Source organism: Balearica regulorum, chromosome 9 (genome assembly GCF_011004875.1).
Source record: "Balearica regulorum gibbericeps isolate bBalReg1 chromosome 9, bBalReg1.pri, whole genome shotgun sequence".
Taxonomy (NCBI): Eukaryota; Metazoa; Chordata; class Aves; order Gruiformes; family Gruidae; genus Balearica; species Balearica regulorum.
Window position 1 is genome coordinate 11,250,562 of NC_046192.1, and position 57,629 is coordinate 11,308,190.

Here is a 57,629-nt window from a genome sequence, read left to right on the forward strand (position 1 = left end):
AAAAATAACCTCTGACTTCGGAGAGCCCATGTGAAACACATCACCTTCACTTCTGCAGGGTAAAATCCTAACCTTTAGCCAACCTCTAATACAGTTTTGCACCTGAAGCCACAAGCAATGTGGGTCTCAAAAATTTAATATATTGACCTGAACCACTAAGTTAATTGTTAACTGTGTATTAACTGGAACCTGGAAAGCTGTGTTCAGGAAATGAGGTTTGTATTGAATAAAATGGCTGACAGGGAAGGAGCATGAATTTCTTAGTGAGTTGACTTTAAATGTGCCTTAGGAGATCAGTAACAAAAATCACAGTACGTCCATTATTTAAGTTTTAATCTCAGCTCTTAATAGCCTCATAATTCACTCTTGCTTTTAATTACCATTCATATCTCCAAAAACAAAATATAAGCTCAAAGAAAAAAAAAAATTGAGCAGCAGAACCTGGTTTTGATTTAGAGACATTCATAGTATTAAAATAGAAATGTTTCTCCTAGCTATACTGTTTGAATTATGCATTAACTGATTTCATCTTGTTTCCGTGGTGCTATTTTGGATTATTTTTTCAACCATTGATTTACATTTCTTGTGCAAGCTGGAATTCCACTTTTAATATTCAAAGATATTAGGTCAGCTGGATAATTCATTAATTCCTCAAAGTAAACACCATATTCTACCAAACGCGTCTCGCGTTGTAATGGCTGCTCGCTGACTAGCAAGTGCCACAGGGACGGAGAATCAGAATGTTTCCGAGGGGGTTGCAGAAACCTAAGATTCAGAACAGAAAATGTAAACCCTAGTGCACTGCGGGCGACAGTCAGGCAGAAGGCGCGTCAAAGTCCACATGGCATCCTGAGGCAAGTGTGCATGCTGTTAACTATGCCACTTCCGTTTATACGAAGAAGTAAACTCATAATAATAATAATAATGCTCTGTCAGTCATTTGTGTTTCCTAACGTAAACTGCAGTCAATATATCTTGCATTGCTATAGAATCTGGAATGCGTTGGAAAAACTCCTGATCCATGTCAGTGTGAGTACAGCCAAGACAAACTGCTCACTGCAGAGAAACAACTTGATTTAAACTTTCTGTGAGTCTGGTAGTGATACACCTGCTTTTAGTTTGCCCTTTTATATTTTACGGGTAGCAAGAGGCGAGGAGGAGCCTCCTTTTAATTTGTTGTCACAACTAGATTTCCCTTCAGCCTGGAGCTGGCTAGAAACCAGGAGGGAGAACGGCGAGGGAAGGCGGGCCACCCCATGCACCCACGGGAGTCCCCGCCGCAAAAACGCCCCAGCGCCATCTCCACCCGGTCCAAATCAGTCCTCCCTTGCAACACTGTCTGCACTTGTCTTGGGATCGGACGCTCAGCAGAGACTCTTTCAGTGGCAGGAGTTAATCGTGATGGATTAATTAATTACAAATTGAACTGCTGTCCTCGCCCTTCTTTCCTTCCCATCAGGACATCTTCTTTATTCATTTGCAAAAGAGTTCTGCCACAGCAGAGCAGAGCAGAATGCAGACATGTAGCTTGACTACAGTGAGAAGTAGATGTGGGTATCTATGTATATACACAGAGACATATGTTTTTAAATATATGTATATACATAGATATATATACACTGAATAGTTGTCACTATAAGTAAATACTGTAAGGAAATGCAATGTTTGCATATAAATTTTAAATCATATAAGGTCTTGCTGTCCAGAAACTAAAACAACAGCTTTTCTGTCAAATTCAGAGGAAAAAAATATAGAAAAATACAGATTTATCGCCATCTGGAGGGTAAGTGTGTTCTTTACCTGCTCCTTGTAGTCATTCTGGGCTCCACGGTACAGGATGTGTGCTGTGGAGAGAGGTTTAATCAGAAGCATGAAGTTTCTGGCACTGGGGTTATCATTAGGGGTAATTTGAACCAGCTAATTGTGCAGTTATGCTTTTTATCAGTCTTTGGACCAGAATAAACAACTCCAAAGCCTGGATGCTTATTTTTTTAATACAGATGACATATCTGTGCCTTCAGAAGAAACTCCTGTAAGTCTTCTCTTGCTTAAGGGAGGAGGCAGGAGGGATGATGTTGGTAGTGGAAGGGGTCAGAACTCAACGCTTCTTTTCAGCTTTTTTCCGTTAAATTTAGCTTGCAGTTTTAGTACTCTTCTAGGGCTTAGAGTTAGGGAGATGGGAAGGAAGCTCAATTTCAAAACCAAAAATGAATTCTGAAACTGGACCTGTTTCACTCACCATGAGGAGATATGAAAACCTGAAATAAATTCAGCCGACGCCATTAAGTATCCTCACTCACGCTGACAGCTCTTCCCCCTTCTCCCTGCTGCCAGGCAATGCCTGAGGGAGGAAATGGTTCCTGCAGTAGAAATGATCCAAGTATGAGGTGTAATATTCCTTGGAGAACAGCAAGCATGATCATCCCAGCATGGGCTGCGCATGATGGACTCATCTTCCAATTATATATTTACAGGAACCTCAGCAGGCCTGCCCTGCGAGCGCACCAGGATGCTGCAGCCATAGCATTACTGCGTCTCCAGGATGTCTGTAAGGGACACAGCCCTTGTCGCACTGCCCTCCCCACCTGGTTTTTCCATTCCTCTGACACCCAGTGAAGATCTGCGCCGAGGATGGTTTCACTGAGCACCGAGGACCACTCGTGAGGATCTGCAGACATCCTCTCCTTACCAGGTCTGAACTGGAGTCCAGGAGCCTGGTTAATAGAGGCAATACCAGAAAAGCTTCTAAATGCACCGCACGATGCACTCTGAGCCTTTCCCAGTCAAGGAAAGAAATTACTGCCATTTCCCAGAGCAGGCGTTAGGCTTTGTAGGCCTGCCAAAACTGTCGCAGTGTACCACTAACCCAGCAGGCCGTTAGGAGAAGCACTCAGTCGTGCAAGTCAGACAGGTATGCCTGCATGAGCACTCGCTGTCTTGCCAGCGACTCAAAGTAAATACCAGCAGCTGGGAACAGATAGTTCATATAGGAGCCATAGAGAAGCATACCATAAATAATGCTGCCTATCAGCTATGCGTAGAGGAAGAGAAAGCGAGAGAGAGCTGAAAGGCAGCGGCTTTGACAGCAGCGTACCCCTCTGCCTCTCGCTCCAGTGAGGACGGCACACCCAGCCAGCGGTCTGCTGGAAATGGGCTGCTGTGGTGGCTCAGGACCCTTGGGCCCAGAAGACCAGGGTGATCAGGAGGTATCACGGGGTGTTGTGGTAATATGTGTCAGTCCAAGCATTAATGTACACAATCATTCATTTGCCAGGCTCATAACCCCTGCACCTGAGCAAAGTCCTGCCTCAAAATCACTAAATGCATAGTGCAATTTTACAGTGATTTCTGGTCTCCTGTGCCACTGCATGGCCACATGAAGAAATGCAGGTCTGAGGAGTGTCTTTTGTGCTCTTTCCCTGTGATAATCACCAGGAAAAATAAATAAAATGAAGCAGGCTGTAACAGTGACAGCAAAATGATATGTAGGCACAACTTAAAATGAATTGTAACAGTTTCTAAACATGCATATGTGCTCAAGTATATGTGCAAGTCCTTCCATTATAATGTTTTTGTACTATGATATGCTCTTCCTTAAGGAAGTTAGACTTTTCATAACCTAAATCTCTTTCTTAAGGAGTAGTAACTTTTGTTCCTGATCATTAGTGAAACTTTTGTTTTATTTATTGTTATGTCTGGACAGATGGCAACCATTCCTAAATATGTCTTTACAGTACTAAATACAGTATTTTAAAAATAACATTAGCTGAAGATAATGCTAGGTAAAGCAATATTACATATTCTTGCATTTCAGTTCCCAGAAAAGAGATGCCAACAGCTGCAGTACAGTAGCTGAAGCATAACATTTCTCCTTGTTTTAACCTACATGTTGCAAGAGGGCAGTCAGCCATAAAAGATGTTTCCCTGCAATTATTGTACTTATCTAGGAAATAATCTGAAAAGAGCCATCTGACAGGCAGGATGTCATCTTTCTATTCCTAAGCAAGCCCTGATACCTCTTTTCTGGAGGGCTGATCAGCTTCCTGAAAAGCAGATAGCTGAATTTAAAGAAGCCTTTTTCTCCTTCTACATTTCTTTTCCATTCTTTTTTTTTTTTTTTTTTAACTACAGAACACAACTAATGATGGCCCTATAATGACAAAAAATTGGGACTGGGAAGAGTTTACTAGGAAAAAGACCAGCAAAAGCTGAGCTTCATGCTGCGGTCAGTAAGGCAATGTCGATAACGATGGCACAAATGACCTTCCAATGTAGCTGAAAAGGATGGCAGTGAAAATGAAATACACCTCTCTATACAGAAAATTTGGGCTGGAAAGAAGAAGCAAGAGATAAGTGGGAGGAAGACTACATCTTCTTTACATTGTGCCTTCCTGTTCCTATTCTTCCATTTGGTCTTTCTTCCAGCTCTTAATTGGCAACAATTCAACAGCATATGTGTTGTGGTTCAACATGGCAGTTATCCCACTGAATTCCAAGGGCCTCTTGTGGCACCTGCTTTAGTTGCTTGCTAAGTTAAGGCCATTAGTGCTGCCTTTTAGCTGGTTCCCTGTTTCGCTTACTCATTGTCCTTAGCATCACAGGTTTCTGCCATTGACTGCTCTTCCAACAGTGCTCACTTAACACAGCAAGGGTATTTTAAATTAACAGTATATCTATATTGGTGTCTTGAGACAATTATTTATGCAGTGGTATTCCACAGTGTGAGAAACGCACCTACTGTTGTCTGTCTCATGTTGCCTGCCCTTTGCTTTCACTAGATGCCTCCTTGAATCTTTTTGTTATGCCATGGAGAAAGCAGAGGCTTCTTGTGGGCACAGGGGTTACCTTTTTTTTTTTTTTTCTAACCAAAGAGGATCCATCAGCAGGGAAAGGGTCTCCACTCTCTTTCCCACGGATGGGCCCACACTCATGTCCTCAATTGTTGCAGATAACTAGAGACTCTATCAAAATTTTCTATGAACAGGTCCAGATCTTAGACCAAGTTCTCCTACCAGTGAATAGAGAGGATAGCACAAGATTCTCCCTTTTCCTGTTTCTCCGCTGCCTTCTCTGTCTAGATACTACTAGGTCAATAGCTAACCAAGAAGCTCAGTTTAACCTTTCAAGCTCAATGGACACTCAGAAGACATTATGCTATAAATAAGAATGTTAATTCCCACTCTCCCAGTCTGAAGCACATACTCAGGATAAAATCTAGATCAGCTATACTAGTGCGCAGTCAAATTCATTGACTGACGTTTATTAGTATCAATACAGAAATTTTCAGATATCCATATAGATGTGTAGAAACAATTTCACTGAAGAAGGCATAGCTGGAATGAAAAAGTGCCCACCCAGGATGTTTTCACAGATATCTTCCCAGTCGCAATGAGTACCTGGAGTGAGTATGGATTGAGTTTCACTGCCCGTTCTCTTTGGTGTGAATGATGGGAGCAAAAGCACTGGTCAGTATAGGGGCGAATATCAGCATTGTGGGCAAAGCGGTTGCTGAAATTATGGTCAGTTTGTGGACAGTTTGAAAGTATATAACTGAGATAAATTCATCAGGTCAATTAGGCAAAGAAATAATTAACATATCAGAGAATGGTGCAAGGGGAAATTCCTGGCAGGGAGGAGTCTGTGAGGAACCAGAGGGTTTCACCGCACAGTGTTGTCTCCTGTAGCTATTTGCCTTTGTGGAACCACAAGTTTCTCAACAAGGGTCTCCCACAGGGGAAAAAAACCCTTTCCTTTTGTAACAGACCTCAAAACAATTCAAGCTGTCTGCCAGTAATTAAATCCATTACATTAGCAACAGGTGGTGAAGCTGTAATTTTTTCACATCTGTTATCATTTTCATGAGTCAGTATGTGTTCATTGCAAGAGCTGTGTAAACCACAGAGCTGAGAGAGCTGGGTTGATGGCTGTCATCCAGACAGCCGCTGTGCTCTCTCCTGTAGTTATCTGGAGAGCAGAGCAGAGGGGATGTGAGACTATGTGGTAGGCAGGAAGGGGTTTGGGCAGGATCCCAAAGGGTAAGAGGGTGGGGATTTAAAAGAGAGTGAAGAGATTTCATAGGTTCTTAATAGACTGAGGAAGGGAACAATAAGAAAGAAAAAGGAAACTTGGGTTGTGTTCAGAGTGTTACCCTGTTATCTGTTTTCAATTCCCTGCTGCACCATAACCTTTCTATGTGGCCTGGAGCATGTTTCATGGTCACTCTGGTTTAGTAAATTTAAAAATTAAAGTCCCTGGGAAATTTCATAGTCTCCTTTGACTCAGAGGAGAAAGGTTCTGTAATTTCACAGAGCTGTCTCTTCTAAATACTGAGAATAAGTATGTATGGAGAGGTGAGAGAAGTTTGCAATCAATTTACTTCCATCAGTAGTGGCACTATGTTTCACTTAGGTTTAGGATATGCTGCCTTCACACCTCTCCTCAAAGGCTGGTTTCTTTTCCAGTAACTCCTTGCCTGGCAATATTGCATTGAGCTACTCTTCACTTAAAGAATCTTTTAAGAAAACAGTTTAGAACAAAAAGTATGTTACATTGAGTTATTTTTGGAGTAATTTCTTTAATTGTATTTTTGTTCCATGACAGTGAACAGATTATTATAATTCTTTTCAAAGAATCATAATTTACCTCCACCAAACTTTGAACTAAAAAAATTTTGCAGATTGTTTAATGTTAATGTCTGTCCTTAAGCTGAGCTTACTTGGCTGTGATCCATTGCGAGGGACAGGGTTTACCGAGCAGGTCTTGGCCTTGCTGGAAGCTCTTCCATGGGCAGAGCAGCACATCACTCAATTCCTACCTACGTCCTGATGGAGTTCTGTCACTAGAGGCTCCCGTGTGGTCAAAAGACCATCAGGGACTACATCTTTTTCTCAATGAATAGAATTAAACAGACACAGAAAATTAATAACCCTTAAACTGTCTAAACCTCAAAACAACTGTTGTGGAATTCTGTATGGAGACAGAAATGGGTCCAGACCTAGTCAGTCCAGGGATCCTTCCTGCTCTCCTCCTCCATTTCACATCCTTGATTTTGCCTGATCTCAGGGCCGGACGTGCAGGACGGTGTTATACTTGTGGAGAACTGTGGAGGCACTGTCACAGTCTCCTCTTCTGAACTCAAGAGGCCCCACTGTGCATCAAAATCCCTATATCTGCTCTCCTCCTGCCCAGCTCCTTCGGGTACAGCAACAACCCAGTCAGCCCCTGCCATCAGTGCAGGCACAACTCAGCCATTCTTGCCGAGAAGCATCCAAGATGTGTCCAAGGTCCCCGTAGACACCAGATTATCACCCCAGCTCCTGGTGTGAGTGCTGTCTCCAGCAGCAGCTCACACTAACTCATCTGCCAGGGCGGCAGGCAGCCTCCTCCTGTTATTCCAAGCAGTAAATGGACAGGAGAAAGGCTGGACTCCCTGATGCCCAGTTCCCTCTTTCCCAAAAACTGGATAACTAGCCCTTAATTTGTGGGACAGTATTTGCCCATAGGAGGCCAAAGTCATGATTCAGGTACTGTTCTTTACTGAAATCATTAACTTCAGAGTTTCATGTGATGCCATTTACTGATATAGGGAGTCTCCAGCTTTGCAAGGGAATGAACCAAAGCAGACTCAATGGTCTTTGGGGGAGGGTAATTTATTTGTGAGATTTAGCAGTGTTATTCGATTATTTGTCTTCGAGGGTCGTATGATGGAGGCAGTCTTCTTGGGAAATCATTACATGTTGCTCAGTGATTCACTGACTGCTGGCCAGAGCACTGTTTGTAACTGATTTATCTGAATCCTTTTCAAATCCTTCCCTCTATTAACATTTCAGCAGTTCCTTTCCTTTGTAAATTTGTGGTAGTTATGTGTTACTCGGGATGATTGTATGAAAATGGTTTCAAACACAATGATTACATATCGAGCAGATGAGCTGTGTCGGGTTTATGTCACAGCCCATCTGCCTGTTTTAAACAGGCTTCCTGCATCGTGCCATTTCCTCTTCATTGGGTAGGCAGTAAAAAAGACTGCTCACATGTAGCGTCTTCATTCTGTTTGACCTTTCCAGAGTGTTATTTCACATGCACACTTCAAAGTCTGTATTTCCTTCTGCAAATATAATTTGAATCTCATTCCATTTTGGCAGCAGGTGCCATTGCAACAAAAGCTGTTCCTTCTTTATCCCACTACCTTTAGTGTGGAGGCTGAAGTGCAACATGTCAGCCAGAGATGCTGCAATCTGAGGTAAGCTCAGGGCACACACTTCAAGGCTGGATCCCACAGAGATCTCAATTGTAGTGAAAGTAGGAAATCTATAGGTCTTGGCCCTATGTTCGGCACTGAAAAACATATATACTTGAATTTGGACTGGCATTGGACTAAAAGTTAAAATTGAGTTTGATCTAGACACCCTTTATCAGGCTCCCATCCACTGTGAGTAAAAATGAAAATATTTTCCCTGCAGGTTTTATATTGTGATCCCTCTTTTTTGCACTAGTCTGGATAAATGCTTTGCATTGTGATGAACCAGCCACAAGGTGTCAATATAGTGTAGCACATTCTTAGTAAGGTTTTGCTACCTCAGAATCATTTAGCTGTTATTACAATTAAAACCTGCCTTCTGGTGGTTTATTTGAATAGCTAGTTGCAAAAATTCAGGTCAGATGACATCTTTTGTACCTAATTTATTTGATCAATGAAGTCGTCTTATGGTATGATTGGAGAGGGGGGTGGTAAAATTTAGTATAAATGACTGAAGTAAAATATGTGACAAGCCACAAGCTACAGGCTACAAATACTGTAGCACTGTGTTTTAGAAGGAAAGGCTGACAAATTGAGAAGTTAAACTGGTGGGGATGAATTAATTTTTATAAAAATATGAGAAATGATTGTAAACAAGAGACAAAACGTGAATTAATTAACTCTTCACAGTAAGGAGTCAAAATATCTAGATGAACTGGTGCCTGTGTTCATTTATAAGATGCATGAGTCAAGATAAAGATGGAAAAGAAATATAAAAGAGTTCTATTTTGTCTCTTTAGACACAGATCTTTGTGTGTCATTAAATATAAAAACAAATGCCTCAAAAGAGTCAGAGCTAAAGCTGAGGTCTGAATTACAAAAGAAATGGAAGCAATTTGGTTTTGTACCCCAACAGGGGGTGAGGATCTAGGGAAGGAGGGCCTGCTGGAAATGAGAATGAAAGGCTGTTAGGAAAATGACTCCTAGAACTGTGAATATTATCTCTTTGAAGTATGCATTAATGGGTTTTGGCTAAGAATTTTCAAAGGGGTTAAGGAGTTAGCTCCCATTGAATGTCAGTGGCTTTTGGACACTTCACTGCCATAGTCTGCTTTGAAAATCCCAGCTTAGACTATTAATTTTAATGTATCTTTTCCACTGCAGTAGGAGGGAGCAGATCCATGACAGAGAGATGAACAGAGAAGCTACAAAAGAAAATAAAGTTTCATTGTATTACAGTCTTTTTTTATAAATTATTGTACTTTACCTAATCTACTCAGTCAAGTACAAAAGTACATATAATAGGTGGCTGAACAGAGGATGTTACAGTCATGACATCCTTCATTTGACTCTCCGTATTGTGCTTTGCGCAAAGTGGAGGGCACTGGTTAGCAGACAATACTGTAAAAAAAATATATCATGGGCTACATTTCTTAAAAGGACAAAGGGAAGATGGAGCTGTTTATGCAAAGAGCTGGTTTTCTCAGGTTCTAAACCAGCTGTGACACCATGCCGTCCTTTGAGAGATATTTTATTGGGCAACACATCAGTGTTGGAGGTCAAGAGAGCAACAGCAATAGATGCATCATGTTCCCTGGAGCTCCCTGGGGGCAGGTTGGGACAACAGTTAGAAAAACTGCAAAGTCTGTGGGAATAAAACTCTTGCTGTTCTTGTGCTTCTCACTTTTATGTTTCTTTTTCATATCGTATATCTTAATGAGAGGAAAGACCCATGCACGATACTGGTGTGAAGGTGAATAAAGCGCTACAGGACACACTTTAAGCTCTTCAGAAAGAAAATATGTTGAAATGGTGGGTTTGCATATCAATGGTGGCAACTAAAAGTGATGGAAAAGCCAGCAGAGAAACACTACTGCCAGTCCCATGTCAGACCTCACTTGTCAGAGACTTGGTCTTCAAGTGGAGACATGACAATATCCTTACTCCCCTTTAGGGGTCTAGTGACACTCCGGGTTTTAAATATTCTTTTTATTTTAACTCTTCTCTAAGGAAAACAAGTCTGGAATAAACTGGGCAAAAACTAAAACAATTACCAGTGATGAGGTGATGTTAAGCTTATCATACAGCATTTGGGTGTTGGGTTTTTTAATTGCTGTTATGCTGAAGACGAGGTAAATAGGTGTGCTGTTAAGAGGATTTAAGCAAAGAAGTGAGGTTGACTGGCAGCTCGTTTTAGGAACAGGAGAATGCATGTTGAAGAAAACCCTACCCGCCAGAGCTGGGATGTGAGAGAGTCCCAGTGAATACATGACTTGCAGAAAAAGTTCGTCACTTCCAGATTTTCACCATTAGTATCAGTGTAAATAGAAAAAGGGGGTTTTAAATAAAAAAAAAAATGTCAGGGCCACAATAACCCATAGTAATCAGTTACTATGACTGAAGTGCTTGTTCCTAGACAAGAGTCCAAATCGAAGGCTTAGATCTGTGTAGATCCAAAATGACTGTCTGTACAAAACCAATAAGTTCTTCTCCTGACAGATGCACAGGTTTCACTGTGTGTATCCTAGTCAACCTGTCACCAACCCCATCTGTTCTATCTGCCTCTGAAAAATGAACACTGCTTCGCAGCAGAGAAGCCACTGAGTACTTAGCACCGCTTGTTAGGGTTTCAACTAGATTTATCCAGCTTGGACTAAGGGAGTCATTTTGTGAGATGATGGGTCTGAACTTTCTTCTTTTATAGTAAGACTGTAACATGCCCAAGACACAGAAGCTGTAAGTGTTACCTGAGCATCAGTAAGGGGTTTACAACACAGCAGAAATAAATGAGAACAGTTCCTGACATAAAATCCCCTAAGAATCTAGTGGTGTATCTTAATTACCTGTTGTGTCCAACCTGGTCTGCTTCTTGCGAGCTTGAGGCATAGATAAAATTTGCTCGTGTTTGTGTACAAAACAGATTTATCCTGCAGGATGTTGATCAGTATCTTCCAGATCTTCCAGGGCTTCTCAGTATCTTCTTAAGATTACTACTTGAGCATTAGTAGTTTTAATTACTATCATGCCTGGGAGCCATTTTCTGAACAATGACTTGATTTTCTTGACTGTGAACAGAAAGTGGGAATTCCTGCCATGCTGCATTTACAGTGTCAGAGATAACACATGGGTCCATGCAGCCAGGGGATCAGAGGGAAATCGTGAGCCAATATTTGATCAGCATGGATAGCAACAGCCCTTGTGCATCGGCAGGCTTAACTGCCATCAAACCTCTGGTAGGGAAAGCAGACCTTTAGGGAAGGATCGGAAGGAAGATGTTATTATGCCTTTGTCTCTTCACTGAGCCATATGGAAACAAACCACAAGTATACTTGTGAGAAAACCTAACAGCTAAGTAATCAGAAAGCACACTGTACCAACCATGAGGTGGTTTAGTGCTTTGCTGGCTCAGGACCCAGGTCTGTCGCATCTCGAAAGAATAGACTTTCTATTGAAACAATAGATTATGAAGTGGAGAATTTCCCAACTTGTGTGTCCTCTGCTGCTACAGATACTACCTTTGTGCCCCTTAGTATTTAATAGGAGTCAGCAATGAAGACATGATTTAACATCCACCATAGGCTTTGAGTCATCCTAGGCTTCCCCTAGCTTGGAGTGTTTGTCCTAAGAACATACTCTTTCAAAGCAAGGGACCCACTTTAAATTCAGTAGGCTGCTTTCTTCACAGATTTTAATGTTTTGGCAGTTCAGCCAAACACAGATTAGATGTGGGTGGCACTATTCACTATGTGAATCATAGAAGGCGGTTTAGAAGCACATTGTCTTCTGCTTAATGATGTTACCCAAATTGTAACCTTAAGATCTCAGAGGCTTTCTTGCAGCAAAGCCATTTGTATGACTTTGTGTCTGTCAGCATCTGTAGACAAACTTCATCAGAAAGGAGCTGCTTATGATTTCTTTCTGTTCATAGTTTTTCATATTTTCTATAGTGCCTGACTTACAGCATCGTTTATAGTTTCAGTGTGGAGTAGTCCTTGGAGAGACCTGTGAAACATTCCTGTGGCTAGTGTTGTAAAGATAACTCAGTATACAACCAGAACTAGGGAATGAGTATTTGCTGTTGGTTGGATCTCAGCACAGCTTTTGCTACCGCTGGATATAGCATAATTCCTCTCAAATTGGCAAGAAGACTGTGAAGGTAACTCAAAGACTTCTTTAATTTGGCCATATTATGAATAGTTTACTTACTTTCTTCCTCCTAGCCTGAGGTTCCTCCAAGGTGCATTCTGAGTACCTACAGTTAGAACTGATTATTCCTTAATCTCCTTGCTTAAAATTGCCATTTTTTGTTTTTATTTCTTCTTCCTGTTAAAAGAGTTTTTGCTTTGAGAAGCCTGAATCCCCAGTGCCTTCCTGCTAGTGCAGTCATTGCGAGCTGTGCAGCACAGATCTGAAACGCTGCCGTTTGGCCAGTCTTGCAGTTCCAGCCAGCCACACGACATTGAAATGCGTAGGGATAGAAACCAGTCTAGCAGGGAGGGACATAGGCCAAGATGCTGCTGCAAAGGGTAGGAGATCTCTAACCGGTGCTGCCTCTCTGCCACTAAGGATGCTGAGGAGTAGAGGAGACAGAGGGATAAAAAGCATTTTTACTGTTGTCTGCAATTCTGTATATACAATATAGCATATATGCAATATTTTGAAGGTATCTCATTTTGAAATTCTTGCTACAGTTAGGAACAGCCGGTGAAAGTTAGGGAGAATAGCTCTTTGCAAGTGCTTTTGAAACACAGCACTTCCCTTGCAACACGCTGGTTGTACTGCAATAACATGGCACGGTGACCTGAGTGCATACCACCTTGACCTCATGACCGTAAGAAAAATGATCAAACATTGTTGTTCCTGAAGACATCATTCAGAACGCTGCCAGACTTGGTGTCATTGACCATGAGTCACAAATCCGATAATGCAATTTAAGATATTGAATCATATCCTCAACTTGTGATTCATTATGGGATTTAAATGCCACAAGTGGTGTCCTGGACTCTATTACAATATATATGAGTTCAGATACCCTTCCAAAATAAGCAAGTGACTAAGAGCCATAAATTCAGTTCACCTCAACCACTAAGAGTGCCCAGAAAGATTATGCTTTAGCTTTTCTGGCAAGGACACGGTAATAAACATTCCAGTACGTACTGCCCCCCATCAGATCTCCTCCCTGTTTTGCTCTGAGGATGCCAAAATGAAATTTTGAGCATCTCCAAGGGGGTTAATTTTGCCTCAGGCAAAGAGAGGTAAAGTGACCTTACAGCTTGCATTAGCAGTGTGGCAAGGCTCTGTTTCTTGAGGCACAACCTGCAGCTAATTGCGTTTGTGGCAAAGCTATTGGGAGAACGGAAGTGATCTGTTCCACATCTGCTCGGAAGGGAACATGCAGCACCTGAAGAAATGAGGACTTCTCCAGAGCAGATCTAAGAGACGGCACTGTGTATGTATATGGTCACAGTACTGCCTTCATTTCCTGGGAGTAAAATACTATTTGCTGGAAAGCAACCCTTGCCCATCAGACACAATATCTCTTTCAGAGTAATATTTCTGTTTTCTTTATTGGCGCACACCAACACACACTGTCTCCTGCCAGGAAAAGTCATTCATGGTTTGGTGTTGGTAGAACCATCATTTTGAATAGATGATCTCTTAGTGAAGTTCAACAACTTAGGGGCTTGTGTTCAACAATAGATAAACTAAAAGTCATGGCTTGTTGAGCCTGCCACTGTCTCTGAATATCATCTGCTGCATAAACTGTATTTGTAACTACTCCGTGCAGTTCCTGTGAGTTGTGTTCAGTTTATTTAAACTTGTTTATTTTCAATGGACTCTCAGAGCACTGTATGACCTCAGGACATAGGTTCCCACATTGCGGTTTCCCCTCTTTAGTAGTTCCAGTAATGACTCCCAATTACTCAACCTTGTGTAAAAATGTGGAGTACAAGCATTCTGCTAATTTGAGCAAGTCATTTTGACAGAGGACCCATTTATCAAACAGCAAACAAGCAGAAAGTCCAAATGCTAAAGGTGGACACATCAGAAATGAGGTCACCTGTACATACCAATAAGACACAAAGAACATTCATAAGGCAGGGAGAAAACATTACATGAGATCAGAAACTCACACTTCTTAGCAGTTAATACTCCAAACAGGACAGTTGCAGAGTTGTTTTAAGTAAGTGTCCTCAGCACTGTTGCATTATAACAATGCTATTTTTTTTAGATTTGGAAATTCATCTTGACCACAGTCTAATATTTACATATAAATAAAGAGATTTGTTAGAAGAAATCTGAGCAAAATCATGTGGGTGCTTGATTGTGAAATGAAGAAATACTCTTGATAAAAAAGATTCATTTTTTTATTCTATGACTACTGTTTGTAATCTGTTCTGTGCCTCTGCTTAGATCATTGTGTTTCATTAATTGGTTATTAATACCCATTAATGAGATGCAGTAATTGATATAAAGAGCCAAATTCACTGGACAGGGATGTGATAAAAGACTAAACCTCAAAGCTGCAGTTACTCCTCTTACAAATGAATCTAAGGTATAATTTCATTGGCTTTACAAGAGTTACTCTGGAGTTACACATGTGAATGTGAACGGAGAGTCAAGCACGGCAAATATTAAGCAGAACTTAAATAAAAATAAATAAACATAACAGACATCTCCAAAACACAGTTAGAAGATTAATAGGGAGAACTGTTTGAGTCAAAGAAAAATTTCATTTCGACCCAGTTGGCACTTTTCATGTTATCAAGCTACATACAACTTCTGATCATTTTAAAACAGGAAGCAAAGATACAGCAGGAGTTTGTAGTACACATTAAAAAGGAGGAAACAAATGCATAGGTGTCAGCATTAAAGCAGCTTAGAAAGAAAAACTTGAATACATCTGCTTTCGAACTACTGCGGAGGGGACGGTCTGTCAGTCCCTGACGGAAATGCCCTGGTCGCAGGGTGCATCACAGCAGGAGGTGTCGGGCTCAGCACAGATAGGATATTTTGTGGAAAACCAAAAAGATAATGGAATTGTCAGATGAGCTGTGTAACAAGAGGTTTGAGCATGAGAGGGATGACTAATCGCCAGGTCACGTGCAGGACCTAAACGGAAAGGATCGTAGTACACATAGCATCACAACCAAGAGGAATTTGGGGAATACAGAACGTATTCATAATGAGCTGACATCAGTGGAGCGTAGCTCCAGAAAGCACACCGATGTCAAGCAAAAACGTCATTCAGGGAGCGGAGTTTGACTGGGATAAAATAGGTGAGCCTGGGCGGCGTATCAAAGTTCACAGGAAAACTCCCTGAAAAGGAAGGGACGTGAAGGCATTTCTCTTTCTGACTGCTGTTCTGAGAACACAGCAGGACAGTAACATCACACCTGATTTAATGAGAGATGGAGACATGCACCAAGGGTCCTGGCAGAGCAGTCCTTCCCTGGAGCCAAGTGCAGCGCTGCCGGGTTTGGGAGCCAGGTTGGCAGTTGTCCCCATGATTCAGCACGTCCGAGAGTAGTGCATCACGGAGATTTGGTAATTAACATCATCATTTCTTCTCACGGTATGAGCAGTGACTGCGTAGGTGCCTTTCCAGCAGTGTTACCTGCAACTAGCTCACTGAAATGTTGACCTATAACTAACTGTCAGCAGGAGGTTTCTGATGAAGAGTCTCCAAGCGCTGAACAGCAGGTGAGTGGAGGCTGGTTTCGACTGTCCTTACGCAGTGCTGACAGATGACATATTGCAGAAGAAAAAAAAAAATATATTATACAGTGAAAATGGAGACTCCAAAAGGCCTGAGCTAAAGTTACACCTGTTTCTCAAGGGAGTTATACAATGTTATGCAGCGCTCAAACTACAGAGCTCCTGTTCACGACGAAGACCAGGTAAAACTAAAGGCAACGAGTGAGAGACAGAGTGAGCTGGAAGTGCCGCGTGCTGGTGGCCCATCGCCCGCTGCTTCCCCCTTTCTCCATGAAGTACACGGTCCAGGTCTAACGCAAGGCTGCTGGTCCCTTTCCATTAACTGCAGCTGGCACCCAGTAAGGTCACCCGTGTGCTGGGGTTCCTGTCCCACCTCCCCTTAAGTGATTTCCTTTTGCACCCCCGTTAATTAACATTATTCTTCCAAGAAGAGAGTCTGGAGAAAACGTCTTGTATGTGATTTGTATTGCGTATTTTCTTAAATTTCATCCAAAGTTTATATCATCGTACCAAGGGTAGTTCTTTTTCCTCGTGATTCTCATTTTCAGTGAGTGTAACAGGATTTCAGTCAGCTTGCATTTGATCTAGACATTTTTCTGTGGTTTCCCAAGAGTATTGGGAATATGGCACAAGGCCCCCAATTGCTATTTTCAAGATTTACAATGCGTTCTGGTGTAAAGTATATACGTGAAAGCCTCGGCTAAGCTTTGGTCTCTCACACATGCCCAATTTTAAACCGAGGATTAAGCTCAGGCTATCAAGCTGGAGTTCAGCAGATGCAAACTATTGGCTCGGGTGGTGCCGAGGCCCAGACCGTGCAGTGAGAGCAGACGTGCCAAAAGAAAAACGGAGCTGCAGAACTGGGTGCACAACTCTGAGCCATGCTGTTAGGGCTTTGGAAGTCAGAAGCTAGCCAGGCGGGATAGCACTTGTCTCCTGTACTGCTAAACATTTCACTCTTTGCTTACTTTTAGATTAGCTACTTCTTTTCAAAGAATACATGGATTCAATTACAAATTAGATTATTTTTTTTTTTGCACCTCTAACTTGATAGCAATTCTCAGTTTCAACATTGACAAGCTCTTCTGCCTCACAGAATAATTCACTGCAAATGATTTAATATGACCTGAGAGAACATTGTAAGACAGTAAAAATGACTTTAAAAAATACAGTGTAGCATTCTGTCTCCCAAAAGATTACAACAGGATGTGCTTGACAGCCTTGGTTTATAAAATCATTCTGGTAACAGTTGTATGTACTAGAATTGTCAAACTTAGCATTACCAGAGGTCAATTTTCACGTTCTCACTTAATACAAGTGTAAAATATAGGTGACAAATTTCATTGTAGCCTGACAGTTTTAGCTGTGCAGTAGATATAATATCAAAAGTATGTCTTGAGCTAGAAGTGGCATTTTTAACATTTCTCAGCTGAATACACATCCTTCACAATGTTTTGATCTTTTTGTAACAGGACATGAAAAATGTACACCAGAAAGCTGTCTCATGCTCTAACAAGCTATTTCCTATGAGCCAAACATTTTAAACGCTTCATTCTTTGTTATTTGAATCACTGCAGTGATAGGAACAAGACTTGAGAGAGTTCTGGCAGATTGTAGGAAAAAAAAAGTTTCAAGGAACTATCAAAGTTTATCGCTTTGTAGGTTAGTAATTCTAGTCTTTCCTAATTTTTTCCCTCTTGCATTACCTTCTATCCTGTTAAATGCTCATGTGGTTTCAATTTCTTATTCTGATCCTAGCAGTAGGCAAGGATGAGCTTAACTCTACCTCTATTCATCTTCACGATGGTGCTCTAGTTACCTAGAGAATCATGAAATCTGCTAAATTCTCAGGTAAAAGTGATCTGAATAGTTGGCCTCATGTCGTCCTTGCGTGCCATATTTCCATAAATTCCCCAAGAACTGTGAAAATACTAATGATGAGTAGATACCTTCCCTCTGAGCTTCTTTCAAGACAATGCCATTGTGTGAGGCTAAGGGACCTGCAGAGCTGGTAGCGGTGACTTACAGCCAAGATTCAGTGACTTCATCTCTGCTGTATATAAGAGGCACACAGACACACACATATATATTTTAGCGATTCCAGAATTCTTAACACAATGAATTACCTTCCTATTCTGAGTGATTAGGACTTGGACCATAATACCTTTTGTGCAGAAGTTTAATATGGGAGTGAAGAGATTATTTCTGGGAATAATTACAGAGGTTTCATATTTCAGCTCATGGCTAGATGGAAATTATGCTGCTGCCCAAATTGAAAAATCTGTTTAAAAAGTTCTAAAGGGACAAAAGTGTAAAATCAGTTCTGCAGTTGTACAGCAGCATGATACTCTGTTATATCCCATGTATTATATTATTACTAGCAAACTGTGAAGAATCTATGATTTTTCTTGTTTTGCAGTGTCTTTGCATCTATTTTCCCCCCCTATGAATAAATTCCAAAAATATGAGGGAAAGTTTTGATTCTATTAAAATAAAATTAAATACCTGAATTTGTACTGAGGGGAAATTACATCAGAAACAAATTCTTTTACTAGCCGATCAGTCAAACCTTTACAGTCCATAAGCATTTGTGATGGTGCACGGCAACCCTGAGAAAAGAGATCTTCTTGTGCCAGTGATCATTAGGGAGGATCTCAGGACACAGACTCAGCAGGCATTTTTCTTACCTGCCCTGCCTGCGTGGATAGTGCACTTGGGTCAATTAAAATTCAGTTGCTTTGGAGACAGAGAAACGGGAACGTGGTTATCCACACAGGGGGACAGAAAGGGCCGAGGAGAGACACTTCACATGCCCTGGACAGTCAGCCCCACTTTCCGTCTGCCTAATGGAAATCAGACAGGAAAGGGAAGGGGAAGGTGTTTCTGTCTTGAAAGAAAAGGTGACTACAGCGAGTACCTTCCAAAGACGTGTGTGACTCAGTGAAAGCTTCGGTCTGGCAGCGGCAAAGGATTGCTGCAGCCTCAGTGGAGCCAGTTTTATGAGGAGGTTTAGGAACAGTGTCTGACCAGCAAAGGAAGACCTGGAGGCAGGCACACCTGCAAGTGTTTGTGCTGTGAGGCACCGGTTATAAATAAAATAACTCTCTTGTCTGGATTATTGCTGGAGACCAGTAAAACATCTCCTGGAATGAATTGTGTCGGTCTAGAATCTGGGAAGGAATTTTTTTTTTAATTACTTTTTTTAAAGTGCAATCTTAAGTTGCTCATTAAAACTATCCAGCTATGCTATTAATCACAGTATGTGGCAGCAATATTTCCGCTGTGTTACATATATTTTTTCGGAGGGGAAAAGAAGCCAGATTATCCAACAGAGCAGTGCAGTCATCTCCCCAGTAAGCTGCACTGCCTCAGGATTGTCTTGACAGAATATTAGTGACCATCGTTCAAGAGTAAGGCTGTGGGTAAGCAAAACCCTTTAGTTACGAATCTTCTATGAGCAAAGCAAACTTTTCAAGCTAATATTTGCAACTATCATCTTTACAGATGAGGCAGAAGAGGCAACAGGATCATACTAGCATTTCTTCAATATGCATTTGCCAAATGAATCATTTTTCCTCAGGCTTCCTTAAAAAAGACTGTCATTACCACATCCTATTTTCACATTCAAAAAAAGTGAATCACAGAAACTTTTCCTGTGCAGCACTTAAATAGGCTATTAATACTTACAAGACTGTTTTTCTACTTTTCTGGAAAATTATATTAATTATCATTTTTTCTCAAAAGAAATTCCTTGGGCTAGTGAGAAATTATCTCACTAAGGTGCAACACCAAGAAGAGTCTTTTTGCCAGAAACCTTCTCCCACATTAGCCACTGAAGCAGCTAAAAGCTGTACTCCTCCCAGCAGCCCATCTTATTCATTACTATCAGCTCAAGTTAGCGATATGTGCACTAGACTAAAAAGTTCATTGACTTTTTCAGTGTGAGCAATTTTTTTCTGTTTCTGTGCAGATGCCAAACTGTCTGCTCTCCCGAGCATTATGGGACGCTGACAATTTCTAATGATGACCAAGTAATTCAGTACTGTCTGTGTTTATTCCTCCGGGAATACACTGCTTTAGCAGAAGCACATTTGCAATGTGCGTGACCTCTGCTCCCCTTAATAATTCTTTTTGACAAAATGAAGAGAGAGGGTAGCATTTTTAATGGGAGCTGTAGAACTGCTGCATCTTCCTGACTTAGGAACTGGTAAAAAAAATCCCGGATTTATTTAATCCAGTCTAAAATGCATTCTTTTCATAAAGTTACCAGGCAAATCATAGAAGCCCAAGAGGGCTTATTCATTCAAGAGGTGATGGCTAAAGGCAGAGCTGATTTCAGTTGGAGTTGCTCTCGAAGGCAACACAATCACTAGTACAATGCTGACACTTCCAGAAATATTGGCTCAGATCCATAGGACCACCATGCCTACACCAGGAGGGGAAGAAAAGTCTCTTTAACATTATGTTTGTCTTTCTGAACTTCTGGGGCTGAGCAGTTCATTACAGATGTAATGTAGAGTAGCCCCAGGACAGTTCTGCCTCTCTGTGGTCCCCTACAAGTTATGAGCAGCCAAGAGCAACTGAAGAACTGAGTATCGACCCACATTAACCTCACAATAAAGTCGGATGAAGATGTAGGCTAAAAAAAGAGATCTCATACTACCGAGCGGTACATGCTAGCGAACGATGACCTTTTTAATAATGGCCAACTGCCCCTTGCTAAGATACAGTCTGGTTAGATGGTTTGGGATTTTTTTACACGCCCACCTCTGCCACAGTGGGACAAGAATACGGCTGCTGCTGCAAGTGTCTAGGGCGGCTTCTCTGCTCTTCTGAGTGAACATTCAGCGCCATTCCCTGAACATTTCTGTCATCATTCTAAAAAAAAAGGTCCCTGTATATTTTTCTATTGAAAAACTGGAATGCTGGAAAAAAAATAAATATATTTTTTTCTTATTTCTGCCTTTCCAAATTCAGTGAGTGTCTCTTTCCACTGTTCCTAATGGAGCATAGGCTGAAATGCTTCTCATCTGCTTATTCATCCAAGCAGCAGCATCATTCAGTCTTTGAGCACGAATGCAGCCTCCTGCACTAAAGCAATACAATTGTTTTGCTCTGCATCACAGCAGAGATTCATCTTTATACAGATTCTTATTTATTTATTTAAATATATAAATGGCAAATGGCCAGTCGAATTAAACTGAGAGGATCAAATACAGATCTAGAGCCTGCAAAGTGCTCCTTAATCAAGAAGAGCCTCCATTTGGGTCTAAGCAATGATTTTTAAACTATGTGTTAAGGAATTGTTCTTAAACACTGCTATCGATAAAGAGATACAAACTGAAGAATTATACCTGAGCATATTTCTGCTCTTTAGGGAAGCCTTGACTGAAGACCCAAGATGTTGTAGCCTGTTTCCTTAAACCACTCTGAGAAGACTTCAGAATAAAAGCACTTTCAACATAGGGGACTTACATATTGAGCTCTGAGATGAACTTTCTTGTGTGGACTAATCACTAATTACCATCCTGGTAGTAGGTTTTGGAACAAAAGGGGGGAAAAAGTCCCTGCACAAATCCTGAAAAAGCGAACGCTTTTGTGCTCAAAAGGAACTGCAGTTTTTTAGCAACTAATGCTTCTTAAAGAAGCATGGGCTAACAGTGGAAATAATGTCTACAGTCTGGTTACACAAGCAAACTATTTTAATTATTGCTATTGGAAAGCAAGTATCAGCATACTACATCTTAAATCATCTGGAAAAATGTATTCCTTGGCTTTTTTTCCATTGAATGAAATGTTGTTTAAAACAGAGAAAATAGTTCTACTTCCTTATATGTTTTTAGTGTGTCTTCAGGGCATTGCTATTTATTTTGCAAGGTCAGAATAACTGTATGTTATTCATTTCACTGAATTTTTGAAATAAGGGCTAGCAACTATCAATTAAAGTGACTGATTGACTAAAATGCATAGTACTTTTGTCTGTCGTAGGCTACAGTCACTGATATTTCAGAACTACTTGCTTTTACATCAATTCTCTACTTGGCGATTTTGCCTAATTATAGCTTTAGAAGCAGCGGACTTTGAACAAATTCTAAAATGCAAAAAAGGGTCCAGATTAAAAAGTAACAGCTGAGTAAGAATGATTATGAAAATAAATAATGACAACAGCTAAAAGCTAAAACGACATTGTGGTTTTCTCTAATTGCCAAATAGCGCTGATGTATTTGTTCATCCAAACCTGCATCCCAATTACTGTGTTCAGGTTCACTATTTATGACTAATAGAGGACAAGGAGCCAGTCAGGAGACAGTGACTTGCTGGGGCTTTTCTGGGAAAGCAGTCTCAGCATGATTTTATAGTGCACATTTGGCAGATGTCGCCACTGCCTACGCTGCGGCAAGTTCCCCTTTCACATCGTCTGATGTGGATAGGTTGAACCATTCTTTTACGACCTATTTCCACGTCTCTTCCCCATCCCCACCGCCAACAGCCTCCTCACTCTTGTGTCTGACAAGTTCATAAAATTACATGGAGTATGTATATAGATGTATGTCTATAGGTGTATAGGGATGCATCATGGTCATGAATCAACACAGCCATGCTGTTTTGTCTGGGGTAACAGTACCCTGCCTCTGCCCTAGAGCCACCAGCAGGCGCATTGTGCTGGCTCCGGACTCCTCTGAGAGGCACAGCCTGCACTGCAGCCACCAGCCGCTGTGTTGCGGCAGATTGCTGAGCCTTAGGGGCCATACGTCCTACACACATGCCTATAAAACTGGATTATGTATGACATCCAAACTGGCTGCTTGGGTTTGCATGGCCCTGATCAACAGATGCAATAGGCCTGTTCCATAGTTACAATCTCCTTCTATACATCTGTACAGACATTACATTTTGATGCATATTCCCTGCGAATACATGACACAACAGAGGACATATGGAATACAACTTGTATCATAAAATGGGCTTACGTTATCAGCTACACCAGACTCTATCCAGTATCTGGGAACACCTTTTCTGCCATGGTAGTAGGGGGCCAGCGAGGGCACATGAGCTGTAGGAAATGAGCAGCCATGTAGACCCATGAGCCTCCTGAATAACAGCCTCCCACCAGTCCTGCCTTCGCCTGAGAAATTCAGCCCGGCTAGGATGTTTGAAAAGTGTAAAGCTAATTTTAGAACTTCTGTGGTTTAGCCTCCTCTAGTCAGTCTAATAATTAACTGTACTATCATTTATGCTGAACATTTAATTTAGAACAATTTCAGATCATTTACTCCAGTAGTTGGGACCATGAAGGAGGTGGTGTGCTGGCATTCCAGCAGCAATACTTCATGCTGCTTGCAAGCTGCGGGCCCCATCCTCCAAGTCTGCAAGGCAGGCTGAGCCTAAATCCCCCCAAAAATCCCCAAATCTGGCTTATGTAGTTTGTGGGTAAAAGATTTCAAAACACCTAGAATATGTAAAGGAACAGAATATATGGCAGCAGAGCAGGAGACATTCAGGATAGCCAGACACTGCAAATTCCATATTCTAGTGTGCATAATATAATGCACAGAAAAAGAGGCAGGCTGATAGGAATAGAGAGATGGAAGGGAGCCGCCACAAGGTATGGAGCAATAAAACCATACCAAACCCAAGGTTAACTTCTTCTAAAAGATGCACAGTGTGTGTTCAAAAACAGAGCTACTCAAAGGCTGGAAGGTATGGAAAGTATCTATCTGTAACTATTGGTATTAATCCCTGCGTCGTAATGTCAAAAAATATTTTTCAAGTCTGCTTCAGTTTTGATCTGAGGCTCATAGCATCTGCCCAGTGCATGGCTAAACAAGTATTCACATGTTATTTAAAAATAATTGTACTCTCCTGGGTAGCCTCAGTCCTGTATTGCCATATGAAAGTAAAACAGGTTACATTGTGAGCTGCTAGAAGAAGGTTTCTTAGCATTCCTAATGATGCATTGATTATGTATTTAGTTATGTTTACTATTTGAAAAGATTTTCACTGTCGTGCTGGATTTCTAGATAGCCAAATAAATAAGTAGCAAAATAAGTTTGAAAAAAATAGTCCAGAATAACCTGCAGACTTCAAAGTACTGCAACCTGTCAAACAAAAATCCAGATTTCAGATGCATCACAAAAGAGAGGTGCTGAGAATTATTTTTCCCCTCAGATTTTGTTCTTCTATTAACCGAAAGAGAACTAAATTTCTATGCAGGTTTAAAAGCTGGACATCCTTCACAGGACATACAATTTTCAGGAATGTGGGCATCCTTTTTTATTTTCACAAAAATGATGAGCATCTACAAGTGCTTTCAGTGGCAAATACAAACACTCCGCATCTCTGAAACTCACGCTACAGCTGGCAATAACTGTATTAGCACCAGTGGGAAGCAACAGCTGTGGGTACACAGACCAAAGCAATTAGTGGTGAGGACCTAACACCATGCTCTACATGTCTCAGGGGTTTTACTTTAACGGCAGGCTGGTCCTAGGGACTGAATGCCAGCCAGCTATTGGAGTACATCGGGTGTCCTCCTGGAGCCGCCTTCTGCTTTAGGTGTACCCAGAAGGAACCCAGGCCATGCACTCCGAGTCCACTGTGCAGAGAGAACCCGAGCACAGCAGGCCAAGGTGATCAGACCTGCTTCAAAGGCACATTCGTCAGCCAAATTGAAATATTCTTGTAGAAGCATCTAATATTTCCAAGAGGCTGGCCTGCTGTAAATGTGAGATTTTTCAGACTTTTTGGGATGTGGAACAACCTTGCTTTGGCCCTCCTGATCAAACCTGCCCCGTAGTCTTCACTCCAAAATCTTTGTGGTTCTGAGGATTCTCAACTTCCACTGACTCCAGCAGGAATTGATACTCGGTAGCTCACAAAACCAGTCGCTTTATGCCTGGGGAGAAAATGGTGCAGAAGCTTAATACCCTTAACACTTCATAAATGGTAACGGCGGACTGTGCTAGGAGTCAGTACATTTGTAACACTTTTCCTTAGTGCAATATTTGAGAGTTACTACAAAAACACAGCTGGACTGGTAATTGTACAGTATTTTGACGGATTCAGATGACATTTAGATTTAGAGAGATCAAACAGGGAAAAGATGCCCGTGTAGCTACAAACTGTGATTGCTGAGCAGACCATCCCGGCAATAAATCTGTAAGAGGAAACACAAAGGTTGCATTTTTCCCTCACTAGAAACACCAGTAGCGTGGGACTGGAGCAGGGCAAGAAACTAAACAGTTTAAAAATTCACAGCTAGAACCAAAGCAACCCCCTCTTTTCATGAGATTGAGCAAGATTTCATGATAGACATGCTTGTATCATCTTGAACTTGTTTGAAGTCATAAGATTCATGTTATGAGGATGAAAGAGAGTGATAAAAGCAGTTACTCACTAAGACAGCCAGTAGCAGCGTTATGGACAAGCCCCTCTGCCCAGAGGCAGGGGATGACTTGTGCCATTGTCCCTCCCTGCTCCTTGTGGCCTTCAGTCAAGCATGGCCCAGCCAGACCAGGGTACCTGCAGGAATGGTGGTGAGAACAACAGCCAACTCAGACTGAGAAATTTTGCAGGTTATAGCTTAGTGTCAGCAGTCTGAGCACATGAAATTGTTATTTCTTTCTGGCCTGGGAACAATAAATCACTATCCAGCTCCACATTTGTTCCTCAACACTATAGCAGGCCATTGCTAGCCTAGATAAACAGATCCATCAGCAGTTTCCATGAGGCACATCCTCTGCTCCAGCTGAGGTGAACACGTATGCCTGAGCTGGAGCTCTGCTATCAACAGCGGAGGTGGTTGCACAGCAATGCAGAGGAGGCTGAAGAACAATAACACGCTCTTTATTTCACCCCCGTGGCAGTGCCCCAGACTCTGATCCGCAGCAGTCATTCTTTGCAACAAGGCTCACAAAAGAGCAGAAGTTTTTGGCCCCCATGGACTTGCAGTCCCATTTAGAGGGATTTTTTTTTTCCTCTGCACCCAGGTAAAATGTCCAAGGTGTAAACTACCACCACAGTGGTGAAACCTCCATAACTCAGCAAATGATATCCTAACAGTGACCAGGAAAGCAAAGAAATAAATTATAAAACTACGGGGCTTCCTCACACAAACAGCTGGGTAAAGGCGTGACTTACCAATCTGCAATGGATCCTGGGTTTTCGCTTAGTTAATTGGAAAGATGCTTGCTGGCACACGTGCCATGCCACGGACTGGCTGTATGCAGGCACCCACACTATTGAAGGAAGTTGGCATGCAGAAAAATCAACAGCTTCAAGCTGTTGGGACTAGTCACATTTTGAGTACATGTTGCTTTACAATGTGAACAATGCAACAGTGATTTATTGTCACAGGAAATTCAGATTCCACGCCTCTTTCATTAAATAACTTATTTTGTCATTATTTCTAGCTAGCAAAATAAGTGAGCATCAAGTTAAATGACTTCTGAGCCAAAAAAATTGTGCTTAAGTATATTTTTTTTGTAAAGTCTGGAAACCTCCAGTGAAAAACAACTATTTGTCTGTCCATTCTTCTGAAGAAGACCACTTTCCTGCATATGCCAAACCAGCTAACACAGTGAGGATCTGATGAATCCTAAAAGAACAGAATGTCTCGTTCATTTACATACAGTAAACACATGTTTCATCCAAACACAATTGTGAAATAGTTTTGAAATCCTTCTTTCATTGCAGTTTGGAGACTGTTGGCTAACAAGAGTCCCAGAAGGTTGTATTGTCTCTTGTTTACATGGGACGATCAAATTACAAAAAAATGTTTGGGAAAGATCATTTGTCTTTTATTTCCTGAGCATTTTTATTTCCGTTGAACTATTTCTAAGATTAAGCATCAGGCACCTTCAGGATCCATCCTGAAAGTATAAACTTACACTTTAACGGAAGACATACATAAAGTCTGGCACGCATAATGATAGTCTGTCTTTATCACCATGGTCTAGATAAAATTTAGAAACTGGAAAGACGACTGTCTAGCAGTCATAATTCTGTCTGCATTTATCTGGCAGCAGTTTCCCTTGATCTTTCTTTTGATTCATTCTGTATTTTCTTCTCCAAATATTTTCTTAGACTGAGAACCTATAGTACTAATGCCTGACATGCTGAGTAATTCTAATTCTGGCCACTTATGGGAGTAGGTGTTGAGGTTGTGCAAGACTTCACAGAATCAAGTCCAAAAGACTAAATTGGTACAGATTGCAAAATCATCATAGTAACAGCAAACCAAGCATCTATGAAAAGCTGTCTTGGAGAAAAATCTGTGTATGTCAGGGAGCAAGACTCAGTTTTCCAGGGATGGATTGTGCAGAGCAGTCCAGGTGATAAGGCATGCCTGAAGGAAAAAAAAAATTAAAAATTTAAAAATATCAGAGCTGAGTGGATTAGGTTAAGCTTTTACTTCAAGATCAAAATTTAATTTTGAAATAGCTATAAGTGCAACAAGCTTGGTGGTCTCTCCTCAGTCCCTGGTGGTTTGGGGAATCCACACCATAAAACCACCGCACAGCGTCTGACACAATTGGCAGCGGTGGCATAAAAGAGGCCCCAGCCTGAGCCATCGCAGCTGTAGCGCATCTTCGCTGCCACAAAACAGCAAAGAAAACTGCATGCTCTGCTCAGACAGGCTCGGTTGGTGGAAAGCCAGCTCTGTTCACAAGAAGTAAATTCTACGACTGACCCAACGTCAGTTCAAACAGCTCTCTCAATCTTTACCGTTCACTTTTCTCAGTGAATTGCTTTGGTGAGAGCCTGTGTGGTAACTGCCGGACACAGATAAATGCAGCGAGGGAACTGGCTGCACAGGACCTGCTCAGACAGAGGCCAGCTCTCGAGCACCCTTCAAAATGTATTACAGCTCAAACAGAGTAAAACTGGAAAGAAGGCAAGAAAGGACAACGAGCAGCAGGAGATGCAGCCAGGCACAGCATTTTTCATCTTCAGGATTAATACTTTGTAATTTCTGTAATGGGTTTCACTGATGAGCTTAAAGAGATGAGTTAATGAATTACTTAACTCACATAATGTCCTTGTGGCATAGCAGTATTAAATCGATCTACAGACGAGCAAACTGAGAGGCTGGGAAAGCCCATGACCCAGCCAAAGGTGCACAGCCCCTCAGGGAGCAATGGGGTGACCTGCAGGTGCAGCAGCATCTCCCAACCCGCAGCACCCACTTCAGGGGTGCACCCACTGCAGTGCCACCAGGAGAAGGACAATGTGACGAGTGCTTCCCTCTTCCCTTCCACACCTCTCCTGCTCATCTGTTCCCCTCAGATCCTGTGAAGTTCCAGCTTTTGGGTTTGCTTAGTTGTAAAACAGAATAGGACAGAGCTGCTGCCATCATGTTTAGTGAAAGTGGCACCAAACCTTACTTAGAGCATCAATGGCCCCTTAAGCATGGGTATGGTATAGGAGAAAAATCTAACCCAGTCTAGCTCAATGGCCATACCGGCCAGTTATCAAAATCAGCCATCAGCAAAAAATCTAATAGTAGAACACTGGCAGTGTGGGAAAATAAATCATTTTATGATTTGCCTTTACGAAGAGAATATGTCTTATAAAATAGGCACCAAACATCATTTGTTTCTGCTGAAATTGTACTCGTGTGCTTCCTTTTTCTGAATAAAATGTCCATTAAGTATTCATGGAATGGCATGAGTCAGAGGAAGCTTGCACAGGATTCATAACGTGCAGTAAAGTACTATTGTTTTAAAGTCATCAGCTTAGGAAGGCTATCAGCTCATTAAGAATGACCTGCAAAGCCACAAAAAAAAGTAGATTTTAGCCATGACTAACCCTCTCTATCTACTCAGAGTAATTGCAAGATGAACTTTTTATTCTATGAGTATTCAAGAACCACAGAAATATTGATAAAAGCAATAGTGTAGTGCTGCTGAATTATGGTGTGTGCATAGTCATTGATGGATCAGCTCTGAAAATTCTTCTGATCATTAAAGGCAAGCGGGAGCCAAGCAAGTGAAAAAGAGATAGATAGAAAATTTCAGCACTTAATCTGGATGCACAGGTCTTTGCAGAAGAAGAGCAATTTAAACATCTGTTACTGTCTGCTACAATTTCCATCTTGAGAAAACAGTGTCATAAATTTCTTCAGGAATGGAGCCTGAGTAGTGACTCAGTCGTTGGTTCAAGCTGCACTTAATTAGAGTAAATCAGTGCTGCAAATGTCACTTAGCTCTAATTCAGATAGAAATAATGGAACTCAAATGTAATTTGATTTACAGCTGACGATCACCTTGGGAGGTGCTTTCTAGAAGAGGTCATTCCAGAAAGTCCTTAGGGGTATACTGGGGTTAAACAGGCTGAGAGAATTATAAGGGAATTCTTATTGGCAAGAGGTAGAAAGGTCAAATCAAAGAGGGTTTTTTTCACAGAAAGGTTCTCAATACAAAGGCTGCACTCAGAGAAAATAGTATGACTGTATATACTCATTCCCTAGCAGATTAGATGCATGAAACTAGCCCTATTACTAATAAAAATCCAGTTTCAAGACAATCGCTGCAGTTTACTTCTTCTCATAGCCACGATGCCATGTGGCCAGAGGGACAGCTGCTCCACAGAGACCCACCTGAGGGCTGATGGAGCTGTTGTCTACATACGTTCAAATTATTATTTTCCTACACCTGTGTTCAACATCTCCAAAATTTCAACTTTGGTTGAAATGAGCTTTCACAGATGATGTTTAAGCCCCAAATTTGGAAAGATTTTCAAAGAAAATAAAAGCTGAGAGTTTTTTTAAAACCATTTGCTTTACCTTTCAGGCAACACACCTGTGTTAAGAGTGTTTATATCTGCTTTGCTGAACCATGGACTCAGCAGCAATGCAGCAGCTCAGCAGCAATTCATTTCTGCCTTGCTTAAAGTTTAAGGGTTGTTTTTGAGCTTAGCAGGACAGAAATAGAGCCTCATTCTACTTTAGAAGCAAAACAGAAAAGGCCACTCATTGCACATGCTTCGGATGCTCCTGGTTTTGACTGACACCACTAATACTATGTAGATCTAGGCATTTTCTCTCCCCTGTTGGGACTATTTCAGATGTACCTTTGGCTGATTTCTACCACTATTGCAGCTTAGCTGTGCAGCTAATTGTAGCACATGAGCAAAAAGAAGAAGAAAAAAAAAAAGGTAAAACTATATTGAAAGCACACCTCAATACGAAAGCAAACCTTTGACTTGCCTTACCTTCTCTGTGGCACATTAGAATACCTTAGCCCTGAAGGGTATCTGACACACATTTTGCATGTCAGAGCCAAAGACCTCACCTAGTAGGTACTGAAAGGGAAGAGGCACCATATCTCTTCTGATTGCTCATGTTTACCCCACAAAAATCTTTTTTTTTTCTTATTGTATGCAAAAGAGAGCATTGAACAGGGAGCACTTGCAATATCGCAGCTGGCAACCAGCACCCCTGCGGGTCCTGAGTGTTCACATTCACCCAAGCCCGAGCCTTCCCAAGTAACCCCAGTGACAAACTTCCCCCACCCTGTTACACATAGAAATGTTCAGTTCCTTCCTTTTCTTTTGAAACTTGTTCTGGTTTGGTTTGTATAATAGCCCACCACCCAGTGCAGTCCCCACGGGGACCTGACTCAGGGGCGGCTGCATCTCCCACACAGAACTGCTGGGTGACAGGACGAGGGAGCGCCCAGCCAGAGCAGACGTGCGTGCCTGCTCTGTGTTCCTGCCCCGCGCTGTGGGAGGCAGGCAGGGAGCAGAGGGAGCGAGGCAGGCTTTGGTCCACTCTGATAGCTAGCCCGTGTTAAAGAGTCAACCAAAGCTCTCATAGAAAGGAACTGAGAGTGTGGAGAACTGTTTTTCTTGGTGTGACGCTCATTTCTTGTGTTTCTTGGGTTCGATACCTACACATAATCTCTTCAGTGATTTGTTATAGTATCCTCTATATATTTGTTATAGTATCCTCTGAATTCTCAAGTTTTTTAGGGTTTTACTTGTTTCTCCTCTTACTAACGGTGTCTTTTCTCTTTGACGTTCTGTTCTTCAGTGTTTCTGTTAGGGCATTGCAGGCATCGCCCAGAAATCACAGCATCTCACTCACGTGTTACGTAACAGTCACACCAGATACTCCTGATATTTCCCACAGTTTCCCAAACAAACTTTCCTCTTGTTTCCTCTTCATGTTTTCCAGTACACAATTGTCAGTTTACAAATGAGCCCTGGCTGAGTCATTTGTGCCGAGCCATCGTCTTTCCACTCGCTGTATCCTCGTCCCAAGTGACAGGGAGCACATGGCAAGCACAGTAATACCAGAAAGGGCAGATCATTTGCTGTTGCAAAAGGAAGTTATTTTGACTTGATGTAAAAGGTTATGAGGTTATTGCAATGCTAATAATGTCTTTTAATTTGGAAGTGTTGATGCAGGTTTTGGGGGTTTTTTTTAAACAGATTTTTTTCCTTTCAATTTCCAACATTTGTTACTAGGAGCTGAATCTTTGGCTACAGTAAACTAACACTGACTTCCCTAAAATTACACTGAATTACACATGCTGAGGCCCCCACATCTGCACCCCTGTTTTGAAGCACTCACTGGAGTTTAAAACTGACAAAAAGTTGTTTTTGTTTTGCCTCCTGTGTGCTAACCTCACAGCGTGACAGAGCGTACGCAGCCCATCATATGTTCATCCTCTGCACTACTCTACTGCCGTGACCCTGAGCTGGTCTGGGATGCAGGGCAGTGATCCTGAGTGAGCTATGGTTAACTTTTGTGCCAAATCATTACCTTTTCACTGAAGATTTACCTCTCTCAGTACGTCCCTTGCCAGCCCTGGAATAGCCCTTTTATATATGCACGTGCTTTGGAAAAGGGGCCAGGTGACAGAGAAGGGAAGAAATGTGGGCTATGCAGAGTATTTATTCTCTTTGTGTCAGTATTTCCTAGCATATGCTATAAAGACAAGTGGCTCTGTTTCACATGTCACAGCTCACCCTCTCAAAGTTTAATGAAGGTTTCTTACGCAATGCTTTTCCAGGCTATGAGAGAAGATTCAGTCCAAAACGCCAGTATGCTGATCTGCTTTCAGACAGCTCTCCACTCCACCTGTGCATTTCTAACAGGCAGTAATGATGCAGTACCAAAACCACTGCTCTGCCCTTTTGGTGATGGATGTTAACAGTCATAAATAATCGCTGAATCCATGCTAACTAAGAGGAGCTTATTCCTTTGCAGTCCTAATAGTGTGTCACACCATGATCCATCGCTGTGTCTCATAGAAATGAATTGATCTTTCCTCTTTTTGTTCCTGCACATGAGAAGCCATTTGCATTTCCCTCCAATGAGTTTTATAACCAGGTTCAGTCACAGATTCTTTACAGAAACGGTTTCAGATTTCCCGAGGCGCAGCGGAGGAGGAAGGATGTCACACAGAGGGCTTCGCTACTGCCGTGATGCCTTCTGGGTTGCAGTAAACTGAAAATGTTTTCATTCTAAAGGCTCGCCTTTGAAAGAGTGATTTCACCTTCTGTGTTGCCTATGACATAACTACATTCATGCCAAATTGAGGCTGGTACTGCACACTAAAAAGTGACATGAAACAGCTGTGTTTGACATTATGGCTTCCACTTACAAAAGGGTTTCCTCCTCAGTTCCTAGAAATTTGCATGGAATAAGCAAAGTTGCAATTGCACATCTTTGAGAGCCCCAGCGTCCTTGTTTGTTACACATTTTTCTCACAGTTTTCTCTGAGGCTGCATGGATGAAAAGTAAAGAAGCGCTAGATAGAAATAGATGTACTAATTAATACTCTTCTCTCAGTATTTTTTTCTAAGCCAGTGACCAGATGCTTGAACTGAAATGGGCCCGGTCCAGGCACACTGAACATTCACTCCACCTGACTGCTTTGTTTGGTTAGGGTTTTGCTTTGTTTTCTCTAATTTTCAAGAACCCTTGGATGACTTCATAGGATCTTTAAAAAAAAAAATAAAAAATCAGAAGTAATAAACTAGCTCCAGCTTACACTTGCACAATGATAACTGTATTAATGACATGGTTCCTTCTTCTACTGCGATAAAAGAATGTCCAGCATCATGCTCATCGCTTTCCAGGTTGTACAGAACTACCATAGAGAGGACGAGTAACCTGCTCCCTGAGTATTTTGCCAATAAAACCATTGCATAAGGAACAATGCATAACCAAATAGTGCTTTAGGTCACTTCAGTGTTTCAGCCAGTTGATTCACTTCAGTCTTCCTTACACACACTTCATTCGTTCTCTTTTTTGTATCTGAGGAGAACTGTTAAATGGGACACTTTATCAGAAAAATCACTTGTAACAGACTTTTAACATTTCATTACGTATTTTCCCTATCCCTCACCTCATTACTGTCCACTTTTATGCTGTTTCAAATTATTTCCCCTCACACGTGCTCAGAACAACCAGTGAACTTTTGGGTTCTGAGTCCATCAGTGACACACATGGCTGAAATGCACCCATTTGACACACTGCCCTGAACACTTCCATCCAATAAAATCAGCCATAGTCTGCTGCACGCACTTTCTGGAAGATGATTAAATTGCATTGCCTAATCTTTTCTCACAATCTGGATTGCAGTTTTCTTTGAGGCACAGCCTTCCCTCCAGCACCACCACCTCTCTAGCAATCCACTTTGCCGTTATTCCAAAACCGCAGTGATAGCAAAGTTTGAGTGTTGCATTAGGTAATATACCAGGTAATGACAATGGTGCCTGTCTTGATCACTTCTGTCTCAGTGTTAGCAATATGCCTACACTTTTATGGCTTCATCTAACACCTGATTGCTTGTAGTGAGACATGGTCAGAGTGTTTGTTGATGGCCCACCAGGACTCCAGCTGAACCGCTGCCAGCCCTTCTCTGTTCTCAGCTCTTTTGCCTTCCGCCTTTGTAGAAGCAAGCCAGGAGAAAGGAGCAGCCAAGGTACCTAGCTGTGTCACAAGCAGCTGTTATACAGGATCAGAGGAGGCAACAGGAATTGTTTCCATGTTTCATGAACTGTTTGCAAGATGGGAGCGGTGAGCCAGCATTGGGCACCGTTTCCTTAGGAACAGTCAGGAACCCCTATACACTTGGATTAAGTGGTGGCTTGGGTGTTGCGGCACTCATGTGGGCATTCACTACAGTTTACCGTCCATAACTGAATTCATGATCTCATAGCAAATGACTTTCAACTTAATCTTCTCCTTAACACTTATGAACCCATTCACTGATGGTTACCAGTATTTCCCGGCTCCTTGCCAGCTTTGAAGAAGATGAAGTAGTTCAGTCTGATGGAGCAGGCATTTTTGGCAGGAAATAGTTTGCTACTCTTTTTGTAATAGGTTATTTGTCCCTTCACCTGCTTTCTTTTAGGTACAATGGTGGTCTGCAGAGCGGGGAGGGCCAACCCCAGATTTGGCAGAAAAGGCAACAAGTATAACCCATGGCTTCCGTACAAAATCCACACTGGGAGTTAGGAATCAATGCTGTCTATTCAGCCTAGCAGGCAGAGCCCACCTCCACGCTGTTCTCTGTATTGAGCCCATGTGGCATAGTCTATTTGTCACACAAAAAATGGAAGCCTTTTTTTGAGTTCTGAACCTGATCTGTAAGTCTGCAGTTAAGGATCTTTCTTTTACAAAGGAAATTTTGCCTGAAGGTTGTTGGCTTCGCTTCATAGTAAAGTGGTTTTCATTTAAGATGTCTTTGTGTGTTGACAACCTTGTCTGAAGGTTATTTCATTGTACTCTCCTTGATCAAATGCTGTTCACAATACAGTGGATGTCATGACCCAGTAATCCCATTTAATGAAATTCAATGTCTCCTAACTAGCTAGCAAAGGGAGGTCCCATTCAAAGAATTATCAGACCTTAGCATTCAACTTTTGACTAATACTAAATCAGAAATGACTATTACGTTCCTCCTCCTGATCATCTTGAGTGAACATTAAATTGATTAATAGATCTAGATACCATTAAAGTCCTGATAATCTGCTCACACACTGTAATAAATGCAAAAAATAATTTCTGATGGGTACATTTAATCCACCTCATAAGGCATCCTGTTAATTCCCTTGTCCCTTGAACTATCTAAAGCTGATGATGTACATCTGTCTCCCCAAAATAATTAACTCTTATCAAAATCCGCTATGCTTCATTTACTCAACCATAACAAGTTGTTGCTCACAACACACAGTTTGGTTTTGATAAAAGAAACATGGAAATAATGTGAAAGAAGGAGGTTCTAGATCCATTAGTGAAATTTAAGCTCAGCCTTGCAATACCCCTATCTTGGTATCGTGCTACCTTGCTACCATGGCCATGAGAGAGTTTCCAGACATGGGAACAGTAACGTGCCTAACAACATGGTCCACAAAAAAGCAGTACCCTACGTCAGCTTGTTTGCTGTACCAAAGGAAGCATCTGGCTGGGACCTACATCCAGGCCGGAGAGAAACATGACCTTCTGTGCAGGAGCCACAGCTACCAAACCACTCCTAAATATGGGGGCATCAGTCAGACTAACGCTCTTATAGGAAGCGGCAGTGAAACTTTTGTTCTTTTCATTTCTCAGCCCACTGATCAGACCCCTTAACTAGGATATGGAAAATCCCATTCTGAGTAATTCTGATACACAATTTCACACGGGCATTTGGACTGGTATTTCCTGTTTCACAGGGGAATGACATCAGCTTGTGCATTTGTCAAAGAGCTTGGGCTGAGAAACTGCTTACTATGGTTTGTGCAGGACTAATCTGACTTTATCGGGGAAAAAGGGAGAAGATTCAGCAGAAGAATGGGTACCGGAAGACTACCTGTCTGTAAGGAGACATTCTTCTCTTGACACTGCTCCACTTGTCACAATATTAAATACTCATGGAGCTGTGGAGAAAAATGCGACTGATAAAAGAGCTGTTTTAGGCCCTCTGCAAAGTGGGAGATAGGAGAAACTATCTGATCAGCAGGATACTCTCTGGACTTGGGTAATCATATGCCCAGTCTACAGGAGAAACTGAGATCACATAATAACAAAATCACAGACTGGCAGGGGTTGGAAGGACTTCTGGAGATCATCCAGTCCAACCCCCTGCTAAAGCAAGATCACTTAGAGCATGTTGCACAGGATCACTTCCAGGCAGGTTTTGGATACCTCCAGATTCCACAACCTCTCTGGGCAGCCTGTTCCAGTGCTCTGTCACCCTTAAAGTGAAGAAGTTTTTACTCATATTGAGATGGAACTTCCTGTGTTCCAGTTTGTGCTCGTTGCCCCTTGTTCTGTCACTGGGCACCACTGAAAAGAGACGCCCAGATATCTTTTTTTGATGGGAATTTAAGCATCCCAACAGGTGGTTTTTTTCAATGTGCATTTCGTACTTGCACAGGTAAGATCTGATGTGGGTGAACCACCTAAAATGACTAAGAAGGTGATCAAATCTTTATCGTTAATACATCAATACAGCAAGAAAGGTTACGAGTTTGCTAATGTTGCAATGCCCGAAATGAACAAAGGCTATTGACTTTATTGTCAACAAAGTCTCCCAGCATTTTTGGAAATGGAAGATTATTAATGTCTATGCAATGATAACAGCACAACATGGGTAATTTATGCAGCCTGCTTTAAATGTCATGGAAAGTCAAAAGAAGAGGATTCTACGCTTCCTTTTCTCAAGGATCACATACAGCTGCTGCATGTTTCCAAACAGCTGCAACATTTGTCCGAGGAAGATGCAGTAATCTGTTTAGTGTCTGCATATTTGTCTGAAGAGTGCTTAACAAACCGTTGTGATGATCAGCACTTTTTAAAAGTACCTTGCTATGGGCCAATTCCTCCTCGGTGTCTCACACTGCAGAGACCTCAAACACACGTCTAGTGTAATTTAAACCTAAATATATGCAGTGAGGCTAACATATACAAATGTTCAGCAATACCCAGGTAATGCATAAATACAGCACATGTCAAAGGTAATTAAATAGTTGTCCATGTACATATGTAAACTGCCCTAGAACAGCTAAAGCAATTAATGAAGATATTGAAGGTAGACACAACAGCATTCAAAACAAACTAAGAAATGATGTTATTTATAGATATTAAGTATTAGTAATGGTTTGCTACAAGTTCCAAACCACTTAGAAAGCCACTCTGTAACTCTTATACAGAATTATTGTGACCCTCCTTCCTTCAGCATCACCAGAAAATCAATAGACAGTTGCCTGATATGATCATATCACTTTTCTTGGGAAGAAAGTCTGCATATTATTGAATCTAGCAGAATTCTGGGGGTATTGTTTCTTCAGTTCCTTATTTAGCAAAGGCAGTTTTACCCACAGGCTTGGTACAATGAATTTGTATTGACAAGATCGCTGTAGTGTGACTATGTATTTCAATAGTTCTCAGGCTGTTATAGATCACTGCCTCCAAAAGTAAGCAAACAAGCAAAAACCCCGAACCCCAGCCACCCCCAAAATATGGGTTATAGGACTGCTTTGCTGTCTTCTGCAGCAAACAGCAGAAAGTAACCTCATCCAAAGTCTTGCCTTTGTTTTGGGTTGTGATTGATGTGAATGTCATTGCATTATGAAGAGAAGGGAAGAACCTTTAAAAGGTTTTCTTCTGAAAATAACAGTGGACATTAGCACATCTTTGGACACATAATCTCAGCCTTAAGGATGAGTTGCAGTAATTAAATAAACAGGATTTCAGTATGGGATTTGCTGTGGAGTCACATTTCCATCTTGACCCTGAAGAAAATGAGTGGGGTTTTTCTTATGGATTCACATAGGACCTCAATGCTGCAAAGCAGCTTATTAGTTTTGTTATTCAGCAAAATATTCTAGCATAATTAAAGGCTCCTTTAGGCCTCTTTCCTTACCAAGCCTCACGTCCTCACCAACTGGCTTCAAAGCTGCAGCCGGCAATCCCAGCTGGACGCTGGGAGCAATGCTGGTTACTATTGCCCTGGTACACACGGCCATCCTTCCTTCCAGAGCTCCCTGGAGATAGCTCCTGGTGATATCAATTTCAATATCGGTGACTGAGAGTGGCTGTTGGCCAGGGGAGGAAGAGCTGGGCCAAATTCACTGACGTGTAAGCCAAGGGAGGGCAGACAAAACCAACCCACCCCTTTCAGCTCAGTCCTAAAATATGGCCCTGAGCTAAAGAGCTCAGTGCAGCAGCCGTACATGGGATTTCATGCCACAGTCCTTGGAATCCATCACCACCATTTAAGGGTGTACAGAGGGCTCACAGCTGGGCTGGGGGCAGGGAAAAGCCAGGAGTCAATATTTGTCCGGGCCAGCAAATTCTGTTCCTTGAACTGCTCTAACCAAAGCCAGCCCCACAGGCAGAGGAAAGTATCTCAACTATCCCAGCTGGCAAACAATTTTTTCCTTTTGAGGAAAAAAGTAAAATATCATTAATTAAAGAAAATTTAAAATATCATTCAGGGTTTGCTTGGGTTGATTGTTCTAACAGCATCATGTGGCTGCTGGATCGCTGGAGTAAATGAGCCATTTGCTGCTGTAGAAAGGTATTTCTGCCCTGCCATTCTCCTCCTCCTCTGCTCTTGACTGCACTGACAGATCTAATCAGATACTTAATTGTGTTCTTTCAGAAGTGAACAGGAAAGGCATTCAATGACCAGTGAAGACATTTCCAAAGGAAAACACTCACTTTCTCCTAAAAAAAAAAGAAAAAGAGATTAGCTCTCTGGAACTGTGTTATTGAGAATGAATGGCTGTAAATGTGGATTGCAGATGATTTACTCTATATCCCAGGATTTTGGGGATGAGTCATATTACTGCACCAGACAATGGCTGGACAAATAAAAAAAATCTGCTTCTGTTAGGAGAAAGAAATATATAGTGGAAAAGAGTTCTTCAGTGCACTGATAAAAAATATACATATTAAAAAGAATTGTAGGACTATGTTTATAGCATTAAAAAAGAAAATGCTTTCATGTCTAGGTCCTTCATACTTGTTTATGTAGCAACTATATAATATATACAGATTATGCTTGCATTTTATATATCTGCATGCATATATAAAAACCATACTTTTTTTTTTTTTAAACTAAGTACTAATGTACTATCTGGCATGTCCTCAAGCCCTGGATCACTTCTGGAGGGAAAGAAGGCAAACTTCAAAAATCTGCTTACTTTGGATCTGGCTTCTGACACTCCTTGATGGATAACAGATAAGAGTATCATTTTTAAGAGGCCTTCAGCCAAGATAAAAACCTGTATATTAACTGCCATATTTCTGTGCTATATCAGAGAATGTAAAAGACAGGGTTTGGCTGAAAAAAAATGACCCCCTTGGCATGTGCTGATATCAAGGAATATTAAGTATTTTCTTCTGGCTCACTGAGCCCTCACAGATTTAAGGCAGACTAGTATAGCTGTCCACAGCAAGGTAATACATAGTGCAGGCTGGTTCTGAAAGAAATCTAGGAGATAGCCAGCCTGCAGAAAATCGTGAGCTAAATTCAACACAATATAATTGTTCATTTCTCTGCTCATTGAAACAGAATTTAGGAAAGGAAAGTGAATTTAAGCTCTACAGTGTGTGAGTATGTATTTGAATCAGGTGAGTATTTATTAGAAAGTATAGCAGATGCTGAGTAACATGATCTATCTTAAAACAAGCCTGAGTCGAAGGAATGCCAGTCCATGCAGCCACTAAAAGCAAAACCTAGGAACTGCATTTTGAAATGGGAAATTGGAGGGGGGGGAGAAAAAAAGAATAAGATACTTCTGTAAGTGTGGTCCTTAGTATGAAACTACTTGAATGAATTTTCCCCAATCTGAAAAGTGCCATGTCCTTAAAAGTAATATAGATTTGTGGACAACTGCCAGCCATACTTTGCTCAGGATAAAGAAAAGCAATGCAGAACTATACTCCATCATTCACCAGTCTGTTTAAACTCATTTTATTTAAATAGAAGCCCATCATAATATTACAGAATACTTTTCTAAATGTTCTGTAATTACTTTCCAGAAACAAATTAGCTAACAGTGGATGGATCACAGACTTTTTTCTGCACACCCCAGGCTGATCAACCCTCAGAGATACTTGAACCTGGGAAAGTCACAACTGAATGCAGTGTTACAGCCTTGCCAGCCCTGTATAACTTTCTCATAATCGGGCCCTGGCTTTCATTCCTTCTTCTTGCTGTCTCCAAAGACATCCACTCCTGTTGGCATGATACTTGTCTTGCTTTTTCAGGAGTGATGTGGAAGTATAGCAGGGTTGTGCAGCTTCCAGCTCCCTTTGAAGTCAAGAGAATGGCAGACTGTGCATGTTAGAGTATTTCTCTTACTGCATTTCCCAAAACAGTGCTGCTTGTGAGCTTGCCAACGCTGAGCAGTTACTAGTTTAGCGTACAGAACAGCAGCCGCTGCTGGGCACATGCCAATTCTTTTATTAAATATCAACAGCCCCTCCACCTGAAGCCACCAAGAACACGGCGGAACTAAGAGGAAAATGCCACAAACTAATCTACACGTTTATATCCTGTGCTGCTGTTGGCAGGCTGCAATAATCGCATAACCAGCCATTCAAAGCAGGGCTGATGAGAAAACAACTCCAAATAAAATGCAGCTAGGAGCAGAGGGGAATGCAGACTTCCAAGCGACTGTCCCCCTTTGGGGTTTGTTGCCGGTTTTCTACTTTACTTCTCAAATAACTTTACTGTTGCTTTGAAAACCTCTGGTGCTGTTACAGCTGAAGTATTAATCAGCAGTTTACTTGTTAATGTCCCGATCTGGGCCAACAGCGGAAACACTGGCTGGTTTGTTTCTGACAAAGGTTGTAAAGAAAGCGCTCCGGGCTGGGGAGCACAGAGCACTTCAGTTTTGCTTTTGGAGAGCAACAAAGATTGCCTTTTGAAGTACAACTGTTTCCATCACAGATTTGATATGGGGTCTCCAGCATGCAATGCTGCACCCATGATTGTGGAGATAAAGCCATAGGATGGGTGTAGGACTTGGCAACTTATCTGAAAGAGTTAGTTAAAATCTTTCCACCATTACTGTTCAAAGTGGTTGCAGATCTCTGCATTTGCTGTTTACCTCCACACATACCTGGGCCAATAAATACTGACTTAGCACATGAGATTCCCCAAGACTTGCAGAAAGTACTTTTATTCTTTCTTTCTTTCTTCCTCTTTTCTTCATACCACCTATAGTAATGAAGTCATTATATCATTACTTTAATCCCGCTCCCATTTTGCCTCATCTTGCAAAACGAAGCAAAGCGAATGGGAGATCTCACACTAGAGCGCATTTTCTGCTACCTTGCACCAATGCTGTCAGTCATCATCCTCCATGCACTGCCCACCACCATTTTTCAGTATGAAGAGCTCCAGTCGTTCTGTCCAAAGCCAGTCTGTCATATACCATAGAAAGGGAAGGAATTTAGCCTTGTCTCCTCTTCCTGCAAGCAGGCAAGAAGCCAGTGCTGAGGGTGGAGGAGCAGGGCCAGCCTCCAAGGCAGAGTCCCCTCTGGTTCCTAAATGTCTCCACAAGACCGTTCTATTAGCAGCCATTACTGAACAAGAGCAAACATCTGTTTGCAGCAGCAAGGGCTCCTTCACAGCACAAGAACTTGTCACAGAAAAATCACCTGAGGTGCTGACATCCGAGAGCAGCCACCTGTGCCTGACCCGACACTCCCCCCCTTCCTCCCCAAACACGCACCAGCCTTCACTGGAGGAAGCACTGGGCTGCCCATGGGGCACCAGAGCCTCTGCGAGCTGCTGGCATGCGTAAGATGTTTCTGAGACAGCTCCATCTCTGGGGCACAAACCCTGCCTCCCAGAGTGCTCTGCAGAATTTCTTCCTTCTCATGGTAGGAAATACCTGAGACCATGGAGCTTCCATTCAGATAAACACTGGTAGCAACATACTCAAGCATAGCTGTCAAAAGCCGAGTTCAAACATTCCATGGCAACTGTTTTCCTGGAGCACTTGCAGTGGCTATTGTACCAGCACAGCTGCACTCTCAGAAATCAGACATTTCAGGTTTAGGTGCTAAACAAAGAACATAAAAGCCTGAAGATGGCTAGAGGAGGGAGAGAAGCCAAGAGAGATTTCAGAAGGCATTTACATGCTCAAAGTTAAAGATGGGAAAATGCTACTCATCTGGGACATGCAATTCTTGGAAAAATCCAGACTTAGGTATCTTCCTTCTACCAAGTCTACAGATGTTAGTCTATTTATCTTTTTTTTTTAGAAATAAGATCACATCTTCTGTAAGAATTTAGATGATCTATGTCCCTAATTTGTATTGTTTATCTGTGTCAGGCTATGAAAAATGGATTACGAGTGGCTGCAGAGTTTAATGAAGGCACAACTGATACACTGCTGCAAATGCCAGCTGGTTTCCACAATAAAAGTTGAGCCGAGATGAAAAAAAATTTCCTGATCTCATGACTGTTTTGAAATGATTATTAAAAGGAGCTCTAAAACTGTGCTAGGAAAGTGGACAGATGAGTACCAAAAACATTTTCCTTTCCTTATGAATGCCTGTTAATATAGAACTATTTAAAAAAGTTAAATATATTACAACCTAAACAATAGTCTCACACAGAAATATTGATTCAAGCTTACAGACAGGCACTGGGGTGAGGTAGGCTTTGTATATGGTTGTCATGATAGTACAAAAGAAATGCTATGAAGGGTGGGTGAGCCATACATTAAGCAGGTCATTCATTGATTCCTTGAATGGGATTAAAAATTGAAATGGAGTCGAAGAAGATACGGGGGGGGGAGGTGGGCGAAGGGGGAGAGGGGAAAAGGGCAAGAGAGGACAGAAATGCCGTAGGACAAGAGAGGGCAGCAATCCAACCGGAGCAGACCATTGGCACACGATGTATCACTGGCAGCAGCGGAGGCAGAGTACTAAACTCCTAACCTGGGGCATAACAGTACGTATCTATCACGCCGGACACAAGTGGTATGAGTGAGGAGCGGGTGCATAATAATTGTGACAAAGCTTAAAAGAGCAGAGAATCATTAAAAGAACCAGGCTTTGAAAGGATGGGATGCAAGGGTGGGCGGTGTGGTGTGCACCCGCAGGCTGCGCTCCCTCCCTCATCCTCCTCCCAGGGATGCGCCGGTTTGGGTCTGGTGGGTGAGCTGGTGGCAGGCGTTCCCCGCCGCAGCCCCAGGGTGCAAGGACACAGCTGCTGGCCCAGCCGGCATCCTCACGTCATTCCCGTTGGGGGAGCGAGAGTCTTCATGGAGCCGCTAACCCAGGAGACAGAAGGAAAACATGCCTTTGCGTCCTGTCCCCCTGTACTTTTCATCCTGTTCTAGGTCATTTCAGCCACAAATGTCAAACTAATTAAGAGAAAACAAGACCCAGTTTGAATCCCCAAGCTGAGACTGCAGCCTTGTCAAATTTCTTCTGTTGTCAGTAATTTATGTTTTCTTTTGGGTTTTTTCATTCCACTATCTGGTTTGAGCTGTCTGCAGGAGGGGAAACAAGCTCACCCTGAGGAGATCTCTGAGGTATCACCTCTAATGGGCCAGTATTCAAGTCTGTCTATTTGTTTACATTAAAAGGCACCTGATCTTGTTAAAAAGGGTAATATATGCTGCAGATAAAATCCTAACTAAACCTCTTAACCTTTTGGATATTTATCTACCATGGTGCTGAATTTAGTGTGTAATGCCTGCGGTGTGCTGCCAACGATGGATTCAGGTTGTAGTCTCTGCAGGAGAGGAAGCTGAGTCGTCGTCTTTATGCAAATCGCTGACAATGTTAATGGTCATCAGCAAATAACAAATAATCCTATTAATAAGTCCAGTACTGGTTTCTTGTCTGTACCACAATCCATTCTTCAGAAAGAGTTGTAACTGAATGTAACGTCTTCCTTTTGAGTTTTGGGTTGCGGGGGGTGTATCACGGTTATGTAGAAATACTAATCTTGCTGGCTTTAATCCAATTAATTTATTTTTTTTCTTTGCAGAGGCATCTAAAGAATAAGATGTTCTACCCAGGGATGCATGTACATTATAAGACCTGCATATTTGCATGCCTTGGTTATTAATTTCTTTTATTAAAAAAAAAAAAAAAGTTATTCCATTTGAATAGGAAATTTAGGAAATATAATTTACACCTGTAGTTGAACTCCAGAAATACTGGCCATGTGGTCAGATACACAGCTTGACAGATTCTTGTCTCACAACATTCGACCTGCTCACTAGCTGTGAATGCTTAAATCCCTGCCCATCACAAACACTCCTGAGCTTGTGTCACTGATCTATTGTAATACAAAGGCTCACTGTCTCTCTTCATGGTCCATCAAATTTGAAGGTACACCTTACTGGTACTACTGGGAAAAAAAAAACCCTGCACCAATCCTGCTCACTTACAGGAGGTCGCTCTCTGGGGTGGGTTTGAAACCACTGTGGAACTGGAGACTATTGGCATTGGGATTATGCAGCTAAATGGGTAAACCCATCTGCTCTCATTAAGTTGGTAACATTTACAATAAATAATACTTTCCGACAGAAAATAAAATGTCAGGATTTTGTTATATCTTACTACATTTTCTATGCAATTTTCACAAAAGATTGGCCGCTTCACATAATTAATAATGATTCACTGAGAAATGGATTGGAAAGGTTGAGCTTCATGACAATAGACTTAGTTGCAGTGACTTGATTTCTTTGTGTGCATTTCAGCAGTGCATCAGCAGCTGAAGGATATACTGAATTCTTAGGTGACAGTTTTGGTACCAGCAGCAATGCAGAATTTATTGTCTTCTGTCATTCATTAAGCCATACATATTTAAATAATAGAAAGTACCCAAAGAGGATTAGCAGTGTAAATTACCTAAAGTAATATAGTTAAAATAGTTTTGAGGTAGCTCTACAGTATGTCAGTGTCAGTGAAGACTGTTAGGAAAATGGAGCAGGGATAATGAAACATCACTTCACTGTCAAGAGCTGAAGCTCAGCAAGCAGATGGACTTCTTAGGACAAATTGTGGTAGCAGTGGATGAGGACACAGCTGGAAGGGCATTGGTAAAGAGGACTTAACACCAATTGCAATCTACGAGGTATGTCAGATGTCACCATAGTTTCTTATGGTGGTCTCCATTACATTTTAGCAAAATACCCCCTGCGACCCCCGAAGCCCTATCAGTGCTGGCCAGCAAAGAGGGCTAAGCAGACATGAAGAGTTGCTCACCTCTGCAGCGGGCTTCCCTCTCTCCACCAGAGTTTTTGGCCAAGATTTCTGTGCCATATGGGCCCTGTGGAAACGCACAGACTCCCAGCCTGCAAGAGTTTCAGTATCATTTCTTTGGTAATATTTGCATTGGCTACTTTGTAAAATAAAGTCCATGAAATCATGTTTCTGGGTGTATGTGGTCAGTGAAATACCGAATAATGACATAAAGTTTTCTGTATGTAACACCCTAAAATTATTTCAATAGTCTGTCCTTTTCTTGGAAGAAAACTCTTCATCGACTAAATTTGGGTACACACTCATAAAATGTGCACTACATCCTTTCAGGGATTGCTTTTATCATGAGAAAATGATTCATACGAACCTGGTGTGATGCAGCATCAGTGACGAGAAGGATGAGCTCTGCAGACTGGGAAGGAGCCGTCATGAGCTGTCCAGTGTCATCCTTGCCTACCAGCAACACCCAAATTCCTAGTGGGAACATGCTGCGCTGGTGGCAAAGGAGACTCCGAGTTCAGAAGACATTGCCCAGGAAATCCTTCAGAAGAAATTACCTGTGCAAAATTTAAACTGCTTTTAACACCAAGTCTGCTTGCATCAGCAGTATTGTTTGTGTGTATTCATACCTTGCCTCAAAAATAGAAAACTAAAATGCACTTGGGAAGAATAAAGAGCTTCAAGTTTCTTGATTTGACCCACTGGTTTTAGTTATTACCTCTGTTTTCAGCATTATCATCTATAAATGATCAAATTCACGGGATACCATACAGATAGTTCATTTAATCATTAAACTGTCATAGAAGAATGTAACACTGGCTGTGCTACGCAGCCACATTTCTCAGAGCAGAATGACATTACTTTAAGAAATAAAACTGCATAATTGTGTGCTCACTGTTCTAGTTGCAGCATGTTAAAGCATTATATTTTATTAAAGAAAAAAAGAAAAAAAGAATTCCCATGACCAGCCAAATACTATTGATGATGAATGCAGGTAATTCTGGAGCAGGTACCCAACAAACCAGGCACGGAGTGAAAAGGGTATTCCGAGAGAATTAATGCAGAGTTTTATTCCTGCCTTCTTTCATACATACCTTTCCCGTTGCCTTTAAGTTTGTTTCCTTTCAATTTTTATTTTAATTTTGTCTTTCTGCTCTTTCTGTGCCTCGATGGACTGCAGAGAGTGTGAAAATTCAGTAAAGTTCCTTGACCACCTTGAGGAATTCATATTATTTCAGTAAATTATGCACATTTCTTCTGTATAGGGTCTGGGGACTTTCAGCTTACCATAAATGACATTTCTTGCTTTACTCAATCAAAGCTTTACTATGCTTAGACCCAGAAATGCTTTTGTTATACACAACCAAAGACACTCGTTGAGAAGCTGTTTGGAAAGAATAATATTAAACTACAAACCAAACATGTTGCCTTCCTATGCTGAATGAGAGCTTCATTTTTCTTACCTTGCCAAGTCTGGGATTCTTTCAAAATTAAAGGTCATTCCTGAGGCTTAGAGACTTTCAGGTTGGGTTAGAACCAGACCTAAGTGAATCAGAAATTAAAATATTTATTGAATTGTAAAACTAGAAGTCAAAATATATAAATGCTTCCAAAAAACATCAAGCCTTTCCAAAGCATGTATCACACTACCAACCAGAGGCAGATTGTGGCCAGAGTGTATTTAAACAGAATGCAGAAAAATCTACAGAGGAAAATCAAAGTTTTCCTTGGTGAAGTCCTCATGGACACACAGCATGGGTTTTAGGCTTTAATTCATTGTGATGTTCACATCACATCTTAATCTGGGTTTTCCACTGTTGTGTGCTTATGGAGTCACTTACACCTTTGAGAAGTATTTTCAGGGAGACTACAAAGTGGCCCCAAATTCATATGGTTTGTAGTATTTCACCTGTTCAGTCAGCAAGCGCAAGATGTGAGATCAGCATACTCATGGTCTACTCCATGCTTTGCTGACGAGGGGTAGGTAGGAGCACACGCCAGAGACCAACCTCCAGTTACAGTCTCTGCTGCGGCAGAAAGCGCCAGACAGGGTCAGGCTCCGTGGCGTGCACGTGGGTGCTAAGTGTGCACCTCCCTAAACCCGAGAGTCAGCACACTGCTCTGCAGTGGAGCAGAATAAATAGCAGCGGGAAAGAAAATATGAAGGAGGCCAGAAGCAGCTGGGAACACTCATCTTTCCTCATGTCTTTTCACTGCACTGGGAACAAAAGCCCAGCTCCATGAGAAGGCAGAGCACACCAAGGAGATGCAAAAATGTTGATCTTTTCTGAAGGTACAACCAATTCTAAAATCAGCTGGAGTCCTGCAAAGGATGCCACGGGCACTGGCACGTGTGCATGGCAGCTCTGTGGGGGCTGCTGCCCGGCGGGGGCCTGGCACCCCCGAGCTCCCTTGTCTGGGCTCCAAAAGGCTCATTGACCGTATAGATACATTTGGAGGCTTTGCTCTCATATCTGTTCCTGCACTGGCTGAAATGATTTTACAAAGTTTGAAAGCCTCTGTGTAACTTTTATCCACAAAATGGGCTACAGACTTCCTCAAATCCAGCAAATCCATATATTATTTCCCTTAATATTTAGTATTCAACTAGAGGCACTGTCCCTGCTTTCTGCTAAGCAGACTGCTTAATGTGCTCAGTACCACATGGCTCCTTGACACTGCCCTATATGGCAATACAAACCCACTGGTTATGCTTGGAAGACATTAATCTAAATAGAAAAAAGACATTACTGAGCACCAAGGGAGTACAGTAGTTTTATCTCTCTGTTCTCACACCCTGTGTCTCTCAGGCTGTCCTGGCTCCGTGGCAACAGTTGAGGATGAGCAGCCTGCAGCAGCTGCAACGCTTCAGCAGGCACAGGAGCTGCCGGTGCTCTTTCCCCTTTCTGTTTTACGGCAGGATGCATAGTTGTGCAGTGAGAAAGTGGGAAGTTCATCCAGCTACTTTTGCAGAAGAATGAAGACAGTTCTCAGAGAAACACTTTAACATCCAAATATTAGCAATGACCACATAACCACTTCTCAGGCATGTGTCTCAGAAATATTATTTTGATATTAATGTTTGAAAAGAAAAGCCGATGGTCTTTCTGTCACAGAAATGTTTTTCAAAAGTGCATGCAACATCAAGAAATGTGTACTCTAGCACACAGGGAGGCTCCTCAGTGCTTCTGGGCAGGGCTGGAGGATGCTCAAGCTCTGTCAAGTTATACATAACACAGTGGTTGCCATTAAATTCATCTGTGTCAAGGTAGTGCCCCAAAACCCCAGGTGAGATCAAGAGCCAGCGCACCAGACATAATGCAAATTCCTACCCTGAAATGTTGCCAGATTAGGTAGCAGTGGAAGCAGGCAGTGCGAGTCTTGCTGTCCTTGACCAACAGGTGAGGAACTGAGACAGGAGGAAGGTGATGGCAACCTCTTCTTTCCTACATGGAAAATCAAAGCAGAGTGAGCAACTAAGGCTTACAGGGGAGAAATCTGTGATAGAACTCAAAATTGTAATCCCGTCTCTGAAATCTCAATCCTGAGACAGAAGTAGCCAACCTCAAGGTCTGGTTTTCACAAGTGAGCACGAAGGGACAGAAACCACAGCTCATCATTCAGAGCTGCCAATGGTTTTGATACACTACTCCATTTGTTTTCAAAAACTGAAATTGCTATCAGGAAGAAATTAGCTACTGGATAGAGAGAAAGGATCTCAACACCTTCTGGAAACCAAAGAATGCTTTCTTTCTTTTTTTCCTTTTTTAAATTACCTTGTCGTTATTGCTCCTGAAGACTTACTGCTAAATGTTCATTAATATCAATGGTCAAGACTCGATCCTTAGGCCAGACTCAAATATCTCTCTTATTTATGCAAGACCTTGAATAACATTAACCAAAGTCTCTCTTTCTGATATATTTCAGCTGACTTAGAGGGAGTTACTCACACTTTATAGCAACATAAATGAGAGGAGATTCAGGTTCAATGTTTCATTTTCCATCTGCATCAGACGTTAACTAACAGCTTTATTCCCTGATCCCGCTGAAAGAGCTGATGATGGTGGTACACAAACAAAGGCGCCTTCACATGCAAAGAGTTGTGTACGTTGTTGTTGTTAAACAAACATGCCCATGTTAACTTCAGCCTCATTAAAAATACAAGAAAAACATTCATCCTGGGATCCCAGACAGGCAATTGGTACAAAAGGATATGTTCTAAGCATTAAAAAAACACTCCAAAACAAACAGGAAAAAACCCCACTGTAAACGCAGGGTAGGTAAATACCCAAAATTATAAACCTTAAAAAAGAAAATATGTTTTCTATGTCCTGCCTAGTACGTCTTGAATCGTGGATAAAAGGATTTAACATTCTTTTTACTTTATCCACTTTTAATAGGAAAATCCAGGTGCAGATGTGGGCTTGATTCCAGTGCCAAGCTGCCTGCTCTGTTTAATAAAGAGTTTAATGCAATTTAATCCAAAGAAGCAAAGAGCCCTAAGACACCAGCACTAGAGATTCAGAATCCTAATTAATTTTATGTTGGTCACAGTTGTCAGAGAGACTCCCTCGCTTGTGCTTCTGCTAATATGGTTTAAAAAAAAATATAAATCCAATAAACTGTGTTTGCACTGTTGCAATTCCTAGTGAAATGATTAATATTTATGTAAGAAAATAGAATATTACCAAGCAGAATTATCCAGTTATCTCCTCCTCCTTGCTTTGTCCCTGCCCATGAGATTGTTCTGTCATTAGTGAAGGGATAAGCATAAATGCATGGAAATACCGCTGGCTGAGCCCGCCTCATCGTACGCTGGTGTTTAGCAGCGGGAAACAGAAGCAGATGTTCTCACCTCTGCCAGCAAACCTGCAGGGAGACACAACACAAGAACATTTCCACCACATGAGGAGAAATTATTTCAGGCTTGCAAAGACAAGCAGGTTGTTTGAATTTCATGGGCTAGTGACACAGTTTTGCAGGAAACAAGTACCGTGCTCTCCTTGACCTGGGGAGAAGTCATTGGCAGAAAAGCCATTAATTATTGCACATGCAGCAGCCCCTGCCCTCCCACCATGCAACACAGAGCCAGGGCCATGCAGCCAGGCCTCCCACAACCTCCAAACCTAAATGAGTCAGGAAGATAAGCAGCAGCAAAATGGCCTTAGTGGGACATGCAGTGGCAGCATCAAGAAATTCAGCAACCCAACAGCCATGACAAGGAAAAGCTAACCAGCACTGCAGTGCAGCTGACTGGAGGTGCAGTTTTGTATAGGTGAGTGTTAGCCATGAGGAAAAGCAGCGTTTCCTGGGAGGCTGTGCAAGAGGCTTTCCCAAAGTGACGGACTCGTCTGTAATTCCTGCAGGCTGTGTCTCTCGGCCATTTGGAAATGACCGGCAGCTGCCGGCATTTACAACACACAAACTGCTGTCCCCAAGGCATGGGGATGGCCACGTGCTCAGCACACCCAGAGCAGCTCACACGTCCAGTACGTATGCATGGTTACATGGACGTTTGAAGGAGTTGCTTGTGTATAGGAACACAGACCATGCGCTGGTTGCATTTAGTTCTAGACTGGGGTGAAATTCTGATTGAGTCCCTGTCAGTGTTTTTCTCAAATAATGTATCGCAAATTCAATATACTCAATACAAATGAACAAACACCAGAATTTCTGACCTGTAGCCATAATATCACTTTTGTAAGATGATGATACCATACTCAGTTATTTTATTTCCTCCTGATTCAAAGCCAAATGCTATTTGCTGAAAGCCAGCACAGTTTGTATGAACTTAATAAAATATCCTTCTGCAATAGAATCAAGATTTTCTTCTGAAAGAAAATAATAAACATTTGACAATTTAAACAAACTGAACCGTACTGAAACCCTTTGAGGCTCAAATATATTGCTTTTTTTTTCTTCCTTCTCCCCAAATCACAGATATTAATAAATGACAGAAGTAGGCCATGTTATACAAGGGATTGTTATTAAGCAGACTGGGAAAAAATACTAAATGTGCAGTGTCTGTTTGGTCACTGAAAACAGTTTCATGGTATTAATTGGTCTCACCTTTATCATTTCACTCCCATTTAAAGATACCTGAAACAAAATGAGTTCTGATGAGGACACAAGCACTGATAATGAACATCTGTTCCTGTTCAGTGGAAAGTGATTCCATGGTATTCCAAACCACGCGCAAGAGATTTTATGCGAGGGATGCCTTGGGAGCTGGAGAAAGCAGCTGAGGTGGTGGCAGTCCTCCTGCCCAGGACTGCAGCCATTCTCTGCCGCAGGGGTTTGGAGCTTCAGCTGATCTTCATTTGAGAATTTTCAGCTCTTGAATTTGCTCCATCCTCTGCTCACCACCTTCCCCAGAAGGCTGAAGAGAAAGTTACTGTAAAGGTCAAGAGACTATCCTGTCCTAAGAAGTTTAGCAATAAAAGTAAGACTATTACAACCTGTTTTTAAAAGAAGATTTTTACAACCCTTTTCCACGTGAAGATGGAACCACTAACCAAGCACAGGGCAATCGCTGTACAAACTGGTTTCCACTACTGCAGTGAAGGAGACTATCAAAGGCTTCTCTTTGCTTACCTCCCACTCCTTATTTATGTACAGTAAATTACACAGTCAAAAAATAATAATAAAATAATAATCACAAAGCCTATTGCATAATTAATTTCACGAATGATGTTGGGTTGTTTTATTTTTTAATAAAGCATGTGATGACCAGGTTTTGGAGAGCTACAGATCTGGTCACATACAGAAAATTTAATTATTCTTTAAATTATTTAAACGGCAGTAGCATTCTTCACCAGAAAACATGCCTGTAGATTATCTCCTTGGAGACTTGGGTTCTTTCAGCCTAGAGTTCATAACAACCTGGAAACCTTCGGGGCTGATCCGTAATGGAAAGCACAGAGTCACCACACATGGCAAGGAGCAATGATGAAGCAGTGCATGAGACTGGACTTCCTTCTCCACCCCACCCAACATCACCAAAAACATCAGCTGGTGCCAGAGCTGGGGGGGTCAGGCTCTTTCTTTGCAACTTTTCTCCTCCTCTTTGCAGCTGATGGAGCCGCAATACTTGTACTGCCATGTAGTGTTGGTTGCACTAGCAGAAAGCAGTGAAGCCCGGGCAATACACAGGGTTTGCCTACAGAGATCTGGCGAAGGTGATCTGCCATCACCTCCTTTTAGAGTCCATCACACCAGGATTCTGGTGGTGGAGTGTTTTTGATACATTACTACAGTATTTAATATGCCATGAGAATATCCAAGTCTATATTTTGCCATAAAGCCCCAAAATCCACAGGGGAGCATCATGCCAAACGTGCAAACTTCAGTATTTCACAGCAGATGAGGTTTAACCAAGCTACATGTAAACACTGAGCTGGTTTTTAATGACCACCTGGAAACAGCAGCCAGGAGGTCCCTGAGTGAGCTGCCACCTGAGTGCAGTTGGGTCGCCCAGAAGTTACTCAGGTCCTGGAAAGATTGCACAAACCACTTAGAAAAAATGCCTTTGAGACTTCCTTTTTCCAAAAAGAATGGTACACCTATGGACTATGAACATTGATTCTCTCCCCATCAAAGGGAAAAATTCTTTATTGTCCAGAATGATGGTGACAGAAATAAATGTTTTCAGATTACTGAAAGGGTTATACCCAAGAAGAAAAGAATTTAATTTGAAGTTTTACTTAAGAGGCAAAACCCATTAAGGTCTGGTCTTGTTCTCACTGATGTCTACAGCCCTTTGCCAGTGCTTTCAGTGTCAGCAGGACTGTGCCTCTCTAACTTGTAAGAAAAGACTCACTCTGTGATGATTACAAATGGAAAGACTGAATAATGTGTGCTGCTGAGAGTGTCTTGTGACTGGGGAAAATTCCTCACATCTCCTGCTGCTGCTTTCACCATCATCATTTGGGCCATTTGCTCTTGCAGTAGCACTTGCAGGGCCGGTCAGTGCCACAGGGGCCAGCTCTGATGCTCCCAGCTCCAGCGCCGTAATTGGAAAGAGAAAAGCAGGTTAAGACAAACCCATCAGAAGGGAGAGCTAACGGCAGCAAGAGATGAACCCTTGCAGTGATGGAGTTATCACAGCTTGCCTATTTCCAGGTTGCAATTTCCTGCAGATGTACAGAAACAGCGGGAAAAACCAACTTATATGTGTTTCAATTAAAACCACTGTCCTGATCTTTATGCCTTTCGAGATGAAAAAATAAATCTCAGAGTATCTGTATCTGAATCCAGGAATGCATTTTCCTTCTAATTTCTCAAAACCTCCATAGCTGCAATTAGCTATTGAGACCGTCTGTCTTTTCTTTGTCCCATCTAAGTATTCAACAACATTCGATATCAACTCACATTTAGCATCTCACCATATTCCCTTTAGGTTCGGTGAAAGAATCCCCCTAGATGTCAGTGGGAAGTGGAATAGGCTCTGGAAGGAATTGTGAATCTGTGCCAAGCTAATTTCCTTCTCTACAGAGTTTTCAAATTACTGTTTTAATCATACGATATGTCACCAAGAGTTCTTTGTAGCAATCCAGTGCATTAAAACATATCACCAGATGCAAATTACCAGAAATATTCACTGAAGTGCCAGAGCCAGCCCACTAAGTTACTTTGAGAGCTGACGGGGTAGGAGAGTACTTGTGAAAACGTAGATGAGGGAGTGACTTGACTGGCTCTCAGGGCTCCGGGGTAAAACCACCAGCAATCAGGTGCTGGGGAAATACGAGAGAGTACTGAAAACTCAACTGCCTTGACATGTGGGCAAGGAAGACTAAAATGTTGTCTTTCATTTTGATGCCATTTTTCTGGTGAAGCAGTGTTCATATTCACATGTTTAGGAACAGAAGAGACAGAAAAGAATTAAAATACTGATTTTTCTCAGCAGGAAACAGAAGTCTACCACACAACAGAAACCGTTCTCTATATTCTCACTGTAGTGAAAAAGTGACCCCTCTCTTTTCATTAACAATATTGTACTTGTCAAATAAAAGGCAATAGTTAATAGTTTCTTGAAACATAATGTCTTGACATGTAAGACATTTGGTTTCAGTTAATGGAAACAGACCGTCACAAGAGACCTCGGCTGTACCCTCCTGGTCTAATCCACCTCAGAAACTGCTGAAAGACACTGTTTGGGGTGAATTGAGTGGGGCTGTCTGGGGCTGGACTTTGTCCCTATGGTTTTGCAGGGCAGAAGATAGTGCATTCTTGCAAATTTACTTGTAAGTTTTTGCCTGCTCCCCATAAACTTTTGCTCATTCACGCTCACCCACTAGTAGCCTAGTCATCCCTCAACCACAAAATTTACCACCAAGATTATGTGAAGGTTTGCTACAGGAAGCTAAAGAGGGAAGGAAAAAAAACAAAAAACCCCACAACAAAAAACCAAACATGGAAAAGGCAAAAAAAAAAGGTTATATTTTTCCATTGCTGCAGATATTCCATGCTAGTGCTTCCAAGAGCCACTTTCAGGCTTATCAAAATGGGATAGAGATGGTTTCATCAGTGTGTTACGGCTCCCTCAGCCATGCTCTGACCTTGGGCAAGTAATTTATCTGGTCTGTTCATCAGTTTTCCCTTCTACAGAAAAGAGGAATTGAATTTTACCTTATAGGGGCATGCTGTGAGTTTTAAGGCTGACAGGAACAGACCTAATAAAGGGAGAAGATACAAGTCCCTGAGGCAGATGCAGCTCACAGGTGCATTTCCCAGGACTTTGCCATTACAGTGCATTATACAAACAAGACCAGAAGGATTTAATTAAAAAAAATATATCAAAAATAATTTAAAAAAAGAACAAAAGGTAAGTCTTAGTAAAAATTAAACATCAGATTAGCTACCTCTCAAAGTCATAAAATTAAATTTAAAACTTCTAAATTATGAGAGCTTTCAGATCAAAATGATACACAGTAGCTCAAATGGAACAGAAATAAAAAAACATTTATAGCCAACTGCCCTCCTGCCAACTACTTCTTTGGAGGCTGGGCTCAGCGTCCCTGCAGCCGTGCCACCGTCCTAGCAGAGCAGCAGTCCCTGCCCCACACATGGCATCCCCGGACCACGCGCATCCTGCGGGAATAATGACTGCTAACTGTCAGCACGTAACTAGCCAACTGCATCCCTCTCGCCAGGCTGCTCTGCTCATATACGGACAAGGGCAAATCAATGCACTCCCAATAGGAAAGGAATGGGACAAGAAATATGAACTGGGTTCGATCCAGAGAGACCTTCCTCCCTGGCAGATGCAGTACCTCTGTCAGGAGTGTGTGCACACTCTGCAGCCACAGAAACAAAACTGGAACATCTGTCAGACCTCTGCCCTCCTCGCTGGTTTTCTGGAGGATTTTTTTGGTGTTTGGTTTTTTTTTTTTTTACATTTTTTTAATGATAAAAGTCTAAAATGGCTAAATATCTTCTTTATTTTTTTCTCTGAACACTAAGACTAATTCTCAAAATGTGCAGTTTAAAAGGCATGAGAACCTCAAGATGGGTCCGGCAGGAGTGAGGCATGTTGCCTGACAAGGGGACAGGGCAGCAAAGGGTGGCTGCATGCTGCTGAATTGCGCGCGGCTCGGATACAAAGCAGTTAGTGAGAATATACAGCTTTCTTGCTGTAGTTAATACAGTGAAGGCTCCCTGAAGGGCCCGCTGATAACGGCCGTTTTGACGTGCAGAATCATAAATCCGTGCTGTTTTCTGTTCCCTTCGCCATCCCACTCTTCTTGGCTCTCCGGGTGACCAAGTGGGCCCTCTGAAACGTCTTGTCCCAGAACATTCATTTATGGCAGTTTCTCGAGCAGCGTTGCTTGCCAGATATTATTTCTGTTAATTAGGCCTTTTGGCTGCTTGATATGCCAGAAAATTCACATTTTTCTACTCTTTTCTCCTGCTTTTGAGTTGTTGTATTTATTCAAGATGAAAGCCAGATGTTATATTAATAAGAAAACTGCCTTTCCTAAAGGGAAACATTCATCAGTGCAGAAGACAACGTTGTAGCTTTGCTGTGAATTACTTAAATTCCTCCTTTTTTTTTCTTCTGAACAGGAAATCCAAGAAGATGTATTTGAAAGCAATAGTATTGTGACTGCAGAATAAAAGCCATTTACCCTAATCCCTTCAAAAGCTCGTAATAGGGATTTAAATGTACTGAAGTTTAAAAATGTTTAAATTTGAAGGAGACACAAACATAAACCCAAAATATTTCGAAAAAAAACCCCAATGTTTGGATATTTTACATAGCAAATACTTTTCAAATACAACACAGACAATTACTATCAAACCAGCTGGATTTTTTTTTATGCCCAGTGGTTACTGACTTTCCTACAGAGCCTCTTCTCCCAAAGCCAGGGCCTTAGCACAAATGAACCTAAATGACATTTTACTTCATGCTGAAATTAAAACATTCTACAAAAGAGCTCCTCTGGTATTGTGATGGATGGGTATACTGTGATTATTTCAATAGACCACGTGGAGTGGGGTGACTTGGGAACAAGTCATTTGTGCAAAGATAACCTTCCCCGTGGTACAGCGCAGTGGGTGCTTGGGGGCTCAGTGGGGTGTTTATGACACCTAGGTTTGGCATTTGTTGTGGAGCTGTGCTGCGCGCAACTCTTGGTCCAGCACTGGAGGTGCAACGTGCTCAGTGGGTGCCTATTTTTCCTCTCCTCCTCTTATTTCTTTTCACAGTGGCAGGAATAACACCTATAGGAAGGACAATGCAGAAGAAAAATGCAAATAAAAACACCTTTCACAGAAAGAAAGGCTTTGCAACTGACTGATGGCCACAGCACTTCCCTGTGTGTGGAAGCAAGAGCGGCCTCATGCATCACCCTCATGGGCACACTGCTCGCACTCAGGGTCTGCACCCTTTCTAGTGCCAACTATGGCTTAGAAATTTACCTTATGAGTGTAACTGAAGCAAAGACCCGAGCTTCTCACACATCCAAATTAACACTTTGATAATATCCCTCCCATGTATAAACTATAATGTTTAATATTTAAATAAATAAGGTGCATATGAGAGATTTCTAATATCATATGTTCATAAAAACAATCATTATCCTAGTACTTCACTTGCCAGGTTTTAGAAAACTTGTTAAAGATCTAATGCAATTATGTTTGTACGGAATTTTATATCCTTATTATTAAATATTTCTATTATGCCATTGCTGGAATATTTTTAGAATTAATATAATATGTTGTAATATAAAGAAGAATACTAGCATAGCTATTTTACAAAATATGTTCCAGTTGAACGAGCTAATTATCTTTAATAATGAGACCCAGCCGATGGATTTACAAAGCAAGCTACTGGAGCTTAATGATTTCAAAAGCTATCACATTTACAAGTTAATGTAGTGTAAATTATTCATGAGTATATTATAAATAAGTGTAATAAGTTATTTCCAGGGCTAGTGTTGCCTTAAAAAGAGGTTCTTCTGAAAAGTGCTTTAGAAACAGAGC

At 41.7% G+C, this 57,629-nt stretch overlaps 1 long non-coding RNA gene across 2 annotated transcripts; it reads right to left on the reverse strand.

The window, feature by feature from the left end:
- Positions 1-24,210: 24,210 nt before the first annotated feature.
- Positions 24,211-48,650, reverse strand: LOC142602994 (uncharacterized). Of its 2 annotated transcripts, none has more exons than XR_012836863.1 (4): positions 48,479-48,650; positions 46,610-46,688; positions 45,514-45,703; positions 24,211-24,851 (listed from the first exon to the last, which is right to left on the reverse strand). It is a non-coding gene; the product is annotated as an uncharacterized LOC142602994 (long non-coding RNA). The 2 variants fall into 2 exon arrangements; XR_012836864.1 differs by lacking the exon at positions 24,211-24,851 and adding an exon at positions 25,240-25,477.
- Between the last annotated feature and the right edge of the window lie 8,979 nt (positions 48,651-57,629).